The sequence below is a fragment of the Bidens hawaiensis genome, unplaced genomic scaffold, assembly GCF_021521415.1.
Source record: "Bidens hawaiensis isolate Kalapana, Puna unplaced genomic scaffold, B.hawaiensis_p1.1 tig00020902_1, whole genome shotgun sequence".
In the NCBI taxonomy this organism is placed as follows: Eukaryota; Viridiplantae; Streptophyta; class Magnoliopsida; order Asterales; family Asteraceae; genus Bidens; species Bidens hawaiensis.
Genome location: NW_027493223.1, coordinates 1,245 through 73,333, shown reverse-complemented (window position 1 = coordinate 73,333; position 72,089 = coordinate 1,245). Strand labels below are relative to the sequence as shown.

Sequence of the window (72,089 nt, the reverse complement as noted above, 5' to 3'; positions counted from 1 at the left end):
ATGTTTTGTGATTGACAGGTCAGTTGAGAAGAAAGAAGTTGAGCATCAACAAAGTGAGAATGTGGCGGAAAAAGGTAGCCGAGAAATGAAGAAGAAAGTGAGACATCCACCTAACCTAAATGATCCATGGTGGAGGATGAGGATGTTCGGGCCTGACCCTAGTTTGCTGGAAGACTGGCAACAATTGCTTGAAAAGGAGCGTGCTTATAACGAGAAAGCTGAACGGGAGTGGGCCAGTCACCCACCTTGAATGTCATAAAAGTTTTATGGATTTCTTATGGATTTCTTTTCGACACTGTGTTGGGAACAACCTAGGTTTTTCATGGAAGGAAGTGGAGTTTTACTTAATAGCTTGTTTGTTTCTTGTTGTCTCAAAGCCGTACATTGGGACAATGTAACCCAAGCGTGGGGATGAGGGAAATTTTTGTTTGTTTTAAAAATTTTCATTTTAAAAAACAAATTTCGTTTAAAAAACAATAATAAAAAAAAATCATAAAAGAATTTTAGAAATTTTAAAGAACCCATAAAGTGGTAAGATTGGTGGGGTAAGGTTCCGGTCTCTTTTCATGGTCACAATTCCCTAAATAACATGTTGCCTAGTTGTTTTTAAAAGGAGGTTATGTAATTTTTTAATCAAGGCTAGCATGCTTTCGGTGCAATAACTTGCATAACATGTTCGTTTACACTCGAGAATTGAGAAAGTAAAGACTGGTGAAAAGGTTGATATTCTCCGATAGAACTTGTGAAATTAGTGCATTTCGAGATCTTAGCTTGACATGAGTGCAAAAGTGATAGAGGCAATTAGGTTGAGCCTCGTCTGGATGAGTGCGAGTGTGGGTTTTGGGCCTCATACATTACATATATGAGCGTGGATAATGAGAGGGTGGGAGGGTTGGTTCCCTTAGAAAACATTGTCGGGCCTATTCTTTCATTCAATCAACCCCGATATTATATTGCGAGACGATCCGGCTTAATAGGTTTCTTTGTAATTGTTTTAATATTTATCAATAGGATGTATTAAGTATTATGTTTAATATGCTTCAAAAGAAAAGTTGTTTAGAGATGCAATGTTCAAGTATTATGTAGTGAAAAAAAAATTTGGTTATAAGTTTAAAAAAAAGAAAAAACAGAGAAGTTAGTGATGTATATAGTTGGTTATTTCATTGTTTACTTAGCTGTTTTGTAATAAGCCGGATCGGATCGTTTGAGCTACTTTAAATATTCCCTTCCGTACCCTTACACCTAGCCTCGTTATAAAACATTTTAAGACCTCTTGATTTGCATTTATGTCAAAGCATTTACATAGGTGGAGATTTGATTATTGTACAAGCATATGCAAGGAGAATTGGTTATATGTGAAAATGTGTGTGTGATCACCAAAAAGAGGGTTAATGTGTATATGTGTGTTATGTATGGGTAAAAATCGAAAGCATGTTAGGTTTGGTTAAAATTCTATGGTTTAAATAGAACATCAAGTATACTAGTGCAAACCGATAGAAGAGAGGGAATAGGGTATGACTTGGGACCTTGACTGAACCGGCATTGTTGGTAATATTGGTGGTTATAAGTTGAAAATGAAAAATATGTTGTTGAGGTGTTGCTTGGGGGCAAGCAACGATTAATTGTGGGAATGTGACGGGTGCATCGGAGTATGACCTGTAAGTGTGCTTAATCGATATAAAAATCTATGCATTAAGTGTTAATTTCATGGGAACTGGATAAGTACTGTTGTGTGTTGATTTGCATGTTAAAAGGAGGTTCCGGAGTTATTATGGTGTATAACGAATCAACCGAAGGAACCAGAGACTCGAGAGAGGCGAGAAAAGGAGAAAAATGAAGATTGTGGCTGAGGACCACCGGACCGTGACCCACGGTGTGATCCGTGGGCCACGGTCCGGCAATTATAACTGCCATATTGCATAGTTTTTATTCCGTTTTTGGTGTCTTTTCACTGATCTATCATTCAAGAACACCATATGGACGAATTTTGGAGTGCAAGAAGATTATTGGGAGTTTGGTACTCAATAGTGATTGGCAATTGTAACTGCCATATTGCATAGTTTTTATTCCATTTTGGTGTCTTTTCACTGATCTATCATTCAAGAACACCATATGGATGAATTTTGGAGTGCAAGAAGATTATTGGGAGTTTGGTAATCATTAGTGATGTGATGATGAATCAAACTATGTGTGGCTAAATTCCTTAGTGTTCTCTCCCGAATTGTAAGGTTTCAATTGAATATTTGTGAATCGTTTATGTTATTTGTGGGATAGTAGTTTGATCTTATGATTGTATTACTATGGTGATTATGAGTTTGATTAGTAATTATTAGTATAGTATAATTCGTGTTCTTGACTATCAGTTCTTGGTGCCATGGGCAATCGAGATTTATTGGAAGGGAATTAGGGATAACTATATAAAACTAATTATCGAGTGACAACCTTGTGTTTTTACAATACAAGTACTTAGTCCTCTGTTGGTACATGTTTGTCAGTAGTTCATAGTCTAACGATTGTAATCGAGTCTGTAATGTAATTATGTTTTTGATTATGTTTATGTTTATGTAACGAGCGAAGTTGTCAACAAGTTCGCTCAGGCGAACTTGTTGAACAAGCGAAGTTGTTAACAAGTTCGCTCAGGCGAACTTGTTGACCAAGCGAAGTTATGGACAACTTCGCCTGAGGCGAAGTTGTCGTGTTTATATAAACTGTTCACCGTAACAGTTGAAGGAGTTCGCGAGGTTGGTTAGGGTTTCGTTTCAGTGAGAGTTACGTGTTTACAAGTCAGAGTCTGTAATAGTGACCTCGTGTCACGTGTCCGGGTTATCAATATAACGTGTTTCGGTTATTGCTCGTGTGTTTGTTTATACGTATTCTACGCTCGTATCTACCTACGCAGGGATTCCGCACCTGCGCAGATAGCGACATCCCGTGTACGATCCGTCCAGGAACCTACAATTGGTATCAGAGCCATCGGCTCGATTGTGAGGTTCGGGATTTCACGCGGGTGTAGAAAACGTCTCGTTTGACCTATTCACGGGACGAGTTTTTGTTCGTATTGAGTTCTAATCTCTATATACAGTCATTTTCAAGCCTTTACAACGACCGGAAACTGCAGAATCGTCGACAACAGATCTGAATATTTTCAGTGTTCATCGGGCGAAGTTATTGTTCTTCAGGCGAAGTTGCCGTCACTGAAAGTAGGGTTTCGGCGAAGATATAAGGTTAAGCGAAGTTATTCACAACTTCGCCTGCCTCATAAGTTCGCCTAAGCGAAGTTATCCTCAACTTCACTTACCTGATAAGTTCGCTTACGATAAGCGAAGTTATTCTCAACTTCGCAGAGTCACACGAATTTAAGAATTTTTCCAGCGAAGTTAACACTTAAGCGAAGTTATTCTTAACTTCGCCTTTAGTACTGTTTGGACAAATTTTTGAATTTTTCGGGTTTTGAGAAGATGTCGCAAATTAACATCTCTGAATTGGTGAAAATGGAGGTCGAAGCGGGGTCAGCCACTAAGGCCCCAAGGCTGTTAAAAGGAACCGACTTTGTTGCATGGAAGGATCGGTTTATTCAGTATATTAAATACCAGGATGCAAAGATGTGGGTGTGCATCCAGGATGGATATATCCCACCGACAATGGTGTACGAAGGTCGTGATGTGGTCAAGAAGTACAGCAAGATGGAGGAAGAGGAGAAGAAGATGTACGAAGCCGAAAGCAAGGCTCACGCAGCTATCACTATGGCTCTTCCACAGGAGATCCTTCATACTTTCAGAAAGTATACATCGGCTCGAGAGCTTTGGGATGCTCTTGAAAATAGATTCGAAGGGAACGTAGGTATTCGTGCCTCGAAGATTAAACTGTTGAAGACTCAGTTCTCTGTCTTCAAATATTTGAAGAACGAATCTCTGGATGATATTATCACTCGATACTATCATCTAATGACAGAGCTAAACAACTATTCGATTGCTTACAGAGAAGAGGAGATAGTTGAAAAGCTTCTCGATGCTCTCCCACCGAAGTGGGAAATGTACACAGTTCTGATGAGGGAAGACAGAGACTTTCCTAATTGTGATTTGGAGACAGCAGTAAACAAGCTCAGAACCTTTGAGCTTAATATGGTTCGTAAAGAGACACCAACAGATCAGATTCAAGACCCTGGTATGTATGGTGCCAAACTTAACTCAGGCTCAAGTTCGAAGCCTGAATCTGCTGCTTACTACTCCAAAGGAGAGTCAGGTTCAAACTCTTCTCATGAAGGAAACGTTTCAGTAAACATGAACGGTGATGTTTGCTTTGCTGCTGGAGGTTCAAGTGCTTCGAAACCTCAAACATCCAACAGTAGTTTCTCTCCAAGTGCCTCAAGCAATAACTATTCCAAGATGCCAATGAGTGTCAAATCTGCTGAAGAGCAGTTTGCAGTCTACGCATCTTTTATTGCTTCATATGAGAACTACATACAGGGGAAGATTGTGGACCCTGCTGTTTTGGATGAGGATTATGACCAGATCGATGCTGATGATCTGGAGGAGATGGATTTGCAATGGCAAATGGCCATGATAGTGAGGCGAGTCAAGCGTTTCATGAATAAGACGGGGAGAAAGTTTGTTGGTGGTAGGCTCGGATTCGACAAGTCTAAAGTGAGGTGCTATAACTGTCAACAGTATGGGCACTTTGCTAAATAATGCAGAAACGAGAGAGTTGAACGGGGTCAAGGCCGGTCTGCACAGCCTACTGGGATTAGTAAAGAAGTCAATGCCATGTTGTCTAGAGAAGCCGGTGAATACAACTGGAACCTGCATGCGAATGAAACTGGTGAGCAGGCGAATATGGCTAAGGTAGAAAATGAAGATTGTGAGAAGATGACTGGAGAGGAGAAAGCTACTGGTAAGGAGAAAGCTTTCATGGCAGATAACGATGGTCAACCCTCCGAGGTAAGTTCTAAACCTGTTTGTACAAAATGTGAGAATTTGTCTGAGCAACTTGCTACCATAACTGATCAGTATGTTCGTTTAGATGCTGAATTTAAAACTCTTAAAGAAGATCATCATTTTACTAAGGCAAGAGAAAACAGTTACAAAGTTAAAATAAAAGCATGTGAAAAAGATGTCAAAAGCTTAAAAACTAAACTTGCTGAAAAAATTGATGTAATTGACCTAAGTTATGAGGTTTTAGAAGAAAAGACTAAACTTATTGCTGAACGAGAAAAGCAGATTGCTGACCACCAGGTGAAAGTGGTGGAACTGAACCGAAAACTCGAGCAGTTCCGAAATTCCTCAGCTATTCTAGATCACCTCGTTAGTGATCAAGGTACCTCTGCAAAGAGGGGAGGAATTGGTTATCACGAGGTGCCACCACCTTATAACCACAACTACACTTTCAACCCTAGTATTCAGAAATCTGTGGATTTTGAAGTTCCTCAGACAGTTCCAATCAAGGTTACATGTAAAGAACCAACTGTTAGTAATGGCGAATCGAGTTCGCCTGTTTCTAGTGTAAATATTTCTGTTACGAGTCCAGTCTCATCGGATTCGGATAAGTTGTCCGAATCAGGTAAGACGAAAGAGAAGGTAGTGTTACCCACTGGTGGAGATAAAAATAAATCTTCTAAAAAGAGTACTCCACTCAACCCGTATGTCCCACCTTATGTGAGACGAACGGCTGGTAACACTGCCTCTACATCCAAACCAACATTTGAAAAGAAAATGGAGAGTAGGTGTTGCTTTAGATGTAATAAATTAGGACATCTTGTTGCAGATTGCCCTCTGACGCCGAGATACAGAGGTGTGAGGCCAAATAAAACTGAGAATAAGCATCAGTTTGATACTGTTAAAAATGAAAACTTTTCAAAATGCCAAAATATAACTAATTCAAGTTTTCATAAAAACAAACCTCAGTTTTTCAACCAAACCACAAGATATAACACTTTCAATTCACATAGGTTTGGAATGCATCACACTCAATCTTCAAGGAGATTTCCTAACAGGACTTACAGGAATTATCCTGATGCTAACTTTGGAAAGCCAGGGTACGGGACGTATCGATCCAAGACCAATTGGTCTTGGGTCCCAAGATTCTAATTCTCTGTTTTATTGTGCAGGAACAGTTGAACAGGGCTGCCCACAGTCTTTGGATTGTAGATAGCGGCTGTTCCCGGCACATGACGGGCAACAAACACTTGTTGCAAGACTTAAAACCTGTTCAGGGAGCGAGAGTTAGTTTTGCTGGTGAAAGCGGAGGAAGAATTACTGGTAGAGGTACAGTGTCAAATGGAAGGATGACACTTGAGAATGTGAATTTTGTGGAGGAATTGAAGCACAATCTGCTGAGTGTGTCGCAGATTTGTGATAAAGATTACACTGTCCATTTTACGAAGAATGATTATACTGATTCTGATTATGGAGGGTGCAATCAGAGTCGGAAGTCGACAACAGGAGGATGTCAGTTTCTCGGTGGCAGATTAGTTTCCTGGCAGTGCAAGAAACAGACGTCAGTTGCAATCTCAACATGTGAAGCTGAATATATGGCAGCATCTAACTGCTGTTCACAGGTTTTGTGGATTCAGCAACAATTGCGCGACTATGGTCTGAATTTCTTACTCACTCCTATTTTAATTGATAACACTGCAGCCATCTCAGTAATTAACAATCCCGTGAAGCATAGTAAAACTAAACATATTGACATTCGTCATCATTTCATACGGGATTGTGCTGAGAAGAAACTGATTAAGATCGAAAAAGTCGATACGCTCGAAAATTTCGCTGATTTATTTACAAAAGCGTTTGATAAATCCAGATTTCAAAACCTAATTGAGCTGAACGGGATGATCAATCCCGAGTAACCATATTTTTATTTGGGTTAAAAAAAAAAAAAAAAAACGTCACTATTGCTTAAAATTAGTCGGTTACCTCAGTTTGATGGACATATCCTCGGATATGTTTTGGTCCTCGTTTCTACTTGTAGAGAATGAGGATCGCCATTAACCAGACGACTGAAAGTGACCGGGGCGGTTATGATGTGTTTTCTTTCTGTCGCTGAAAATTAGTCGGTCATACTTAGTTAGAAGGACACATACTTGTATGTGGTCGGTCCAGTTGATCCATTGGATCTTCAGGATTGCCGTTTACCTGAAAACTTTGACGTGAACGGGACGATTGAAGTCAAAAATTTTTTTTGGGAAATGAAATTACTTTTCAAGTCTGTTACTTCGTAAGAAGTTCGTTAGCTATGTTAAACGGAAAATTGATCTAACCTTGGAAAATGATATATATACTGATTGTGTGTGCTTAACTGGTGAAGTTATTAGGCTTAAAAGGCTTTAGGACAATCATTGTATGTCATGGTAACTTTTTATGGTGCGTAAAAGTAGATGTGATACAAACTAATTTTACTTGATTTTACGTGGAAACTCCTTAAGAGTTTTGCGTGTCTTCATATATATCTTTTCGAATGATAGGCAGAAAAGCGATTACCCAGTCATACAAGAGCCCATGTGTGTTCTGATTCCCGTGAAGAAAGCGTTTCAAGACACTGCAGTGATCCAGATTCGGGACTTGCAGTAAAATTCTATTTTGAAGTCTATGTTGAAAAAAAAAAAAAAAAATTAAGTTATTGTAACATATTAGTGATCATAAATTCAAGACTTCTCTATCTTAGAGCAAGAAGAAGAACGGGAAACAGGAGAAGAATACATACAAGTTAATCAGACACTATGGGTCGAAGTCAATTCGGGGTGACTTGGGGAAAGCCAAATACGCTTTGAGGATAGATAGGAGGCATCAATATTTCTGAGTTGTTGCCCACTTAAATTTTAAGGATTAATTGAACCTAACTCGTATCACAGAAACGATGAAAACCATCTTAAAGTATATTACCTGCTTACAACCTGTCTCTATATGTCATAATACAGCTAAACACGGATCTATGTAACAGTCACGTAGTTAGTATGATTCCTGTTTGGATCTTTTCTAAAACGTAGCAGTCCCTATCGAGACTGAAATTTGATCCCTTATACTTTAAATTTTTTAAAATTTTTTTTAAGTTTTTGTACTTAGATAGTTTTATGATTTTTTAACTGGTTACTTGGAATTGATCATGTCGTTTATTTCTTAAAGGCAATGTATATAGATGTCTTGAAAGGTTCTTGGCATCTCAGGGGGAGATGAGCTGTAGAGGAGATGAGTTGAGGACCAAGCGTCGAGAAGACCGAGACGATGATCCCAATGCACCGGAAGGTGCAGGTGGTGAGCTGCCAAGAACATCTCAAGCTCTTGGGGCTTCCACAGCTGAGGGGGAGTCTACCGAATACAGGGAGGATACAGAGAGGGGATTGAGAGCAGATGGCAAGCCATGGATGGTGATGAAGTACAAGCCGATCCGATGCATCAAGGAGGTTCCAATGAAGAATATGCCTCAAGATGTGTTGAAGAATCTAAAATGGTGGTACGTTGATTGCCAGACTGCTGAAGCTGTGATGGAAGACGAAGATGAACAAGAAGTGCTGAGGGTGTATGACCCGATGCATCTTGTTAACTTATCGAAAGCTGATTTGCAAGCGTTGAACGAAAAGAAGATATTCTATATTCCTGCTTGGAAGGATGAAGCAAGGAAATATCAGCGAGTAGTCTCGGTATATGTTAGAGAAGGAGCGCACGCGTAAAGATACAAGATTACAAGACTCAAGCTTTGAAGATCAAGATATGAAGCTACTGCCAAGGGGGAGTCTGTTGGTACATGTTTGTCAGTAGTTCATAGTCTAACGATTGTAATCGAGTCTGTAATGTAATTATGTTTTTGATTATGTTTATGTTTATGTAACGAGCGAAGTTGTCAACAAGTTCGCTCAGGCGAACTTGTTGAACAAGCGAAGTTGTTAACAAGTTCGCTCAGGCGAACTTGTTGACCAAGCGAAGTTATGGACAACTTCGCCTGAGGCGAAGTTGTCGTGTTTATATAAACTGTTCACCGTAACAGTTGAAGGAGTTCGCGAGGTTGGTTAGGGTTTCGTTTCAGTGAGAGTTACGTGTTTACAAGTCAGAGTCTGTAATAGTGACCTCGTGTCACGTGTCCGGGTTATCAATATAACGTGTTTCGGTTATTGCTCGTGTGTTTGTTTATACGTATTCTACGCTCGTATCTACCTACGCAGGGATTCCACACCTGCGCAGATAGCGACATCCCGTGTACGATCCGTCCAGGAACCTACATCCTCTTTTATCACAATCAAACACACACTCGCGAACAGTGTCTATGTAGTTCATCCCAAAATTAAACGTTAACATTATCAACCATGGAAACCTGAAATCGGGAGAAGGCATTCTTTCAGTTATTTTCGTTAATCAAATCAACCAACAAAATACTTGAATTTATTTTATGCATTTAGTTTAATATAGTTTAATTACAAGGGTACTTAGTAACACATTTTCCACAAACTCTTTGTGTTCAACACCCGCTTACCGCTATTTAATTAGTTGTAATCGGTTTATTTTTGAGTGAGTCTTCGAACTCACGTCATACCTATTCAAAGAGGAACGGTATTGAGTGTGACTCAATGTCCAAGCTCTAAGGATGAGCAAGAGAAAATGAAAGGAATCTCATATGCTTCGGCTATATGATCCATCATGTATGCAATGATATGCACAAGACCGGATGTGTCATGCGCTAGTATGACAAATTGATTCCAACATAATCCGAGAAGTATCCATTGGATGGCGGTTAAGAGCATATTGAAATACCTTAGAAGGACTAAGGATATGTTCCTAATATGAGTCTGGTGAGAAGGAACTCGTTGTAAAGGGTTACACGGATGCAAGTTTCCAAACTGATTGAGACAATTCTCGATCACAATCGGGATATGTTTTCATTATGAATGGTGGGGCAATCTCTTGGAAGAGCGCAAAACAAGATGCGGTAGCATTGTCCACCACTGAATCCGAATATATTGTCACCTCATTGGCAGCTCAAGAAGTTGTGTGGATAAGGAAATTCATTGCTGATCTAGGGGTAGTCTATATCATTCAGGACCCTCAAGAGATCTTCTGTGAAAACGAGGGTACGATTGCTCAAATCAAGGAAACCCATGCACATCAAAAGACAAATCACATTGAGCGGAGATTCAACTACATAAGGGATGAAGTTGAAAAAGGAAAGATATGTATTCGCAAAGTTCACACCGATCAAAATATTGCGGATCCACTCACGAAGCCCCTTGAAAGGCCGAAGCATGAGGGTCATACTTGCGCCTCAGTGATGGTCGGTTAGTTTGTATTTGTTTTAGTTTGTTTATTATTTAGTTTTAACTGTTTATTCTAGAATTATCGATACTTCATACATGTGTTATTGGATTTCAGGTCACAGGCGTTAAAGTACTCATTTTGGACCTGTTGTGACACGGAATGAAGACTCGGGATGTCCAGCACGCAAAACGATAACATGCATTGCAGTTGGCTGTAGCAGAACCCATCGCGGTACGCGATGGGTGTGTTGAAGGTCCCATCGCGTACCGCGATGGGACGTAAATGAGACGTTGACTATTGGTCAATCGCGGTACGCGATGGCCATAGAAGACACCGTCGCGGTACGCGACAGGAATGCAGACGGGATTTTGAGTTGATATCTTTATTTTCATCAACAAACCCTAACTTCGTTTGTGACGACCAAGAGGCGATTCCAGCAGTCCAAGAAGGCGATTTTCATCATTCTAGCTCGTGTCAAGACCCTACATATGATCCATATCATCCATATTGAAGATTCGTTGATGTCTCGGCTCGGCTAATCTCATAGAATCGCACCCGGGATGTATAGTTTGTAACCATTTACAGTTTTTCTCATGTGATTAAGAATACTTATGTTTTGTTATTGAAAGATTGATATATGATTATTGATGTTTAGTATTTCTGTGTGTTCGGTCGGTTTAGGTTTACGTTGGTCTGAACGATCTGTTACCAGTTGCTAGATAATTAGTCATATAACTGTTTGGTTAGATTGAATACGATAAAACGTGCAATTACCCTTAACTGAGTCACACTGGCAAGGACTGTTTGATAACCAATGTCGTGTGTAAACTAATGTCGGCGTCTAGGGTTTTATCTGGTTGATCAGTTTTCAGTTAATTGTTAATAATAAATATGTTAGGTTGCATGAGATACTGTTTGGTTGCTTACTTTAATTCCCGGGTGTGATTTGCTTGTTTAACTGTTTACAACTCGCTTGTTCGTTCGTTGCTTATTTCTCTTAATTTAAACTATTGCTTTTGTGATCAGCACTAAATCTGTTACTTTATAATCCTGAAAGTGTTTGCACGAATTGCATTAACCACATACTTCTCGTGATACGATACCCTACTTGCTCTAACTATTTAGAATAATTAGGTTTTTGATTGACTAAAACGACGGTCATCACTCAGGACTTCGATATTCTAGTGATTGGATTTGATCTATTTTGTATTTGGATATCGGAACAATTGTTATTTTGACTCATTCATATGATTATGGTTTATGATTATGACATTTGAGTTATGTTCCATTTTAGCATGTTTAAATCCATGAATAAGTTTATTATTCTAAATGTCCGTAGTTGCTTATATTTATGGGAACAAATATGAAGGTAAGAGTATTATGAACTTGGATTGGTGGATATTCATAAAGTGTGAATATAGAGCAAGGGTTTGATGCGTAGGTTCATAGATATTTATGGTATATAAATATTGGACTGACCCTCCCTCAAATGTTACTACATGGTATCTTTGTGATTGATCATAAGTAAATTTGAGTAAAGGAGAATATCATAGTATCCTTCGACATGAGATACATATTGGGTCTTGATATTCACCAAATATTATACTTTGACTTAGTTCTTCGCTGCTCTGAAACATGACGGTACATAAGGCTAAGCTCAAGTGTAGTACAAGGTGATTGTGAGAGACGTATGTAGTCAAAAGGGATTTGTCCCTCTTAATCGTTGCGAGTAACATGTCTAAGGCCTGCTAAGTTAAATCAACAGAGAATGATCACTCTGTATCACTGGATTTAACATGACATTTGTCGCAAAAGGATAGATAATAGATTCATCTAAATCATTTTCAAGTGAGGGACTTGAAGGGGATGATGTTATTGAATGGCACTTCGCCATACGTATTTGGGGTAGTAAACCGTTATTAGCCGGTATTTGCTACTTGCATCAATCTTCTATCCATCTTGTGTAAGTGGGAGATTGTTGGAATCGGTCTGCCCAAGACACATATTAGAGTTGATGTGGCTAGTACGTTATGATCCAATGCGGGTCATACCCAATAACAATCTAGATAAACACCCACGATATTTGTTTTAAGATATGATCTAACAAATAAATATTAACACTTACGATATTTAGAAAATGTGTTTCTAAATATTTGCACTTGTGTAGTAAATAAATTATATGGATAATTTATAGTTTGTAACCATTTACAGTTTTTCTCATATGATTAAGAATACTTATGTTTTGTTATTGAAAGATTGATATATGATTATTGATGTTTAGTATTTCTGTGTGTTCGGTCGGTTTAGGTTTACGTTGGTCTAAACGATCTGTTACCAGTTGCTAGATAATTAGTCATATAACTGTTTGGTTAGATTGAATACGATAAAACGTGCAATTACCCTTAACTGAGTCACACTGGCAAGGACTGTTTGATAACCAGTGTCGTGTGTAAAGTAATTGTTGGCGTCTAAGGTTTTGTCTAGTTAATCAGTTTTCAGTTAATTGTTAATAATAAATATGTTAGGTTGCATGAGATACTGTTTGGTTGCTTACTTTAATTCCCGGGTGTGATTTACTTGTTTAAGTGTTTACAACTCGCTTGTTCGTTCGTTGCTTAGTTCTCTTAATTTAAACTATTGCTTTTGTGATCAGCACTAAATCTGTTACTTTATAATCTTGAAAGTGTTCACACGAATTGCATTAACCACATACTCCTTGTGATACGATACCCTACTTGCTCTAACTATTTAGAATAATTAGGTTTTCAATTAACTAAAACGACGGTCATCAAAATGGCGCCGCTGCCAGGGAGTTAGTGCGCTTAGTATTTTTCCTGTTATTTGATTTTTGTGTTTTATTTTAATTTAGTCTTAATTTTTATTTTCAGTTTTTAGCTTAAATTTGATTTTTCTGTATTTTACGCGGGTTGTGTTAGTTGTGCAGATTACAGGTTTATGCGCACCCGCCATTCGGGCCGACAGTCTCCGTTAGTTTACGAGCCCAAAATCGAGAGAGTAGCTCGGCAGAACCGAGTACAAAACAGAAACTCAGAAATGGAAGACCAGAACCAAAACCAGAACCAGAATCAAAACCAAAACCAGAACCATAATCAAAACGAAAACCAGAACTAGAACAACAACCAAAACCAAGACCCACTTCCACGAAATAACGCGTTTCACCCAGAAAACATACCTGACCCACCAAACTTCAATAACCAGAATAACCAAAACAACTCAGCTCGTGCCTCCAGAACCCGAAATCAAAACCGAAACCGAAATCCTAACCGAAACCTAAACCTTGACTTTAACCAAGCCGGAACACCCGCTCCAAACAATAACCCCAGACGCCGAGTTCGGATAAATATTGATGATGTTCGATCGAGTGTTCCGACTGAAGATGAGGATGAGGGTGAAGACAATAATGGAAACGAAGGTTTTCGGGCAGCTGACGATGAGGTTGACAGATGGGTTAGAGATAATCGGGCAGATGAGCCCAAGAATGTGGTTGATGAACCAGAGATGGAGGGTGACAATCAGTATGAAGAAGAAGTGGAAGAGCCGGTAATTCGAAGACGGGCTGGACCCGTTAACAGACACCGAAGGGATCGAGAAAGGGTAAATCAGGCGGAACGGCCCGAGAGAGTTCGTGGTATTCCGGTTAATCGGGGCGGTATGGGAAACCCCTGGGGCAAAGGAGAAATTACATAGCCCCGGCTCATGGTGTTAATAGTCGGTTCAGACCAGCTATCTCAACCGGAGACTCCCCGTTGGTTCCACAGGAACAAGGGCAGGGACAGCGAACTTTCAAGTCCCGGCCATCCTACATCAACATCGTTCCTCATTTCAACGGGATGGATTCGGAAGACCCGTATTCACACTTAACCGATTTTTCGGCTATTTGCGGGACTATTGGTGACGGTACGTTTGATCAAGATGAAATTAGGTTGCGGTTATTCCAGTTCTCGTTAAAAGACAAAGCAAAGTTATGGTTTAATTCGTTGCCGATGCATAGTATCAGAAACTGGGCCGAGATGCAACAAGTCTACTTAAACGAGTTTTATTCACAGTCGAAGACTACCGAGGCCCGTTCAAACATTCGTCATTTTTCACAGTTACCGGGTGAGTTATTCCATGAAGCTTTTACCAGATATAAGGATATGATCAGAAAATGCCCACATCACAAAATCGAACTGTGGGAACTGGTAAAGTGCTTTGTTGATGGTTTGACATACGAGGACCGAGAGCATCTTAAGGCCTCGTGTAATGGTCTGTTGTTGAATCAGCCTGAGGAAGATGATTGGGAATATTTAGAGTTCTTGTGTGAAGATTCCAAGGCAGAAGCAGCAGCTAAAAGACGAAGACGGGGTAATTCATCAAGATTAGTTAAGTCAGTCGCGAGTGAGTCCGAGAGAATTACTGAGTTGGAACGTGAATTGGCTGAGTTGAAAAAGGGTAAAAAGAAAGAGGTCGGGAAAGTTTGTGTTAAATTCTTGGTCTGTGAAGATTGTTGTGAACTTGGGCACAAAGCAGAAAATTGCCCCGAGTTTTATGATGACGAGGAGGATGATACCGAGGAAGTCAGTTATGCTTACGGGGATTCCAAAGGCCAAGGTTTCAATTCAAACACATATCACCCGAGCCTGAGGAATCACCCGAATTTTCGTTACGGGAACGCGTCTTCTCAGATGAACTCGAACTTTCAGGGATCGAGTCAGAACAGATCGCAGGGTAATTACTGTCAGAGTGGTAATCAGCAGGGCTCGAGTAATCAGAATAGGGGGTATAACAAAGACAGTAAACGGGGTGAAAATTTTTTGGGTAATCAGGATCAGCAGAAACAGTCCTCGGGTAATTCGGATGAGTCAGTACACTCGAAGTTGGATGCGTTATTGAAAGTTATGACTGATCAAAAAGCCGAGACGAAGCAACAGTTCGAGTTACGAGATAAATCGTCAGAGGCAATGATGAATCAAATTGGTCAGCTTGCTTCAGACATGGCGAAATTACAAAAGAATGCGGGCCAACTTCCGAGCGACACCACAGTCAACCCGAATCATCACAGTTCAAGTTCGAAAAAGCACGTCAACCAGGTAAGTATTTTACGTAATGGTAAGAAATATGATAATAAGGTTGGGGGTCCACCACCATTGGTTGATGGGGTGGTGGAAAAAATTGATGAAAATCTCGTCAGTGATGACGAGCCGGAACCGATTGAATTAAATAAACCTAACAAAAGTGAAACTAAAAATAATAAATCGGTTCCGAAGGATGACACCAAAAACTCTAAGGATAAGGAAAAGGAGAAAACTGTTCCATACCCGATGCTTTGTTGGCGCCATCAAAGGCGAATATGGCATCAAAACGAGGCTCGCAACAAGAAGAAATGTGGGAAACGTTTTAAACATGTCAAAATTAATATTCCCCTTTTAGATGCCATAAAACAAATTCCCGCCTATGCTAAGTATTTAAAAGAATTGTGCACACAGAAAAGGAGTCATAAGATTTCTAAACAGATTGATTTTACCGATAATGTGGGTGCAATTCTTTCGGGTGCTCTTCCACCCAAGCTACAAGATCCGGGAACGCCCATTATACCCATTCAAGTGGGTGATTTTAAAATGACTCGGGCGCTTCTAGATCTTGGAGCTAGAATCAGTATTCTCCCGGGCAGTTTATACGACTAGTACGATTTTGGCCCGCTTCGTGCGGCTTCCACCACGGTTGTCTTGGCTGACCAGACACCAAAACTGCCCCGAGAAATATTGACTGATGTGATCATCAAGGTGGAAGACTTTTACTTTCCAGTTGACTTTTTAGTCCTCGATTATGTTTCGAGTAAGAGGACTAAACAGCCTACGGTTATCCTCGGTAGACCATTTTGGGCTACCGCAAATGCAAACATTAATTGTAGAAATGGTACTGTTGACATGGCATTCGGTAACCATAAGCTGAGAATTAATGTTTTCACACGTGGAGATAACTCTCCGGTCGATGATGAGTGCTTTATGGTTGATGTCATTGACGAGTGCATTCCGCTATACGACTCTGTCGTCAGTTCGGATGGCACAGCGGAGACGTGTTTTTTGTTTGACAGGTTACAGGTGGAAACAGAGTTGCTGGAAGATGAGGAAAGACAGATGGAGATCGCAGCTGTGCGAGGAGACCGTCCACCATGGTCAGTTCAGGTGGAACCGCTTCCCGAGAAGATCGATACCGGGTTGAAACCGTCAATGCTGGAAGCACCGAAAGTCGAGCTAAAAGAGCTCCCTAAGCATTTAAAATATGCTTTTCTTGGTAAGAATAATACATTGCCTGTTATTATAGCTTCTAATTTATCTGTTGAACAGGAAAATGCTTTTATGGAGGTGATGGTTGCAAATAAAGAGGCAATCGGGTGGACGATAGCGGATTTGAAGGGAATCAGTCCCTCAATTGTGATGCATAAAATTTTAACAGATCCGGCTGTCAAACCCGCGCACAATGCTCAGCGGAGGTTGAACCCGAACATGAGGGAAGTGGTGAAGAAGGAGGTGCTGAAGTGGTTAGATGCTGGCATTATCTTTGCCATATCAGACAGCATGTGGGTGAGCCCGACACAAACAGTACCGAAAAAGGCGGGCATCCAAGTCGTCAAGGACGACTCAGGTAACGAGGTCGCTACCCGGCCGGTAACCGGGTGGTGCATTTGTATTGATTATCGTAAACTGAACACGGCAACATCAAAAGATCACTTTCCGCTTCCGTTTATCGATCAAATTGTTGAAAAGCTATCTGGTCAAAAAAATTTATTGCTTTTTAGACGGGTATTCCGGGTATAACCAGATAGCTATTCATCCTGAAGATCAGGAAAAGACCAAGTTTACGTGCCCGTATGGCACATTCGCGTTTAGGCGAATGCCATTCGGGTTATGTAACGCACCTGCCACCTTTCAGAGGTGCGTGATGAGTATCTTTTCAGATATGGTGGGGGAGTCTTTGGAAATTTTCATGGACGATTTTTCGATTTTCGGCACATCTTTCGAGTCATGTTTAAACCAACTCGAAAGAGTTTTGAAAAGATGTGTCGAAACAAACTTGGTTCTTAGTTGGGAAAAGAGCCATTTCATGGTCCAAGAGGGAATTGTATTGGGCCATGTTGTTTCTAGTCGAGGGATTGAGGTGGACCGAGCTAAGGTCCAAGTCATTTCTACTTTACCTCATCCCACCAATGTTAAAGGCATTAGATCATTTATGGGGCATGCCGGGTTTTATAGACAGTTTATTAAGGGTTTTAGTGACATTACCAAACCCTTATGTAATTTATTGCTTAAGGATGCCCCGTTTGACTTTAATGACGAATGTGCTAAGGCCTTTGACATTTTGAAATTGAAATTAGTTGAAGCCCCGATCTTGCAATCACCCGATTGGAGTTTACCTTTTGAAATAATGTGTGATGCAAGTGATTATGCAGTCGGGGCTGTTTTGGGTCAACGGGTTGACAAGAAACCCGTTGCTATATACTATGTAAGTAAAACCCTCTCGGATGCTCAATTAAATTATACCACAACCGAGAAGGAGTTACTAGCAGTAGTATATGCTCTAGATAAATTTCGGTCTTATATTTGGGGTAGTAAATTTATTATATATTCTGACCATTCTGCTGTCAGGTACCTCATGGATAAAAAGGATGCAAAACCGAGACTTATCAGATGGGTTTTGCTGTTATAGGAATTAGATCTAGAGATTCGGGACAAGAAGGGGAGTGAAAATGTCGTTGCAGATCACTTGTCCCGAATTATGGTGGAAAATAGGAACACTGATGGGCCCATTAGCAAGTCCTTCCCGGACGAGCACATCCTGGCAGTTTCACAAAATCCTTGGTTTGCTCATACTGTTAATTTTAAAGTTGCAGGTAATTTACCAGAGCATTGGCCAAGGAGAAAGAAGAAACATTTGATAACTCAAGCTAAACAGTACATCTGGGACGATCCGGATTTGTTTAAAATTGGTGCAGATCAGATGATCAGACGATGCATACCCGAGGAGGATGTCAGATCAGTTTTGGAACACGCGCATTCGTCTGCATGTGGTGGTCTTTCAATGGCCAGAAAACTGCTCGAAAAGTTTTAACGAGTGGTTTCTTTTGGCCTTCATTGTTTAAGGATGATCACGAGTTCACGACACACTGTTTAAAGGGTCAACAACTCGGGAGTATTTCTAAGCGGGACGAGATGCCCTTGAACCCGATCCTAGTTGTTGATATTTTTCATGTTTAGGGATCGATTTCATGGGCCCGTTTCCGAATTCACACAGTAATTTGTATATCCTAGTGGTCGTCGATTACGTTTCTAAATGGGTTGAAGCGATAGCCACTAGGACAAATGATCACACAGTCGTTTGCAATTTCGTTCAAAGTAATATTTTTTCGAGATTTGGAGTCCCCCGAACCATCATAAGTGATGGGGGGGTCTCATTTTAAGAATTTTAAGTTCGGGAAATTGCTTAAGCGATATGGTGTTGATCATAGGATTGCAACTCCTTACCATCCACAAACGAGTGGACAAGTTGAGGTTTCCAATAGGCAAATTAAACAGATTTTACAGAAAACTGTTCGGACGGACCGAAAGGATTGGTCAACTAAGTTGACCGATGCCTTATGGGCCTACCGAACCGCTTACAAAACGCCAATTGGAACCACTCCTTATAGACTTGTGTATGGAAAGGATTGTCATTTACCAGTTGAAATTGCACAAAGAGCGTTTTGGGCTACTAAACAGGTTAACATGGATTATGATGATGCAGATAAAGCGAGAAAGTTGGCTTTGTGCGAGATCGAGGAGTTGAGAGACGAGGCATACGACTGCGCGTCCGCTTATATGGTGAAAATGAAGAAAGTTCATGATGCAAATATCCGGTTGAAGAATTTTGAAGTTGGTCAATGAGTGTGGTTGTACAGCACGAGGATGAAGCTCTTCCCAGGTAAGTTGAAAAGTAAGTGGACGGGCCCGTATTTGATAGTAAGGGTTGGAAATCATGGTCAGTACGAGATTGAAGACTTTGATGATCATTTGAGGCAAGTGGTAAATGGCTATAGACTGAAGCCATATTTGGAGATGAAGGACATACACGAGTTGGATAAGGAATCGGTGAATTTTATTGTGACTTCACCAGTTTATGAAGATAACTGAGTTCGAGACACTGTCGAGCTTTAGACTTTAAGTTCAGCGCTTACGGGAGGCAACCCGGGGTTTGTAAGTGTCTGTCCAGTTTTCGTTTTATTTTATTGAGTGTTGTACTTAGTTTCGTCTCGAGTTTTGTGCAGTAAACGCCAAGTGTGGGGAAGCTCGTTGAAGAATGGCAAATTAGAGAAATTCGGTAAGCATGGGTTTAGCACACGTCACTTCAGGTATGTAAAGTTATTCTCAGTTTTGAACGTGTCCAGGGTGATGTCGGGATGCCAAAACAGGTACGTTTTCCAAAAATTTCAAAACTGATTTTTAAACCCATCGCGGTACACAATGGGCTTGGCATAATACCCCATCGCGTACCGCGATGGGGCTAAACCCTAACTTTTTTTTTATTATTTGGGCGGCGGTACGCGCCTAGTGCATGTGAACCCATCGCGGTACGCGATGGGTCATAGGGCTCCGCCGACCCGGACCTTTATAATTATCTTCTTCTTCTTCTTTCTTTCTCTCTTCTTCTCCGTTCTCCCTTTCCCCTCTCTTCTTTCTTCTCCGGCGAACCAAATCACCCCACCACCACATCTCCGTCTCTCCGTTTTCTCCTTGCCACCACCACTAACCCACACCAACGCCGCCGACACCATCCATCCATCCATCTCTGCCCAACTCCCTGTCACCACCGTACCACCTATCCACCACCACCCCAGCCACCACCGTTTTCTACCCACCACCATCACGTCATCCATAACCACCACCAACCCTCCACCTCCCTGCTACCCCGCCGTCTTCCTCTCCACCACCGTACCTCTCACACCACTGCACACCATCACCACCACTGTCATAACCATCCACCACCGACACTGCTCTCCTACAACATCCAACCATCGTTTCCGTTATCTAGTTTACTCTCACTCTTTCTTCCCGACATCAAGGTATGTATGTAACTTGTTCGATTTTTTCGGATACCTCTTTAGTTTGATATGGGCTGTCGGAAAGGGTTTGTTTGTAACTTTGTTAATTTTGTTTGCGGGATTGTCGGATTGGTGGTCGGGTTTACAATATCGGGTTTCAGGATTGACTTTGAACTTAGTTTTAAGCGTGTGGGTTCGTGTGTTAGTGTGTTAAAGTAGGTAGTGAGATTTTCGGATCAATATGGTCTTTATGAACATGGTTGAGTTACCGGGTTATGGGACTTTGTACTTTGAGATTTATGGTTGCCGGGTTGGTTGGGTTGGTTACTTGGTTATTCGGTTGACTATTCGGAATTGTTCAACGTCTCGGGTCGGGTTTTGATTTTCACATTTAAAAATCATTATTTTGTTATAAAATAAATGGTAGTGTTTGTTCGTTATTAAATGATTTATGTGAACATATTTTTAAAATATTTTATTAATATTTCAAAACCCAAAACGACATATCACTTGTTTGCTTTGCACGTTTTTCGAGACAGTTGGTCAGTTTGTGTTAAGTATGCCAGTTTATCTTTTGTTTTATTTGGTTGTGTGTGTTAATCGAGTTGTGTCGAGTCACGTTTTTTGGGTTTTGTTAATCGAGTCTCGGGGATACCTTGACAGTTTGAATTGTTAATTGATTAACTGCCCGTACTCAATCTCCATTCGGGCGGGTTAATCTGGTTTTTAGATATACGTACAGGGTGTCCCCGAATTTTTCGTTTTTATTTATTTTTATTTTAATATTTTATTAATATTTTAATATTATTTTATTATATGGGACGACCGCGAACGAAATGTTATACGGTCGTCGCCATATTAGCATATCTAACTTGCTTGCTTGAGTTTGCAGATATGGCTGATGCACCAGAGTCCTCGCGCACACCGGCGCAAGAGGCAGCGGACTGACCCGCGTGTCATCCGTTACGGTAGCGATGAGGTCCAGATTGTCCCTGGCATCGAGCCAGCGGATATTATGGGAGATGCACGTATACCTCATCAGGTCCTTCAATTCGATCTGACATCAGAGGAGGCTACCAGATTTGAGCGGATTTGAGAGATGCAGCTGCTTCGCCACCGCTCGTTTGACTGGACATTGCTGACTCAGTTGGGGATTCACGACCAGGTACGTGATTTATTGACGGGTCTGTGGGCAGCTGTACTCGCCTGTGACTCGCGTTCATATGTCGAGCTCACACGTGAGTTTTACTCGACTTTTGACTTTACGCCCACAGACTTCAGTGGGCCACGCGCGGTATCATTCTCACTGGGACGACAGTTGTACGAGATGTCAGACCCAGATTTTTCCGTGGCCACTAGATTTTACACGGCCGAGCAGGTTCAGGCGCCTGCCTTCCTTCAGAGTATACGTGGTTACACGGCACATGCTCAGGCGCCCCGTGAGCACTGGCTCACGGAGACCCAGCTCGACCAGTATTGGGAGGAGATCGCCGACGGGGCACACTCCAGTTCTGTTGTGGAGTCGTCCATTCGGGACCCCGTCCATCGATACATTCACAGGATCGTTGCCTGTACTCTCGTTGGCCGACATTCGGGCCACGAGAAGTGCAGCAACTTAGATCTGCTGTGTTTATATTCTATCATTGGCCAGCGACCAGCCAATGTGGCAATGCTCCTGCTCACATCTTTTGCTCGGGGTAGCAGACTTCAGGGATCTTCAGCGCGCTTACCTTTAGGGCCGTATATTACGAGGATCGCTGACCGACTTGGGGTATTTGAGCGCTATCCGACCAGATATTTTACGTTGGGGGCCGCCACGGGTGTTTTTGGGATATCGGAGGCCAGTGGGGCTGGGATTGTTGAGGGGCAGGACCCAGTAGCTTTAGTCCCGGTCCGACAGGGTCCACAGGCACCACCACCAGAGGGATCGGAGGCTGCAGTTTCACTTCAGAGAGGTATTCCGACACGCCGGCAGCGTCGTCCGACCCCACATATCGAACTACCGCAGCAGCAGCATCCGATGCGAGAGGACTCAGCATCTTCCTCCCGCCAGCCGCAGCAGCCAGTCACATTAGATATGATTTATCAGCAGCAGCAGCTTTTAGAGACCGTGCTGGCACAGGGAGAGCAGACGCGGGCCCAATGGGCCCGTTATGATGATTATTTTCGTTTGTTGTTTGTTGCTTCGCAGGTACCACTACCACCGTCATTGATTATTACAGTGGACCCGCAGGTAGATCCGCAGGACGAGGCAGCTGATGATCCACCAGCACAGTAGTTTTTTTGGTTACCCTTTTTCATTTTATTTTGTTTTTATTAGTATCATTATATTATATAATATTTTGGGGAATCATGTTTAGGTAACTGGTTGGGCTTATATGTTCATATATCTTTTGATTGCTTCTGTGTTTGATTTTATTTGTATATTTTGTTGTAACCGAACTTTGTTGGTGTAGTTCACTATAAACCCTCACGAGACCCCACTCGTCCTCCGGGGCTACCGGGGGGTTTACAGGGCTTGTTGCATATGCTAAATGCAATCGTGATTCCTACGAAAGTGAGTTAGGTCTTTTAACGTTTTTAATTAACTTAACAAATTTTATTATGAAACGACTTAATTTGGCTCGGTAATTGTTTTAATAAAATATACAAATATTCATTTTCTTAACTCTTAAAAGACCTATGTCTTACACTTGTGAGAAGCTTGCTTCTACACATCTCGAGATTTTGCAGGTTTGATTGTCAGTTTGGTAATTGGATGGGATAAGAGTACACGAGTGTTTTTGAGAGTTCACGAGCTGACTGGTCCTTCTCCAGACACGTTGATATCAGGTGATTTCAGTTTCATAATTTAATTTTGTTTCCATTATTTTAAACGTTAAAAGTGTAATTGTATAACTGTTAGTAGAACCGCCTCACATAACCCCCAAAATTTTAAAATTGCTTAATAGTCAAAGAGTCAATTTCAACCCCGTCCCTCAAATTTTCATTAATTGTTCAATCAATTTTAACTTTGAGGACAATGTTAAGAATTCTTACATTGAGGACAATGTAAACCTCAAGTGTGAGGATGGGGGAAATTTGAAAAAATTTAGCCCGATAGTACCTCGAAAAGTGTTCAGAAACCAAAGTTGTTAACTGTTAATTATTGCCATTAATGCCAAGTCATAGGTTTCTGGTCATGGTTGGTTTTTCAGCGTCTCATTAGTCTTACTCACAAATGTTTTTATTACGAGAAGTTGAAAATGGGGTCGTTTAGGCGGGGATAACGAGTCATGGGGACAGGTACACATGTTTATATCGTCAAACCTATTCCTCCGGTACGTGTGTGAGTTGACCCAAATATATATAATACACATATAATATATAGTACACACATGTCTTTTGAGTGCTTCACTGATGTTCATGGACTACGGGATCACAGTTGGCAAAATGCAAAAGTGATAGAGGCAACTAGGTTAAGCCTCGTCTGGATGAGCGTGAGTGTGGGTATTGGGGGGTTGGGGCCTCATTATTACATATGTGAGGTGTGGTTAATGTGAGGGGCGGGGGGTTGGGTTCCTTAGAAAACATTTCTTGGACTTATTTTTCGTTTGTTTAACCCCGACATTATGTTACGATATGATCCGGCTTACTAGGTTTATTTGTTTCTGTAATTGTATTTGCTTTTGTTTTGTATTTGTATTTGTATTTATCTCATTGTTAAGCATCACGTTATTATGCTTAAGTAAAAATAAAAAAAAGGAAAAAAAAAAGTGTGAAATCAGTATTGTAGTTTGCTTATTTAGATGTTCAGTATGTTGATAGTTTGCTTATTTAGATGTATATAATCAGTCAGTTAGTTGTACAATAGTTTCATTTATTTAGATGTTTTGTAATAAGCCGGGTCGGATTGTTTGAGCTACTTAAATATTTCTCTTCCATACCCTTACACCTGGCCCCGTTACAACCCTTTTAAAGACCTCTTGATTTGCATTTGTGCCAAAGCAGCTAGATGGATTAATATGTACTTATGAGTGATATCGAGAGCTGAGCGATACTGGCACATCTTTTGCTAGTCCAGATATTAAACCGAGAGAAGAGATGTTATATTACGAGTGGTATGAGCACGTGTGCCTTAACCGAAAACAAAGTACACCTGTCTGGGCGGCTCTATTGTTTTTATTATAGCATTTAATCGTATTTGTGAGATGTCAATCTAAAAACAATGTCAGTCTGGAAAACTGGGTATGACCTTAAACCTTACTAGTATTAATGTCGATAATCTACATACCTATGATGGAGGTCGATGTTTGCTTTAGAGTTTTGCTTGAGGGCAAGCAAAAGATAAGTGTGGGGATGTGATGGTCGGTTAGTTTGTATTTGTTTTAATTTGTTTATTATTTAGTTTTAACTGTTTATTCTAGAATTATCGATACTTCATACATGTGTTATTGGATTTCAGGTCACAGGCGTTAAAGTACTCATTTTGGACCTGTTGTGACATGGAATGAAGACCCGGGATGTCCAGCACACAAAACGATAACATGCATTGCAGTTGGCTGTAGCAGAACCCATCGCGGTACGCGATGGGTGTGTTGAAGGTCCCATCGCGTACCGCGATGGGACGTAAATGAGACGTTGACTATTGGTCAATCGCGGTACGCGATGGCCATAGAAGACACCGTCGCGGTACGCGACAGGAGTGCAGACGGGATTTTGAGTTTATATCTTTATTTTCATCAAAAACAAACCCTAACTTCGTTTGTGATGACCAAGAGGCGATTCCAGCAGTCCAAGAAGGCGATTTTCATCATTCTAGCTCGTGTCAAGACCCTACATATGATCCATATCATCCATATTGAAGATTCGTTGATGTCTCGGCTCGGCTAATCTCATAGAATCGCACCCGGGATGTATAGTTTGTAACCATTTACAGTTTTTCTCATGTGATTAAGAATACTTATGTTTTGTTATTGAAAGATTGATATATGATTATTGATGTTTAGTATTTCTGTGTGTTCGGTCGGTTTAGGTTTACGTTGGTCTGAACGATCTATTACCAGTTGCTAGATAATTAGTCATATAACTGTTTGGTTAGATTGAATACGATAAAACGTGCAATTACCCTTAACTGAGTCACACTGGCAAGGACTGTTTGATAACCAGTGTCGTGTGTAAAGTAATGTTGGCGTATAAGGTTTTGTCTAGTGGATCAGTTTTCAGTTAATTGTTAATAATAAATATGTTAGGTTTCATGAGATACTGTTTGGTTGCTTACTTGAATTCCCGGGTGTGATTTGCTTGTTTAACTGTTTACAACTCGCTTGTTCGTTCGTTGCTTAGTTCTCTTAATTTAAACTATTGCTTTTGTGATCAGCACTAAATCTATTACTTTATAATCCTGAAAGTGTTTGCACGAATTGCATTAACCACATACTTCTTGTGATACGATACCCTACTTGCTCTAACTATTTAGAACAATTAGGTTTTTGATTGACTAAAACGACGGTCATCACTCAGGACTTCGATATTCTAGTGATTGGATTTGATCTATTTTGTATTTGGATATCGGAACAATTGTTATTTTGACTCATTCATATGATTATGGTTTATGATTATGACATTTGAGTTATGTTCCATTTTAGCATGTTTAAATCCATGAATAAGTTTATTATTCTAAATGTCCGTAGTTGCTTATATTTATGGGAACAAATATGAAGGTAAGAGTATTATGAACTTGGATTGGTGGATATTCATAAAGTGTGAATATAGAGCAAGGGTTTGATGCCAAGGTTCATAGATATTTATGGTATATAAATATTGGACTGACCCTCCCTCAAATGTTACTACATGGTATCTTTGTGATTGATCATAAGTAAATTTGAGTAAAGGCGAATATCATAGTATCCTTCGACATGAGATACATATTGGGTCTTGATATTCACCAAATATTATACTTTGACTTAGTTCTTCGCTGCTCTGAAACATGACGGTACATAAGGCTAAGCTCAAGTGTAGTACAAGATGATTGTGAGAGACGTATGTAGTCAAAAGGGATTTGTCCCTCTTAATCATTGCGAGTAACATGTCTAAGGCCTGCTAAGTTAAATCAACAGAGAATGATCACTCTGTGTCACTGGATTTAACATGACATTTGTCGCAAAAGGATAGATGATAGATTCATCTAAATCATTTTCAAGTGAGGGACTTGAAGGGGATGATGTTATTGAATGGCACTTCGCCATACGTATTTGGGGTAGTAAACCGTTATTAGCCGGTATTTGCTACTTGCATCAATCTTCTATCCATCTTGTGTAAATGGGAGATTGTTGGAATCGGTCTGCCCAAGACACATATTAGAGTTGATGTGGCTAGTACGTTATGATCCAATGCGGGTCATACCCAATAACAAGCTAGACAAACACCCACGATATTTGTTTTAAGATATGATCTAACAAATAAATATTAACACTTACGATATTTAGAAAATGTGTTTCTAAATATTTGCACTTGTGTAGTAAATAAATTATATGGATAATTTATATTTTGAGAGAAGATATTTTATAATGTTATTTAAGTTGGTTAAATAACATGATGCATGTTACTTATATTATGTTATGTTACGTTACATTTTATAATATGTAACAAATATATTTCATAAGTAATAAAATGAAAGATTTTAAATGTTTGGGAGGGAAAAATCTTTCTCTCTCGTCTATTTATTATATTTCTCTTTCAAGAACATGCATGAGTGATAATTGGCCAAAAATAAAGTGGTGCATTGGTTGTATATTTCACTCTCTCTCTCTCTCTCACACACACAAGATTGCAAGTAAACTCTTTTCTTTCTCTCCCAATTTTCGGCCAAGGGATCAAGGAACAAGGAGTTTTATAGTGTAAATCCTAGCAACCAAGGGTTCTTTGTTAGAAGCTTGAAGGGTATATAAGCTTGAGGTTCTTCTCCTTTGAAGACTAGCCGTTCAATCCTCATCATTTTCATCTCTCTTAGCATCTTGAAGGTAGTATGCTAAAACACCCTATGGTTGTTTTGATAGCATGTAAATTCATATATGGATACGGGGCTTGGGTTTTATATATAAAATGAGTTTTATATTAATCTAATTAACAAGATTTAAAACTTTATTATCCGCTGCGTTTTTCATATAAATGAGTTTATATGACTTTGATAATCTTGTTAAAACCCAACAAAAGGGGGAGTCTATTAGTGCATGATTTGTTGTTCGTAGCTGATCGAAGAGGCTAGGGGTAGTGTAGTCAATACTCAATAGGCTATAATGTAATATGACCCATTCGCTATGGATTGTATAGAGAATGGGGTCCATTCGTTAGACTAAGTAGCCTATTCATTAAGTTATGAGCACATTCGCTGGGATTTAGCGAATGAAGGCTCATTCGTTAAAGTAATGCCCATTCGTTAAAGAGACTTAACGAATGGTAGCTCATTCGTGAATGGATCATCCCATTCGTTAGCAATGTTAACGAATGGGGTATGTGCCTATAAATAGGCAGATCCTATTCATTGAGCAAAGGTGATCCGCGCTTAATGTATTTATGCCGTTACCTTGCCGGATTCTCTCTATAATGTATTCATCCTTAATTTATGTTATCAATAAAGTATTCATTTAACATATCCGTCTCATGTATCGTATTGATGTATCGTGTTAGCAACTAGATCTTGGCTCGTATAACGTCGTTTACATATTAACAACTAACATCACTAACAAATGGGGTGATCCCGTTCAAGAATGAGCTCCCATTCGTTAACGAATGGGCATTACTTTAACGAATGAGCCTTCATTCGCTAAATCCCTTAGCGAATGTGCTCCTAACTTAATGAATAGGCTAGTTAGTCTAATGAATGGACCCTATTCTCTATACAATCCATAGCGAATGTGTCATATTACATTATAGCATATTGACTAAACTACCCCTAGCCTCTTCGATCAGCTACGGGCAACAAATCATGCACTAACAATGGTGGACGATGATGAGGATCATGATTCTTATCCCAGCTTAAGCGATTACTGTTTTTCTGTTGATATTTCCAAACTCATGTGTGCTATATAGGGTTTAGGTGATAAGGCAAGATGGCCACGAAAGAATGAGAAAAATGGTGCTTGGAAAGACAAGTCCAAATGGTGAGCTTTTCATGAAGATATCAGCCATATGACAAAAGATTGCATTGCTCTAAGAAAGGAGATCAGCTACTTACTTAGCAAGGGTCATTTGAAAGAGCTGATGGGAAAGAAGAATCGAAGTCGGGATCCCAAGTAGGATCCCAAAAGGGCGGAATCCCCACCACATGGTGCTCTAATTGTAAACATTATCTCTAGGGGATCGGATACTTGTGGCACATCCTACTCAGCAGCCAGAAGGAACGCCAAAGTTGCTAAGGCATAAAAACCAGAAGGACCAACTTAGACTATGATCTTGCCCAAAGAATATGGAGTCACGTTTAACGATGAGGAAAAAAGTAATATTCAGGATCCTCATCATGATGATTTGGTCGTAACCCCATATATTTCTAATTGTTTTGTACATCCTGGTGGACAATGGAAGTTCGGTAAATATCATCCAGTTGGACACCCTGAAGAGGATGAATATTCCAGAATCCAAGATTGTATCAAAGTCATCGGTCTTAGTGGGATCAACGGAGAACCCAAGAGTACAATAGGAGTGATCAAACTGCTAGTCTATGTGGAGGGAGTAAACTCTATCCATAAATTTTGTGTTATTGATGTGTTAACTTCTTTCAATGTTATCTTAGGCAGGCCCTGGATCCATAAAGGTTGTACCTTCAACCTATCATTAATGCATCAAAATGCCAACACCTTGGGAAGTTGTCAAGATTCAAGGCAACCAACAGGAGACTAAAGATTGTTATGACTTGTCAATGAAACCTACGGCTAAACCTACTCATGCAGAGCAATCAAAGATCAAAACACTTAATGTCTTGGAAACAGTTGAACAAGTGGTCAAAGAAGTACAATTAGATGATAAGGATACTGACATCAAGGTGTTGATAGGAACTGGGATTCCTGAAGAAATTGAAGAACAGTGGGTCAAGTTCCTCAAGAGAAGAACCTCTACATTTACCTTTGCATGGAAGCATGAGGACATGAAAAGTATATCTAAAAGTATTATTACTCATAAATTGGGTTTGGATAAAAATTTCAAGCCAATTCAAAAAAAGAGAAGAACATTTGCACCTAAAAGAAATGTCATCATCCAAGAAGAGGTGGAAAGATTGTTGAAAGAAGGAATTATCAAGGAGATTAAGTTCCCAAGATGGTTAGCCAATGTGGTTGTAGTCCAGAAAAAGAATGGCAAGTGGAGAGTTTATGTTGACTACACTGACCTCAACAAAGCTTGCCACAAGGATCCTTTCCCGTTTTCACATGTAGACTCCATGGTAGACGCAACTACTGGCCACAGATGCTGACCTTTATGGGCGCCTCCTCAAGATTCCAACAAATCCAAAATGGAACCCTCAGACCAGGAAGACATGCCAATTTATGACTCCAACATGTATATATTGCTATACTACCATGCCTTTTGTTTTAAAAAAAAATGCAGGTGCCTATCAAAGACTGGTCAACATGATGTTCGAGCAACTGGGAGACACCATGGAAGTCTATATCGATGACATGGTGGTTAAGTCAAAGAAATCTGGGGATCACCTCTAGGATCTTCAGGAATCCTTTGATATCCTGGACCAATACTACATGAAGCTGAACTCGTCCAAGTGTCACTTTGAAGTGGGGGTAGGCAAGTTCTTAAGATACATGGTTACCAAAAGGGACCTTTGGCACATCTTTATCTTAAGTCCGTAATTAATTCCATCTATTTTAGCCTACCATCATTTTATCATTATTAATATATTATTATTATTTTTCTACTAACTCAAATTAATTCTTCCAACGTAAATAATATGTTAATATTATTCATAGAAATTTCGGGATGTTACATATTTTCTTGACATTGTGTTTGAAAGAGTCCAGTATCTTAACAAAGTGAACATTTAAAGTCTTGTAAAGACTCGCTATTTTGTCATAGCGTGTTGAAGAAGGTAATCACCATTTTGGACTAGTGAAACTTGTATTTAGTGATCCCGATCAACGAAAACGTCTAGTGAAGAAAACGCTCAATCAAAATACTTGAGAGGATTAATTAACATTCACTTGAATCTCTATTCATCTTATTTGTGTTTAATAATAAAATAAAAAATATTGTAAAACTTGAATTTTTGGCATTTAAAAAGTCTGGAGAGAATTATATGTTTTGGATAAGGAATGTAAAAAAAATTATGCTTTTTTATAGTTTTTTTATTTTTATATTATAATGTTTTAAATTCTGATAACATTATAAATTATTATATAAAAGTTTATTCTATTTTATATAACCTGTTATTTTCATATTAGAATGCTTAAAATTAAACAATATTACATAAATACAAATTTTACTATTTGGTTTTAAGTTAGTGCGGTTCTCACAAATAGAAAACAGATGGATAGATTCTATTGATTTTAAGTTTGTGCGGATGGCAAACGATAAAAGGCCGGAAATATGGTTTAGAAGTAGTCATTTTAAGGATTTTTTGAAAAAGATGGTTAGTCTTGAAAAGTGACAAGTCAAAGTGGTCTTTTGGGGACTTTCCTAAATATATAACACCTAATCAATTAAAATAAACAGCAAATTATTATAATTATAAAGTTAATAAACAAAGGGCCTAATGTTACTTTTAGACATGAAACTTGTAAATCTAATTTCCATTTGATAATTATATCATCATTTTGGAGGGACAGATGGAATAACAGGAAGCTTCAAACTCTAAAAATGAATATCAATGGTGCACAAAATGAGAGCATTATAAACCATCCGGTGGTTTCTTTCCAATACAAGAGGCCTAGAACGATTCAACATATTAATCAAATCATTTGATCAATGTCTTTTCAAGATAATTAATATGCATGCATGCATGCACCCATTGACAATTTATTTGATTGCGTAATAGAAAGAGTTGTAAGATGACGGGATCCGACGACATGACGACTGCCGAAGAAGAAGATATTGATATGCAAGACGATCGTAAGTTGCTATCTAAATTATTTCAAATTGGTTTCAATCTCATTACCATTATTATTTTGATTTGTTTTAGATTTAGCTAGGGCTTCATGCATTGTTAGTGCTCACGAGCGATTTGGCTCGTTTACATTGTATATTCCTTTGTCAAAGAATATAGAGAGGCCCCAGTTTTAACAAACAAACTAAGATTGTTACTTTAAACTAAGTTGGTACTAAAATATGGTGTTTGACTTTTAGCCACGGACCGATATGATGCATCAAGATGGCTAAGAAAAAGAGTGGGCGTGGTGGCTGCAAGAGATTTACCAGCTGACCCATCAGAAGAAGATTTTAGGCAAGGCTTAAGAAGTGGTGTGGCCCTTTGCATTGCTCTTAACAAGATTAAATCCGGTTCGGTTCCTAAAGTAAGCACTTCTTCATCTTTAACCGTTTTTTGTTTTTCATCTTTATGGACTAACTACAGTTGGATCCATAACAACATGCAGATTGTGAAAGCGCCATCGGCTCTCATCAGCTCACCTGATGCAGAAGCTCAGGCTGCCTACGTTGAAAATGTTAAAAGTTTTCTTACTGCCGTTGAAGAAATGGGCCTCCCAACTTTTGAACAGGTGGATTTAGAGCAGGTAATTATCCTTAATCAAGTGTATAATATATTAAAATGATTGATTATATAATACTAAATTCTTGTGAGAACAAAAAGAGCAAACCTAAATCGTTTAGTTTATTCAATGAGTGTTTAATACTTTTCTAAAGTTTTACTTCTTCTTACAAACAAATGCCTATGTTATATACATAAAAAAAATCCATTAAACTAATTTTGTTCGTATATATTTTTTTCACTTATAGGAAATCTATCTGAACGTGCGTAGGTTCTATATATAAACGGATTTTGTTGTATGTATGTTTTTATAATGTTAAAAGAGACGAATAAACATTGAAAAAAATGAATGATTTGTTTTGTTCTTTCTATTTTCATTTTCGCAAAAAAATAAAAAAGTAGTATTCTGCTAGAACTCTGCCGTGTTGTTATAATCGTTTTGAACTATAATATGTTTAGGAGGGAGATTTTTCATGTGTGGTGGACTGTATACTGGCCATGAAAGCTTATAGTGAAACCGGGGCTAGTGACTTTACATGGACTCCAAGACCGTCTCGAAGTAGGAAGACATTTATACGCAATAACTCAGCACCCGCCATGTCAAGACTGGGAGGCGCAAACCTTGAAAAATTGTGGGTGTCTGTAGATCCTTTTGGGGCAGATGACCTTGATGAAGAGGTTTAACTTCCTCTAATAGTTATGATGGAGATTAATATGTCAAAATTTTCTTTTTTAATCCGCTAATAATTTGAACATGCGGTTTGCAGTGTGATTCCGGGCCTCTGTACCCGGTTGTAACTGATCTTCTTGAGGATAGAGAGGAAGAAGACATTCCTATTGTGAGTTCTCTTTGACTTCATTACTATGTCAAAGTAGGTCATTTTTAGTACAGGTCAAAACGGGTTGGGTTGACCTGTAAACTTTGAGTTAACTTACTACTTGTTTAAACAAAAATACCATTGGATCCATTTGGTATCTTTTGATAAATTGCAACTCAAATTGACAAATTCATAAGTAAATGGTTGGAATTACCAGTTGACCACCTCCTCTATCATGCAGCATGTGCCACCAGTTTATAAAAATATCTTATGTTGTGTGTTTTCATTACAGATTGTTGAGAATATATTGCATAAAGTTAAAGAGGAATTTGAAACTAGATTGGGATGTCCAACCGAAGATGAGGACGCGTTACCAGTAACCGAGGCTCCTACTTTTGTTATAATGGTATCATCATGATCCATGGATTGTGAGGTTCAATATAAGGCTAATTGCATAAAAAGGTAACCAACTTTAAAAAGAATAAAATTTATTTAATATATTCAAATTTCATAACCAGTCAAAATATTGACGTGTTAGACTTTTAAATGTGTCTTGAAAACAGGTTATCTTAGGTAATTACCTTACATCAAGTGTTTCGAAACTTATACCTTCTTTTTTCTTTTTTTTTATAAAAAGTTGGTTACTTAAAAAGAAGAAATTTTTTATTGGGTTACCCTTTTTTTTTGCGTGCATCATAAATGGGTACAATCTTGGCCATATTTCACATGGGGGGTCATGATTTTACCCCCTTATGATGCATGCAATATATGGGTAGTGTGAGTAAATTGGAATCAAATATGCAATTAGCATGGTTGAATGCTTAATTTCAAAATTTTAGACTCACAATATAATTAGCAAAATCATTTTAAATTATGAGAAGGAGGAAGATGAAGAAACCGAGGAGGAGAAAGCTGCAAAAGAGCAAGCACGTATAAATAGAGAAAAAGAATTGCTTGCATTAAAAGAAGCTAAAAGGAAGGAAGACGAGGAGAAAGCTGCAAAAGAGAGGGAGCGCGTACAAAAAGAGAAGGAATTACGTGCAGCGCAAGAAAAGGCTAGAAAGGAAGAGGAAGAGCGCATAAGAAAAGAGAAAGAATTACTTGCGGAACAAGAAAGGGCTAGAAAGGAAGAGGAAAAGCGCATAAGAAGAGAGCAAGAGTTACTTGCAGAACAAGAAAGGCTTAGAAAGGAAGAGGAAGAGCGCTTAAGAAGAGAGGCAGAATTACGAGCCGAACTAGAAAGGCTTAGAAAGGAAGAGGAAGAGCGCCTAAGGAGAGAGGCAGAGTTACGTGCGGAACAAGAAAGGCTTAGAAAGGAAGAGGAGGAGCGCCTAGAAAGGCTGAGAAGGGAAGAGGAGGAGCGCCTAGAAAGGCTAAGAAAGGAGGAAGAAGAGAGAATAAGAAAAGAGCAAGAATTACTTGAAGAACAAAAAAGACTTAGAAAGGAAGAGAAAGAGCGCATAAAACGTGAGAAACAATTACTTAAACAACAAGAAAAGGAAAGAAGGAGAGAGGAAAGACGTATTAAAAAGGAGCAAGAAGCACTTGCACGAAAAGAAAAGGCTAGAAAGGAAAAAGAGGAACGCATACAAAAAGAGAAACTATTACTTGCACAACAAGAAAAGGAGAGAAGGTTAGAGGAACAACGCAAAAGAAGGGAGCAACGGGAATTTGAAAAACAAGAAAAGGCTAGAAAGCGAGAGGAAGAACGCATTAGAAGGGAGAATCTATCACTTGCACAAAAAGAAAAAGCACAAGAAGAACAAGAACGAATTAAGAAAGAAATTGAGTTACTTGTACAACAAGAAAAGGCTAAAGAGGATGAAATTGCTGCAATCGAGTTGGAAGGGGTTAATAAAGAGAAAGCTTTGTTAGAAGAAGAAGAAAAGGCTAAAAAAGAGGAGGAGGAACAAGAACTCTTAGAAATAGAGAAAGAAAAAGAACAAGCTCAAAAGAGAGAAGAATATAGAAGAAGAATGGCTGAATATAACAGATTAAACGTCAACACTCCAAAGCAGTGTGAGCTAGTTGGTCAACAAGATAAACATTTCCAGGTACTTATATTCTATTAATTAGTGTGTCAAATAAGATCATGAAAATTATAACTTTTTCCATAATAATCTTCTTTTTTTTTTTGGAGTTTAAGGGTTTAGAAAGTTTTATGCATTAAAAATACACTAAGTGTGACTTTCAAATTATTTATTCTTTTAAACTACTTATTTTAGATTTTTTGCTTTAGGCATTTGATTTGTTAAAGATAAAATATAGCTTAAATTGACACAATTATAAGTGAATGGATTACAATAATTGTTTTTATGTTATTCAGGGATTGAGAAGCACCATTTCTAATGCAAAAACAGATGTGCAATCAATGCAAATTAACTGCCAAGAAGAAGCCGATAATCTAGGTACCATTAGAATGAACATAGGCAGGTTGCGTGACGGGTCATTTTAGTTTGGGACGGGTTGACCCGATTTTTTTATTTTTTATTTTTTTGCATTTTAACTAAATCATCAAAGATGATTACAAAAGTAATATAAATTCATGAACAAAACAGTTAAGGAATTTGTATACTTTAAAAATAAACCTTTGGCTACTTTCAAGTTTCAACCTGTTTGAGATATAGCATAACTCAGATCGACCCATTCATAAGCAAACGAGTCAAAATTGACATTTGTAGAATTATTTATATGCAAAATCTGTCTCCAAGTAAGAGTCTTGATGGAGAAAGCTATTATTGTTTGTTTCAGGAACCCATATGCATACTATATGCCAAGCTGCAGCCGGATACAAGAAGGGTTTAGAAGAAAACCGGAAGTTATACAACCAAGTGCAAGACTTAAAAGGAAATATCCGTGTATATTGTAGAATTAGACCCTTTTTGCCTGGACAAGAGAATAAAGTAACAAGTGTAGATTACACGGATGATGAAACCGTAGCAATTATTGTTCCAAAAGGCGGAAGAGAGGGAAGAAAAGCATCAATGTTCAATAAAGTTTTCGGCCCGTCTTCAACTCAAGGTCATTATATTAAGGTCCCCGGAATCTTTAGTTTCTTCATGAGAATACAACACTTGTTATTTCATTATTATTTGACATTTCTTGGTCTTGCAGAGGAGGTATTCTCAGACACACAACCATTGATCCGTTCGGTTCTTGATGGATTCAATGTTTGCGTGCTTGCATGTGGTCAAACGGGTGTTGGCAAAACTTACACATTGGTAAGTGTTAGTTATACTATTATTAGCCAATGGGCATTTCTCACTTCTAAACACGACATTCGTATATTATTTATTTCAGTCTCGTTTACTTTAAATATTTGACGATCAAATCAATATGTTATGAGACTTATTCACTTGTATGTTTGTAGAGTGGACCGGAAGAAATAACACAGGAAACAATGGGTGTAAACTTGAGGGCGTTAAATGATCTATTCCTTATCTCAGAGGAGAGAAATAACCTTATGAGCTATGAGATTTCTATTAATATGCTTGAAATTTACAATGATGAAGTTAGGGATCTCCTTGTGGCAGATGGATCTAGCAAATCATATCCATATTAACTCTTATATTTTTTTTTATTATTTTTTAAGGGTTAATTGCATAAAAATATTAACCAACTTTGGTCTACTTTCTAATTCAAGTAACCATCTTTTTTGTTTTTACCAAGAAGAATTCTTAAAATCCCAAAAATTATCAATGAACTTTTATTTGAAGCTTTCTAATTTGGATGAGTCAAACAAAGTTGGTTACTTAAAATAGAAATCGGACCAAAGTTGTTGTATACAAGCCAAATGGACAAGGCTCGTTCATGTTCAGCCATATATACCCTTCTTTAATATATATTTTTTAATTTATAAAAACTCTATCCTCTTCCATATATATTTTTTATAAATTAATGGATACAAATGAAATTGGATGAAGACAAGCACTTTGTACCAAAACAACTTATAAGAAATATTAAAGAAAGTTTCTCCACACATTCAATTATAAATTAGTTTTGAACAGGAAGAGTTTATTCAACTAAAATAACCCAAATCCCATTTTCACTTTGTACATTCAAAAAGGAATCATCATCAACTAAAATTTTGAAGAAAATAGTTTGCCCTCCAGGTGTTCGACAAAACGCCTCAATGAAATAATCTTTGTTTTTGGTGTTTTGAGGAGGGGAGGGCAACGGGTGGTTGCTCTCCTCCTTCCTCTTTGGTTCGGGTGTTCATTCCTCAAACTCAACTCGAGTTTTGTTTTATTATTATTTTTCTTGGTGTGGTACGTGGCTACCAGGGTGTTTTGTGGGTCGGGGGTGGTATGACCGGGGCTATTGAGGAGGTTGTTTGGCCGTGTCCGTTTAGAGGCTTCCACTGTTGCCCGGATGGATTACCAGGGTCCAAGGGGTTCGATTGGCCGCACATATTAAGCGGCTTCATTTGTCATCGGATGACAAGAAAGAGACCTTACCGGAGGCGATCTCGACAAATTTGGATTTGTTTATTTCGGTTGGTGAGGCTTTAAAGGTCTCGCGTAGGTGGATGTGTGGAGCGTGTATGGAGTCACATGCTCTCCATCGGGGGTACCATCATGATGACGGGTCGGTCTGGTACAAGTGTGTCACGGGAGATGTGGAGGAATATATAGTGGGGATTGCGAAGCCACATGTTGGGAGGGAAGTTGTCGCGGTGAGAAGGGTGGAGGTGGATGTAACTCTCCTTGAGCGTGTCTTCACTCTTCCTATTACGACTGTTAAAAACATTCCTCATAGTTGTCGTATGGCTTTTTCCCAAGCCTTAGTGGGTGCTCTGGGTAAGGTGGCGGCTATGCCAGAGTCTGTTGAGGCGTGGGTGAAACTGTTGTTGTTACCACGTTGCACCTTACGAGTTTTCAGACCTTCTAATCGTCAGCAACGCAGGTCTGACAATAGAAAGTATGAGCAATGTCGAATTATTCAACGGTCGCTATCCGCTTGAGGTGACCGTGACGGTTTCTTTGAGCTCCTTATATCGCTTTTTAACCAACCCCTAGGAGATGCCTCGGGTGGTGATGCGTTTGTACCCGAGTCTGACAACGCCGGGTTGGGCGCCAATGTTTGCGAAAAGTTGCGGACGGGCATTTCACTGCTGCAGTCAAGGTATTATGCTCTTCAAGGGTTGCACCTTTCGGTAAGGATACTTTGAACACTTTGTTGTCTAAGCATCCCATCATGTCACCTCCGATTATGCCTGCTTCCTTGCTTTCTAAGTCTCCCCTTGTCGTGGACGTTGATAGTGTGCTTGGGTGCATTAAGTCTTTCCCTAAAGGGACTTCGTGTGGGCGGGACGGTTTGCAAGCCCAACACATTTTAGATGCGTTGTGTGGAGAGGGGTCTCCGATTGCAGATGGTTTGCTCAAGGCTATCTCTGCGGTGGTTAATTTATTTTTGGGGGGAAGGTGTCCTAAGGTGTTGGCAGAGTTTGTTGCGTCTGCCCCACTTACGCCGTTGCTTAAACCGGACAATGGGATTAGACCTATTGCCGTTGGGGCCATTTGGAGGCGGTTGGTCTCTAAGGTGGTTATGAGGGGTGTCGGGAAGGAGATGGCTAAATACCTCGGTGACTTTCAATTTGGGGTGGGAGTCCCCAGTGGGGCAGAGGCCGTGCTTCCTAGCGCGAACAGGTATCTAAATCAGTTTCATTCGGATGGGTCATTGGCTATGCTTACTGTTGATTTCTCCAATGCCTTCAACTTAGTAGATAGGACGACCCTTCTACATGAGGTTCGGAGTCGATGTCCTTCAATTTCTCTTTGGGTGGATTTTTTATATGGGCAGTCGGCTAGGTTATATGTGGGTGATACTTTCATTAAATCCACCACTGGGGTTCAACAGGGGGACCCTCTTGGGCCTCTCCTTTTTGCCTTAGCTTTGCACCCACTTGTTCACCAAATCAGAGATCGGTGCAAGCTTCTCTTTCATGCTTGGTACTTGGATGATGGCACGATTATCGGGGATACTAGAGAGGTAGCCAAAGCATTAGATATTATCAGGTCTGAGGGGCCTCGTTTGGGTCTTGAATTAAACGTTAAGAAAACTGAGTTATTTTGGCCAACATGCAATGGGGTGAAGGCACAGGAGGGGTTGTTCCCTTGCGGGATTGGAAGGCCGGTGCTTGGCGTGAAACTCCTTGGTGGTGCTGTAAGCCAGGATGCGGGGTTTATCAGCAGTTTGGCTATGAAAAGGGCATCTAGCGCTGTGGAACTGATGAGCTGTCTCCCAAGACTTCGGGATCCTCAATGCGAGCTTCTTTTGCTTCGCTCATGTATGGGAGTCGCCAAGCTTTTGTTCGGTTTGAGAACATGCCAACCTATGTATGTGGGGGAAGTTGTTTCTATATTTGACAATGGTCTTCGAAGGGCGATTGAGGACATCGTGGTTTGTGGAGGTCCGTTCTTTGGGGATCTCCAATGGAGGTTGGCATCACTTCCGATCCGTTATGGGGGGTTGGGTCTCTGTTCGGCCGAGGATGTATCTACATATGCTTTTATGGCTTCGAGAGCACAGTCGTGGTGTTTGCAAGACCATATTCTTCGGGGTTGTGATATTTATGGGTTGGACTCTGATTATGGGTGTGCGATGGATCGTTTACGTACTTCACTTCCAGATTTTGATCTTAGCGGGTTCTCTAATAAGGACACCGCCCCCCCTAAAGCCCAACATGTTGTGGCGAGTGTCTTATTTAGTGGAATCGTCAAGAGTTTAGAAGTGAAGTTTGATCTATCCCCTCGCCAAAAGGCGGTGTTTGAATGCCTTCGGGCTCCTCGGTCTCAGGATTTTCTAACGGCCATCCCCATTGAAGGATTAGGCCAACGTATGTCGGGTTTGGAGTATCGGGCTATCCTTAAGTACCGGTTAATGATCCCTATGTTCCCGACGGATGAACCTTGCCCAATTTGTCGCAAGGTCTGTTTGGATTCTTTTGGTGACCATGCAGTGCATTGCAAAGAATTGACTGGCTTTAAATACAGACATGATCTGGTTAGGGATGTTCTGTGTGATGTTCTTAAACGGGCAGGGATTTCTGCTAAAAAGGAGGCCCCTGTTAACTTTCTCACGGATCCTCTTGAAGGGAGGTCTACTTTACGACCAGCTGATATTCTTGTGTTCGGGTGGGCAGGGGGGAAACACGCCTGTGTGGATCTTACAGGAGTGTCTCCTCTTGTTGGGCTCAGGGACCGTGGGTTTGTTGTGGGTCTGGCCGCGTTGAAGGCTGAATCGGGCAAAGTTGTTAAACACGAGAAAGCTTGTTTAGATAATCAACATGTCTTTCTACCATTTGCCTTTGATACATTTGGTTTTCTGGCTCCAGAGGCTGTGAAATTTTTGAGTAGGGTTCAGCGCGTCGTACACGGAACCTCTTCAGCTTCTAGGTCCCAAAGCTTCGTTTATAGCAGGATTGGCTTTGCTATTCAAAAGGGGGTTGCGGCACAGCTTGTTGCCCGTTTGCCTGCCACTTTATTGTAATCGTTTTATAGTAAATTATATAAAACTTCGTTATGACAAAAAAAAACGAACATGGACACTAACGCGGTCATGTTCGTTCTTAAAAAATGAGCGTGCATGTGTTCGTTTATGTTCCTTCGTTAATATTCTATAGAAACGAACACAGACACTTCCCGTCGAACGGTTCATTGAATGTTTGGTTTGTTTACAGGCCTTCTTTTTTGCCAATTAGCCCGTTTTTTTAGAAGTACCGGTTTCTCTTTAAAATTGCTTTTTTGTCTTAACGAATAACCACATTAGATATTGTTTACCCTGCAAAGAAGGGAATAAGTGTACCTGAAGCAACTCTTGTACCAGTTTCATCAACAGATGATGTTATAAATCTGATGAAAACTTGCAAAAAGAACCGCAGCCTGAATGATCACAGCAGTCGTGCCCACACGTACACATTTATTATTTTAGTTATTGATATTATTAGCTCTGATACCATAACAGATAAAAAAAGATAATGCGTATATATTTTTGTAGTTTCCTTACAGCCCATGTTGTTGGGAAAGACTTGACAGCCGGGACTACAACTCGAGGCTGTCTGCATTTGGTTGATCTTGCTGGAAGTGAGAAACTTGACAGTGAAGATGAAGAAGCAGCACATATTAACAAGTCAATATCTGCACTAGGAGATGTTTTGGTAGCTCTTGCTAATAAAAGTAATAAAGTGACTTACAAAACGTGCAAACTCACACAATTGCTTCAAGAGGCTATTGGTATGTTATTAATTTCATTACTATTAGTAGAACTAGTAGTAATAGTAGGGTTAACACCATAAACAAATACCATTATACTTTCTTAATTTTCACGAAAAGTTAGTCACCCTAATATTGATATATTAAAGTCTCTAAGCATACTTGTGAACTACTCAAGGTCAAGAATATGCATTTTTTAGCCAAGGTTGGCAACTTTAATATCTAAAAACTAATTTAGTGACTATTTGTATACTTTATTCAGATTGAGTGACTTAAGGTTGAGAGACTTTTCTCGAAAAGTAAGAAAGTTTTTTTTGCATTAACCATTATTATTGTTATTTTATTTTTATCATTATTAAGAGTTTACACGAATTTATGTTGCATTTGGTTTTTGATTTGCTAGCAACACAAGCAAAGATCTTAATATTTGTTCATGTGCATCCGGATATTGAAGAAGCTTTAGAAACATGGAACACATTTAAATTTGTTGAAAGATTTTCCACGGTAGAGGGTGGAGCAGGTAAGTCTCCCGAAGTAAGGGAATTAAAAGAACAGATTTGCTTATTAAAATCAGCTCTAGCCAAGAAAGAAGCAGGGGACCCACAGTGGCAAGATGTGAGCCCATTTTCTCCTTACATGATTCATCTTTATTCATATATGTAAATAACTTAATATCGAGTTTATGCAAAACGCAGATGTTAAATGAAGGCGGGGACCAAAATGGTGGTGGTGATGACGATGATGACGGGTCAAAGGCAAAGTCAAAGCAACCAGCCAAGTATGATCATAGTAACCCTTTTTTGATTCAATGTGTGGTCAGACATGAATTCTCATCACTGTGTTGACTTTTTTTTTCATTTTTGACAGGAGTGCTGCTGCTCCTGCGAAGAAAGCAGCGGCAGCTCCCGCCAAGAAGGCAGCTGCATCTCCCGCCAAGAAAGGCGCCAAGAAGTGATTACAGTTTCTGTTTGACTCGGTTCGATTTTGTTTTTATGTTTTTCTTTATTTTTTGATATATTTGGTGGCGTCTTGTATGTGTGTCCAAATGAGTCGATGCTGCCTCGGTTATTTTAATATGCATGTTGCAATATATCGGGTTGGTGGTTGGCTGGAGATGGGTTTATGGGATGCTGCATCTGTTTTGTGTATAAATGTTGTAAACGTAGAAAACCAAAGAGAAATGGAATGGATATTGATTACACGGTATGTTGTGTGATTTGGTGCTCAATCTGATTTCATATAATGATTCGTTTGTTGTGTAATTAATAGTTGAGTAAATAAAACTTTAGGGGGTTCCAAGTAAAAGTTGGTGATAAATACCTAGCCAACACAACTGTATATAAGTTTTGTAATTACAAGCCAAGTATGATCATGATAACCCGCTTTTGATTAATGTGTGGTCAATCATGATTTCTAGTCTTTGTGTTGACTTTTTTTTCATTTTTGGCTGGAGCGCTCCTGCAAAGAAAGTAGCAGTCGCTGGCTCCTGCTAAGAAGCCGGTTGTTGCTCCTGCTAAGAAGGCAGCTGCCGCTCCAGCTAAGAAGCCTGCCAAGAAGTGATTACAGTTTCTGTTTGATTAGGTTCGGTTTTTTTTTCCTTATTTTTTGATATATTTAGTGGCGTCTTGTATGTGTATCCAAATGAGTCGATGCTGCCTCGTTAATTTAATACGCATGTTGCAATGTATCGAGTTGGCGTTGTCAGGAGACGGGTTTATAAGATGCTGCATTTGTTTTGTGTATAAATGTTGTAAACATAAAAAACTAAAGGGAATGCAATGGATATTAGTTATATTGTGTGTTTGTATGATTTGGTTTTCAAAAGGTTGGATATAATGATTCGTTTGTTGTGTAATAGTTGAGTAAATAAAACTTTCTAAGTAAAAGAAGTTGGTGATAACATGACTGTATATAACATTTGTAACTTTTAGTTATTATTTTTCCAACCAAGTAATCTTCAAGTTCATACCTCCTTTGCTAAAATTAAATCTATATCTTTCCATGTTCCAGAAATAGATTTCGTGATTAGGACTGAGATCTTGTACCATCTTGCATTGCCATGAATTGATTCAGTTCGTTTTTAGCCACAACCCCCATCCTCGAATCCCACGTATCCCGAGACTACCCCATTATTTTGCATATATTATCTTTAGGGTGGGCGGGCCCACCAACCTGGAGGGTGCAAGCTCGGGCTGGTTGCCCTAGCATGAAGCCGCCACCCCTCCCTCTCCAAGTACCCCTTTCAAGTAAGGTTTGTGGGTTTGTGAACTTGCTTGTAGTGGGTGTTTTGACCGTTGTAAACGGTAATATTATTGTTTAATGTTTTTTTTATCTTTTCAAATAAAAAACATACCCGTTAATATAAATACCCATTTAAATTTACGAAAAACACACCACGTTCTTTCTATCTTTCTTTCTATTACTTTTCTCTTCATTAGTGTAAATGTTGTTGACCATTATGGAATTATTAAATTGAAAGGCGAGCTGTCACTAAATATTAGTTTCTCTAGGTGACCGTGAAGAAAGGACGATGGTGCGTGTGTGTGTGTAAGAGAGAGAGAGAGAGAGAGGAAAATATGACATGGAGGGAAGAATCAGAGGCCTCCTCACGTCAATCTTGAAAAGCAACAAAGAAAAAATCAAAGGAGCTGGATGGGATGCACAGATAAAAACATCACCTTAATAAATAGCGTTTAAAATCTTGAAAACGAGTAGGATATTTGGCATCCACACCCAAAGCCCTAAACAAGAAATAAATCATACTTATTATATAAGACATTGTATTGAATTATTATAGTAGGTTGTATACGTTATTTATATAAAAATGAGAGGGTGGATGATAATGGTGTATTTAAAAAAAAAAAACTAGTAGTAATTAGTAAACCTTAATGAGCTATCAATAATAAATTAATAATAAAAGTTGGGTTTGGAGACATTTGCCCCAATTAAAGAAAGCAACCCACCCGCGTTGTTTGTGTGTCTAGGGTTTGTTTTCATTTTCAATTCTTCAATCGATCAAATTGACACTACTCATCCAATCCAATGCTTTAGATCTGATTGCATTGCATTGCACCTTCTTCTTCTTCTTCTCTGTAAGCTTCACACCGTGTTTCATATATCACTTTTCGCATTGGCCATTTAGCCTTTTATTTTATATGAATCTTATTATTATTATCCAGATCAATTAGGGTAACTGAATCATTATCAGAAGCAGTGAATTTTGTATCCTATAATTGGAATCGCATGAGTGGAGATTTGCATTACCTATAATTGGCCCGTTTATTGTTGCTGATATTTTGACATGAACTAACAGATAAGGAGTCATTATGAAATGAGTGAAGAAAAGGAAACTTTGAAGATGAAAACAATGCCTCCTCTTGTACCTCTCGGGACACTCATCGCCCAGGCATGGGAATGTGGATAAACCCACTCTTACTTACATACGGACACACCGCCCTTGCAAACAAAGGGGAGGATTATTTCTTAATTAACCCTCATTGCCGCAGGGATCCATCAACCTCTTTCTCCGTTTTCGCCGTATATTCTACACCTTTTCTTTATATGCTCTTGTACAAACAAATAAAGTTACCCTTTCATTTATTGATCATCTTAGTTATTCAAATTTTGGTAGATATTTGATGGCCATAATGGTATATCAGCTGCCATATATGCCAAGGAAAATTTATTAAACAACATTTTAAGTGCAATCCCTCAAGGATGTGACCGTCAAGAATGGCTTCATGCACTTCCTCGTGCACTAGTTGCAGGCTTTGTAAAAACTGACATTGAATTTCAACACAAAGGTAACTGATTATACCTTTTTATTTTTCATATCTTTGTTTAAAATTCACCATCAGTTCTAGGATTTATTTACTTTTAAAGAAATTCAGGTGAAACATCTGGTACAACCGTTACATTCGTTGTCATAGACGGGTGGACTATAACCGTTGCATCTGTCGGAGATTCACGGTGCATATTAGACACACAAACGGGCGTGGTATCGTTACTCACTGTTGACCATCGGCTTGAAGAGAATGTTGAAGAACGGGAACGTGTAACCGCAAGTGGCGGTGAAGTAGGGCGTCTTAATATCTTTGGAGGGAATGCGGTAAAATAATTGAAAACCCAATTTCAAGATTTATACTTTTTGCAAAACAAATAATAAATAAATAAATATTGTAACTTCGTGAATGTAATATTATAGGTTGGTCCACTTCGCTGTTGGCCTGGTGGGTTATGCCTCTCGAGGTCTATTGGTGATACAGATGCAGGCGAGTTTATTGTTCCTATACCACACGTTAAGCAAGTGAAGGTTGGAAATAATGCATGATATTGTCTTTTTATATGTTTTAATGTTATTAAATAGGTGCGTTAACAAGTCGGGCCTGAGCTCGGTAGGCTTGAGCTTGACTCGTTTAACTTACACATGCTTGACATGAACTTGCCTTGTTTTGAGCTCTATTTATAAAGCTCGAGCTCGGCTTATGACCAATTATTAAAGCTCGAGCACAGCTCGTTTAACTTACACAAGCTTAACACGAACTTGGCTCGTTTTGAGTTCTAGTTATAGAGAGCTTGAGCTTGGCTCATGAACATTTATTAAAGCTAGAGCATGGCTTGTTTATTGTTTATTAATTTAATTATTATATATTTATGATTGTTTTTATATAAATTGATAATTATATAAACTTAATTTTTATATATAATAATTAGTATTTAAATATATATTTATAAAGTTCAAACTCGTCTCGTGAGCTGTTATTAAAGCTTGAGCTTCGCTCGTTTATTATTATTAATCTAATTATATAGTTGCAATTGTTTTTGTACAAATTTGTAGCTATAATGTTTTAAATAAAACATACTGTTTTTATCACTGTCATAAGTTTATATTAGTAATACTTAGTTTATAAATATACGTTTAATATATTAAATAAAATCTATACAGATAACAGGCTCCTTTAGGCTCGTGAGCCAGCTCTGCAGGCTTAGACTCTTGCTCGTTTAAGCTTGGCTCGATACGAATTTCTCATGAGCCGATCTCGAGTAGCTGGCATGCAGCTTGGCTTGTTTACACCTGTATAGTTAATGTATTTTATGTTCATGTAGCTTCCAAATTCCGGTGGGAGACTAATTATTGCTTCGGATGGTATTTGGGATGCGTTATCATCTGACATGGAGGCTCAGTGTTGTCGTGGATTGCCTGCAGATCTTGCTGCAAAGCTTGTTGTCAAGGTATTAATGTTATTCAAATAATGAAACATAATTATCTTACATTAACTTAGTTTTAAGATTTGAATCCGCTGTTTTTAATCCTGTTTCAGGAGGCTCTTAGGTCACGTGGACTAAAAGACGACACAACGTGTGTGGTGGTTGATATTATTCCGTACGGGTATCCACCCGTAATATCTCAAATACCTAAAAAGAAACAGAATCTGCTGACATCACTCATTCCGGGAAAGAATAAAGAATCAAATACGGTTCCAGCTGTTGGGGCTGTAGAGGAGTTGTTTGAAGAGGGGTCTGCAATGCTTGCTGAAAGGTATACATTAATGATCAACTTTTATAAAAAAATATTAATTATTTTTGTTTAATATTGCAAGCCCGGAACAACGGTATTCAGTGCACACACGAGTTTTGTAAGCACTCCATTTATGATACTTCTCTAATAATCATAAAACTCACTCACATAAAAGCTTTACAATGGTCTAATATACTAAACATTAATCTTAACCTATATTGAACAACTTAATCAAATAAACAAGCCAGATAAACATAACTAATTTAATCTGAAATTTAAACTTTTAAAATTAGTCTTTTTGGATTTATTTCGGTCCTTTTTGAACCGACTTCCTCTTTGGATTTGAATCCAAATTAGTCCAACAAAGGTTGCCACTAGTTATTGAGTATACATATAATAATTGGAAGAAAGAAATATGTATGCTCGATAAACATATTTCATCTTTTAGCTATTGATATAATCATTATACATATGCACATGTTTTGTATTAATTGCAGGCTGGGAAACGATTTGGCTTTGAACTCAAGGTCGGGAGTCTTCAGATGCGCGGTCTGTCAAGGGAATGAAGCGCCGAATGATGATTTATCTGTGGGACCCATGTTATGCGCGAAGTGTAGGAGAAAGAAAGATGCAATGGAGGGGAAAAGAGCAACGTAGATGATAGCGGTAAATACTAATACATTCTTTGATTGGTAGTGGAAGTATGATGGCAAGATAAATTGTAGGTGTTGTGGAGACTGACTAACTATCAACAAATGCTACATAAATTTCTATGTAAGAAAATATGAATGATGGGTGTTTGATTGTGGGAAAGTAAGTAAATGCTGATATTTATTGTGTTCTTTGGTTCTTTTTAATGTTTTTTTTTAATATGTAAAATGTATGTATAATGAATGCTTTCTAGATTTGTGAATGTAGCTTGTTTGATTGCATGCAAAGATCTTTTGGTTGTGGTTCCTATAGTTGTTTTGTGGTTATCAGTTGTTCATGTCTTCTCTTCTAGAACTTTAGTATCACGTTTCTTAAAACCATGATTAGCGCAATCAAGTTCAAGGCGTGAAATATGGGTTTGATTAAATTAGTTTTGAGTTTAGACCTGATAGCGAGCAAGCCTCAAAATGTGTTCAGACGGTTGATTCTGCTGCACTTCTATAAATATAAAACCTTACCCAAGTTTGATCTTTAGGTGTTTAAGAAAACTTGTGTCACTGGGGCACCAACCTCGGGACATGGAAATCGAACATCATTTTAAAAGTAAATCACTTTTGCCCCCACACCAAATGATGTGGGGTACATATCCTGGACATGTAATCAGATCTATCTGGCGTTTCAAAAATGATATATTAAATTTAAGTAAATAATACAGTAAAACAAAGGGCACTAGGGCAGTGATAACAAAATAGGAAAAAGAAAAAATCATACATCAAGTTTGTAACTTGAATCAAAGTCTTTAACCGAACTGATATATAACTAAATATACATATAGATAAATATCGGCGGTCGGTGTCACAAAGCCACCGATATATATATTATTTTTTATTTTTGAAGCGGCGACTTTCTTGTGTGTTAAGCCACCATACTCTCCAAATTTGGAGAGCTCCGTTGCCTCACTCTGGCCAGACTGTTGTCTTAACCGGGCCCACGCTGGGACGAAAACCAAGATGGGCTCGGCATTTAAACTGACAACCTTTGAACAAGGCATGACTCAAATTTCATTGTCATTATGCACCTAAAGTGACACGAATAGGAATTGAACTTGGGTCTTCACTAAAAAACCCAAACCTCCCACCAATATTTACTGTTCTTTTAAATATATCAATTTGTTTTTGTTTCTAGTTGTGGTACTGAAACACACGTAAACAGAATCCATCAAATTTGTGTCGACTTGCTACCGACCGGAGTGTACCGTAACGAGCATAACAAAGAAATTTGCATCGACTCGCTACCGCAACAATCGTGTTTTTACCAATCATACCAACCGAATGTACATTAATATACCGCTGGAACAATCATGTACAAAACTAGTTAATTTTTAAACTAAACTTGTTTAACATATGTATAATAATTTTATAAATTTCCTGGTATCTTCAAGTCAACGTTCACTGTGTGCCGAAAGACAACATTAAGAATATACGACAAACTAGTGTTTGATTTTCAGCAAAAAGTACTGACTAAAAAATCAACTTAATTTTAACAAACAGTGATACAAAACTTGAAAATCTGTAAACTAATAATGGTTGGATACATAGACAAGATCCACTAACAGCATGTGAATCCATAAATGACTAACAACTCCATATAACAATCACATTGATTCAGGTCCCCAAAGGCTTCAAACCAAGCGACGCGCGCAGCCTGTTAGCCTCAGCAATTTCTGGATCGGGATGGTCCGTTCCATCATCCTTCTTCTCTTCCTTCTTCTTTTTCTTTGGTTTCTCCTCAGCCGCCCCTCTTCGAGGACTAGCACTACCGTCCCGTCCCCGCCTATGCCTCCTCTCTTCCCTCTCCCTGCTTCCGCTTCTTGACCGGCTCCTCCTGCCGCCACGATCCCTATCTCTGTCCTTGTCACGTCTATCTCTCTCACGTCCATAATCTCTATCATCTCTCCCCCGATCCCTGTCCCGCCTATCCCTATCCCTGTCCCTGTCTAGATCACGGTCCCGGTCCCGATCACGATCGCGCCAGTAACGCTCATAATCCCTATCGTACTCCCGATCATAATCACGGTCCCTGAAAAGAAATACAAAAACAATCACAACATCAATCCACATCTTTGCATATACAAAGATTTAGAAGGTTGTATGCATTCTGAACCATTTCATTTTTAACAATCTTTTTTTACTAGGGTCTAGCCGTCTACGCATGTAAGGGAACCGAACGAGAAAGAACAGAGCATTGTAATGTGCTCGCGTTCGTTCGTTAACAATATAAACGAGCGGTTCATGAACGTAAACGAACAAACATGACTAAGCTAAAAATTATTAAAAGTAAATGTGAACAAAGTGTTGTGCCTAAAAGTTTATTAAAACTTGACTGAATTTTGATGGGACTGCAAAATTTAAATGAATGTATTAACAAGCGTAAACAAGTGAACATAAACAAACATAAAAGTAAGTTAACAAACGAACATAAACAAATTCAAATTAATGTATGTTCACAAACAAACGTTAAAAATTTGTTCATAATTGTTGAATTCCCAACAAACGGTTCACTGAACGTTCGGTTTATTTAGAATTACAGGCCTAACAAGTATAAACAGTAAATGAAGTTCACACATTCAGGCTGGAATTGCAACCTTAGATAAAACCTGAATGCGTATAAAGAGAAAACGAAGTTAAGTTGTGAGGGGAATGTGTGATCCATCATACTTCTCATCTGTACAATGCTAGTACAGTGAAACCTGGCAGGATCAAATAATATTATTCATCTAGGAAGCTTTTTCAATCCACCGGCTGCTATACGGTCTTGGGCTATGAAAGCCCAAGAGAATGCAACCCGATGTCTACTATACTGTCTTGAGCCTATGAAAGCCCAAGACAATGCAAACCGATGTGACTGCGAATTTTAAAAGGCAAGCTTCCATTAAACCTAAGACTGACAAACATAACAGAATCTGGTCAACCTTAACCAACTGAGAGAAAGAACTATACCTGTGTCTATGGCTGTCACGTTTCCGATCACGGTCACGATCTCGGCCTCTATCCCTTGACGGGCTCTGTGCGCGATAATAATCCTATTTTCAGAAAAATATACATATTTAATATAATATTAAAAGTGACAAAATCATGTATAATTGCATATGCAAAAAATAAAAAAATAATAAAAAAACCTTTTCATGAGCCCCGTTATCAATATCCATAAGTTGATCATCATCGTCTTTTTCCTCTTCTTCCTCAAAATCATCTTCAAGCGCACTTTTTCTAGGTTCCAAAGCACCAATTGCTTCAATAGTAAGCCTGCAAATGAAAAATATAAACTGTTAATTATATATCTTCACAAAAGAAAGATGTGAAATGCAATAGTTTGTAACTATACCTTTTCTTCATGCGTGGCAGAGCAATGTCACACGAGTAATCTTTTGTCAAAAGCTCATCAATAACTTCATCCACATGTGCGAGAGCAAAGCCTAATATACATCATCAATATACCAAGAATTCAAAAAATTGGAAAATAAAAAGGTTTAATAAGATACAGTGAAAGAACTTACGGCCATCAGCTAATTTGCGTCTCAACTTTCGGTAATCATTATACAATGGCTCTAGATAGCGGTACACATCGATATCCGTGCCCGTGAGTCGCAAGTAAAAGGCTCCAAGCACGCGTACATATCTACAGATAATTTCAGAATACTTGTATTAGTATAAATGATAACAAGCAACATGTTATATTGAGAAAGTAAAAAGAGTGAGTTACTTGTAGTCTTCGTTTTTGATGAACTCGACTACAATTTCTTTGTCAGGTTGGATCTGCATGCAGCATCTTCATGACGAGGCAAATGAAAGGCGTGGGCTTGCGGTTGCCGCCATTGCTTTATCAACGATGCGGTGAGACCGAAACATTGCTCCTTCCAGTAAGTGTTTTGGTAGATTTTAGACCTGAGTATCTTCTCAACGAGGTTCTGTGGGTTGTTGCTGAGGGGTCGGTTCGGTTGGCCATTGTGTTCAAACCTAGAAAAGAAAGAAGATTGTAGTAAGTATTGTTAGGATGGAGGTGGTTTGGATTGAAGCTTTTAATCTCGAGTGAAAATAATAATAATAATAATAATAAATAATAATAATAATAATTATTATTATTATTATTCACTCCCTCTTTTATTACTTTTTCTTTTTTATAAGTAACACCGCACCCCAATTTTAGAGGAGCCCGCCCTTTGCCAAACTATAACATAAAGCTACAGTAACAGTTTTGTGTGTGCATATTCAACCAGTTGAATTCAAAAGTTTACAAAGTTAGTCCCTATAGTGTGATCTTTTATTTGTTCTTTACTTAAAATAATAATACTTAAATGGTATTAGCATTTCTAGCTTCATAACAACTCTTCGTATATTAGTTTTGTTTTCATTAATTTTACTTCATTTTTATGTTTTATGCTACAACTTTGTAATTTTTCTTACGACTAACGTCGATAAATTTTTTTTTCTAAATACGCAGTTGTGATTGTCTGATTGATAGTTTTTTCCCTCGATATTTCATTATAAATGTTATTGAAAATGAAGTTGTATTTGATATAAAACATTTTTTAAACATCATGAAACTATATATATCGAGTGTCGGTGCCTGACGAACCAAATCGAACAATATTGATTCTGGCGTCGGTATTAATGGAACCGGTACCGTCATGCAAAACATGTTTCGAATTTCTACTAGGCATATCACAACTTTTTTTGTTTTGGTTTTTCTATGTAAGTGTTATACCGAGTGTCGATGTCATACATGTAATGTAACAAATCAAACTGACATCGATCGATGTCCGCAGCATAGCGCGGGAAATCCACTAGTTTGTTTTAATCGAGACCTATGTCGGTTTTTAACTTAAATGTTCTCTTATGAAATTATATCGTCGGTTGTCACTTAACAAAATCATTATGTCATCAGAAGAACATAACTCTCTAGCGTAACACACGATACGATAAAAACCCGATTGGACTTGGGATATGAATTGACAACCTCACAAGGCCTAGATCAAATTATTCAGTATCATAATTTATCAAAAGTGACAATGGTTAAAATTAAATTTTAGTTTCCACTAGAAAATCCTACCCTCATATCACTTGTGATAGGCCGGTGTATGGTCTTGTTTATATTTTACTTTTAAGATCAAAAATCTAAAATATAAAATAATTACTCAAAACATTACATAAGAACAAAAATAACATCGATTATAAAAACATTTAATTAGTAAAAAACAATAAAATAATAATTAGTTAAATCACGTGTAGTTCTAACTAAACACGACCGGATATTTTTGACATGTGACATCCCGGTCAATAATTGTTTTTTTTGAACGGCCAACTAAGTAATGTCGGGTACCCCGTATGCGGCCCCCGTTGGCTAAAGGTAGCCCGAGCCGGCCACTAGTCCGGACGGACGGAGCCCCTAGCGGTCACCTGTTGAGGGATCCACCGGATAAAACTCGACCCCCACGCCCGCCAAACGGCACGACAGTGAGGAGCCGGTAAAACCGGGTGAGATCAGGACTCGAACTCTGGCAAGCCAGGGTCATCCCTCATATCTCCCATATAAGTTGGTGGTAGTGAGATTTGATCCCCTACCTCTCACTTGTAAAGTGAGTGCTCTACCATTAAGTCACAACCAACTTATCCCGGTCAATAATTGCTAGTTTTAATAAAGGTAGCGTAGTGGTAAAAGCCTTTTTCAATCATTAAACATATATTACTTTTTAAATTTTTTATTATAAATAACAATATAAATTAAAAGACAAAAAAATATAATTGACCAACCCTCACTCCACCACTAACCAACCCAAACCTAAAATCATAAGTGTTGTACCGGTGTTTCCTTCGTTTTGAGCTGGTTTTCTCTCCATAACATGACCACTCACTACGTGTGACTTATTATTATTAAGATTAAATAATAATTAGTAAACAGTAATACCCTATTTTATTTAGTTATTATTATTTAGACTTTATTCAATTAGATTAAGAGAGATAAATTTAAGTTATCACGAAAACACCGGTTTTAATAAATAGTTTTCAAACTATACCGTTTTTGTATTGTAAATATTTTCTTGAACTACATGTCCTTTGTAAAAAAAAAGACTTCTGAATTCTTTATATATACCAAGGCACAAAGCCACCAAGAATAATACATCCACCAATTTACGATTAATTACAAGTTTCACATCAATTTACAAGTTAAACCTTAGCCACTCTTCCCACAAAAGATTTTGTAGCATTGATTGGTACACCCATACCATAAGAACCCGAGAGTCTTAATATCCTCAACTACCACTCCAAGATGCACCGGTTTAGCATTAAATACGAGTTCATTCCTCACTTTCTACAAACACCACAAACTGACGAGATAAATTGGATAAAATGATTTTGCCTTTTCTAAGTGAAACAAGTATACTTGCCAAGCATCTTGGGCCAAACCACATGACAAAATGTGTTCAACCTTTTCTTCATTCTTTCATTCTAACCGCAAAACCGGCTGGCACACCACCATGACACAAAGATCATATTATACCTATTTTCTGTAGTATTCAGATTAATTCATGAAAGAAAAAAAATAAAAGTAAATAAATTATTCATTATGTTCTATGTTTAAAATGTAGCAATGATTTTTATCATCTTGACTCTTTAATTTGTGTCTTTTGAATTACTTCTAAATATATTTTTTGATATCTCAAAGACCATAACATGTCTCACATAATTTTATATAATTTTTAAAAATAAATATAAATGAGTTTTATCTACTATGAAACTTAAAGTCTCACCTTGAAAGGTCTTAATCTTATCTAAAACCTTAATGTCATTGGGCTACGAGTCATTTTGGTAAAGTTATTTTATGAGTAACTAAACAATGATAAATAGGTTGTTTAATTTAAATATTATTATCGTATTTTGTAATAGCTAGATATTTTTTAAACATCTAAGTAGAAAAACAATAGATAGTAAGATAGCACTACATGAATACAACGATTTATAGTGGTTCGTGTGAATATTAACAAATCCAACTTTATTTGACATTCCAACAAGAGTTGTGTTGTTTTTTTACTAAACTTTCCTCTCTCAGGGTCGTCTTCAAAAATCGTTAAAAAATATTACACCGAACGCAAGATAAAATTTGGGTCTTAAGTAAAAGGTTTTTTTATTGGAGTTAAACAATTAAACTTTTAAATAGACTTTTGGATAATTATTAGGGTTGTGAGAAACATTTTTTTAAGAAAAATAAAAATAGGGAATGAATAGGGGAAAGTTAACGTACAAAAAGTAATTATGTGATTACATCATAAAGTAATTAGATAATTACTCTATGATGTAATTACATAATTACTTTACTTGTATATATAATTACTCTACTTGATTCTTAAAATTAGCATGTTAATTTTATTTGTATTTGATCCAAACCTTAAATGAATATGGTATTAGGTTTAAACATTAAGAATACATAATTTTTTCAAAAAACAATATCTAATTTTTTTTAGAAAAATTTTGGGTCCATCAGAATAATTGGTCTGAGGGCAGTCGCCCTCCTCGACTCCCTCAAATTCGGGAGTGTTTCCTCTAAATGACAGACATATTTACAAATAAAAAGCCTTTTAAAGAGGTTGAGATTAACACATTGTTTCCTTTCTTAAGATACAAAGGGATAACCATTATTCAAAGAACATCCACATTGGGATGTCTGGATGGGTCGTCTGGGTGATGTGGAAGGAGGCGGATGACACGAGTTAGCAATAAGGAATGTTAAGAGGTTGTTCGGTGTCATCCAAGCTCGATAACACACCATACAAGGGCCAATAAGAACGTGAAGCATTAAAATAATTATTGATATCATGCATGCATTATACTATATAACACGATCATAAAAGATGAAGGATACACCGTAGCCAAGTGGTGGGAACTCAGAAAATGAGGATAACGCTTGCAAAGGTTCAAGGGTGTAAGTAACAAAGCAATACATAAAGCGGTTGAAGACGATTTAGTTGAGCATGTGTGTTTTATTAAAGGGTTTAGTTTTTGTATCTTTTATTATGCAATGTTCTTTTATTAACTATATACTAAGTGTCCGTTGGTGGGAAAGAAGCAAAAACAATATGAAAAATGAAGAAATCTACCATATATGGCCATGCATGGCCGTGCACACTCTTGGGCGCGACCATACCACTCCAAATTCGCCAAGCCAAAGATTGTCATGTCACATCAAACAAGGTTCACACTATGTTAACAAAGCTTTCTTAAAGGAATAGCCTTTGATAAGTGGATGTCATAGGGATTAACCGACAATAACTTGGGTTATTATGTAGTTGCACTCATTATGTGGTATGTTATAAAGATTTTGTGTATAGATGGGTATCGTGACAGTATGCTATTTATACTAAATAATTTTGAAGAGTTATAAATACCTAACCCTTATTTTCAAATGTTTAACCTTTAGCTATGAATTCATCAGCGTAAATATGTGTTTCGGGTGAGTTAAATGACTAATGACGTGGCATTTTCGACTAGATGGCAAGTAGAGATGTTCAACGAAACCGGTTCCTGGAACCGAACCGGTGGACCTGAACCGGAACCGAACCGGTTCCTACCCGTTTTCTGTAGGAACCGGACCCTATCTGATTCAACCCGATGATCCGTGACCGGTTCTTGCATTTCTGAGTGGGGGCGGGTAGGTACCGGAACCGAACCGGAACCGGTTCTGGAACCGAACCATCCGGAACCGGTTAGGAACCGGTTCTAGCCGTTGGATCGAATATAACCGTTGGAAATCGTTTTTTTGGCCGTTTTTTGACCGTTGGGGTCAAAAATAGCCGTTTTTTGGCTCCCTCAAGCACCCCACTACTAGTATAAATAGGTATTTGGTGTCATGGGTTCATCACAACACTCAAAAAGCAAACCCGAATGCAAAAAAATACAAAAAAAACGCTATTACAACGTTTTGAGTTCTCTAATCTCTTGTTTTCTCTTCTTCTATATTCATATTTGTTGTTATGGCTACCTCACAATCATCGGTTGGTCAAGGTTCCAACGCCGAACCAAGTTTCGTTCGTATTGTACCTCATAATCGTAATCAAGAGATTTGGTGCAATTGGGATTTGGTTGAATTGAGTGACCATTCATTGAAGGCTCGGTGCAAGTTTTGTGGGATTTATTTAAACCCACTTTCGAATTCAAATTTGAAGAAACACATCGAAAAACCGTATTGCAAGGCGTTGAAAAAGAACGTCTATTCGCAACAAACGCAAATGGATAGTGAAGGCGGAATATTTACATACCAAATTGATCGAGTTCAAGATCGTATGGCGAAGTTTGTGATTCAAGAAGCTTTGCCGTTTAGCCACTTCGACAACCCTCGCTTAACCGCCATGATTCGAGATACGCTTCAACCACAATACACTCACGTAAGTCGTCATACTCTTAAACGTTATTGTTTAAAATTGTGGAAGAAGGCCAAAGAGGTACTAATTGCATATTTTGAAAATATAAATACGGGAATAAACTTAACTAGTGATGTTTGGTCGGCTCCACATGGTCTACCCGAATCTTATCTTTGTGTCACCGCTCATTGGGTAGACCCGTCATCGTGGGAAATGATGAAACGCACCATTGCTTTCGAACTCTTTGAGTATCCACATACGGGAGATAATTTGTTTGAAATTTTAGATTATGTTATAAAAACTTATAAACTAGAAAATAAAATATTTTCAATGGCATTTGATAACGCGTCGAATAATACATCGGCGGTTGATAAATTAAAATTAAAATATACGCCGATTTGCAATGGTGTATTTTTTCACTCAAGGTGTGTTGCACATATCATTAATTTAATCGTGCAAGACGGACTTGCTTCGAATGAGGTTACATCGGTTATAAACGATTTTAGACTAATGATACATGAAGTTTTTAAGAAAAGTAAAAAAAGACAAATGGAATATAGAAAATTTTGTAAATATACGGGAAGAAAAGCTTTGGGAGCTAATTGGGATGTACCTCATCGATGGAATTCCACTTGCATAATGTTTCAAAGTGCTTTGAAACAAAGAGAAACTTTACAAATTTTTCATTCTAGTCTTGCCGAAAATGATTTGGCAATCCCCTTTTCAAATGAGAAATGGGAAATTATCAATGACTTATCGACTTTTCTTGAAGTTTTTAAAACATCAGCTACGAAACTATCGGGAACGTATTATCCGACAAGTCCCTTGGTTCTTTCGGAGTTATTTTTAATCGTTAACAATCTTAAAGAATTTGAAAATAAAAGTCCAATGTTTTCAAACATCATATTACCAATGAAGTTTAAATTAAAAAAATACTTTCTTGAATTGCCACCGGTTTTTACTTGCGCCGCCGCTTTAAACCCAATGTTAAATGTTACGGGGGTTGAATGTGTGATAGACGAAATTTTTTCAGCCTTAGATATGCATGAAGTTGACCCAAACTTTTCAACAGAGGCAAAAAATGATTTTAACTTTAATTTTAAATTTATGTATGACTTTTATTTAAATAAATATGGGTCAAACATACACATGCCTATGCCGGGGGGGTCTTCATCAAGTTCAAGTGGTACCAGAGTACGAGATCCCATGATTAGCCTTATGAACACCGTTCGCAACGTAACGGCTAAAAAACAAAGGGGTAACACCCCTTCAAGCGAACTAGGAGGGTATAGTGCAAATGATTACTCTACCGGTTTATCCGAAGAGGAATATGGCACTTTTGATGTTTTGGCTTGGTGGAAGGTAAAGGAAACCGAGTTTCCGATTCTTGCCACCATGGCCCGTGATTTACTAACCGTCCAAGCTTCTACGGTAGCTTTGGAATCCGCTTTTTCTCTTAGTGGCAGGGTAATATCGGTGAGAAGAACAAGACTAAATTCGGAGTCGGTGGAGATGTGCATTTGCTTAAAGGATCACTTGGACTCAATCGATCGTATTCAACACGTAACCACTCTCGAAGATGAAACACCACTTGATGTTCGAGTGCACGACGAACAAGAAGGCATTTCTACAAGTAATTCCGAGGAAGAAGTCGCCGCTCAATAATTACGACGAACAAGAAGGTTTTTCTAGAAATAATATGTCACAACTTTATATTTATAAGTTTAATGTTTTGTTAGTTTGTTTTTGAAGATTTTAAAACATGTAACCTTTTTTTTGAACTTCTTAAAGTAAATAAAAAGAATTTTATGTTAATTGTTTTGTTTATTTTTCATGCTATACAAATACGAATCGTAGTTTAGAATCCAAATCGCAAACGAAAAACGAAAAAAAAAAACTAAATGCACTTGTATTGCAAATCCAATGAACAAGTTTACATTGTACAATGGTTACATATTTAACTGATGATGTTCCAACTGATGAAACTCTGCAACTAATGTGTCACTGATTCATATTTTGCATCAGTGACAACAAACTCTGCAACTGATGAATGTTCCCACTGATGAGTATTCCTCATCAGTGGCAACCTTCAGTAGTTGTCATCAGTAGCAACCTTCAGTAGTTGTCTTCAATGGCAACATTCAGTAGTTGTCTTTTCTTCATCAGTTAATTGTTTATTTTTATGTTAATTGTTTTTTTTATTTTTCACGTTATACAAATACGAATCGTAGTTTAGAATCCAAATCGCAAACGAAAAACGAAAAAAAAAAAAAAAATTTACACTGTAACCGGTTGGAACTGGTTACAGTGTAGGAACCGGGTTAGGAACCGGTAAGAACCGGTTAGATAGGTTAGGGGTCCGAGGGTGGGAGAACCGGTTCGGTTCCCTAACCGGTTCGAGCCTGGAACCGGTTTAATTGAGGGTTTTGAATATAGGAACCGGTTAGGAACCGGTTCCGGTTCCTAGTCCCAAACCGTTTTGAACATGCCTAACGGCAAGAGCCAAAAAGGGACATCCTAGATTAGTAAATAATTGTCTTAATGAATTTTGTTAAAGTTATTTGCAAAATTTTAAATTGATAATGTTTATGAAATTATGAAAGTGGCATGCCGGATTTTAGGGTGTTACACAACTGTAGACCCTGAGTTTTGTTTGTGTACTAGGTGTGCGTTCAAAGACTTGTGCCGTCTTTTCACCCATTACGGGGATCGGGTTATAAACATACAAGTATATATAGATGATATCTAACTCACTTGTTATTGCTTATAGAACCATCAAAAGTAACATGATATGCTTAAGCATACATACGCCAATCAAAAGTAAAGGTTCATTATGTTGGGGACTTGGGGTTATAGGTATTGGATTTTGTACTCACTTGATGTGTAACCTGTGATAAATTTAGTTATCTCATTTGAACAATACACAATATCATAATAACATTTTCCAACGTCATAATACACTAAAAAGTCGGAACCACCACAAAACAATAATACTAATAAAATTATTGTTTAAACGAGACGACATAAGTAGGTAGAATAAGTATACTTTCCTGAAGATGATGAAAAACGGTTTACAGGCAGCGATATGATATTATTATTCATCAAGGCCCCATTTTCCTTGAGATTCTGATGGTTCTATTACCTTGACTGATCCATCTGTCAACCCCACTGCAAACTGGTTCTGTTCCTGTGGATGTGCGGCCACCACTAGCGGATACGGACCTTCATTCCTGCATAATAAACAATTATAATACATCTCACCACTTTTAATTATCTCTACACCGTGTATATGCATGTAACACCACATGTTCTTACCCGTTTGATATTGATGGTGGCGGTAAATATACAGACTGCGCAACGCGACATCTCAGTTTTAACGTGTCAGCGTCAAACACACCAATGCTGCCATTGCAAAAAGAAGCATACACTAGCTGACTGTTGCATGAGTATGACGCATAAGATATAGGCGCTGAAAGATTGTCTTGTGGGACCCACTGCGATAGAAATTCACATTGTTTAATAAAGCAGAACTTAAAACTATAGTAATATTAGTTCTTAACAAGTTGTTTTGTGTAAGTTAAATCTACCTGGCGTATGTGTTCCATTTTGGAGGCGTCATATATTGCGAGCTGTGTTTCATGGGATACCAGCAAACGTGTCTGGTCGGTGTGAAACTGAACTCGAGTGTCACCTGTTGGTGCTTTGCCAGGTGGCAGTTGTATCTGTACCATTTTCCTCTTCTCCCATGAATCAATGCTCCAGAAACAAATCTGCACGGTAATAAAAACTCATGTAATAATAAGTTGATAATCAATAATATATATGATTTAAAAAAAACAAGACAGCCAAAATTGACCACAAGTCTCACATGAGCATCAGCAGCTGAAGAAACCAATATTTTAAGAAGGGTAGAAAATGCAAGACCAGTTATCCTTTTCTGATGACCTCTCAGCTTTGATTTCACCTATAAAAGCCAGAATATTTTACATTATGTTACATTAAAAAACACAGAAAATTAGTAAAAAAAAAAAAGAAAGATGAAACACCTCATCAACCCGAACATTATATATGTGAATTGTGGAATCTTCCATGCCAATAGCTATAATGTTGTTATCTTGAGGATGAAATGCTAGGAACGTTGAAGCCGGCGGAGGTGGCATAAACGTCGTCATAACCTAAATATAAAAAATCAAAGTTAATACAATATAATGTTATATGCGGAAAACATGATTTATTAGGAGTGAGTGTTAGAGATGTAAACGAGATGAGCCGCTTGTGAGCCTACTCGATACCAACTCGCTAAAAGCTCAAAACGGGCTGGACTTTATCAAGCTCGAGCCTACATTAGAGATCACTTAATAAATGCGTTTGAGCTCTGTTCTTGAGCTACTCAACATTGGCTCGTTAAAAGCTCAAATCGAGCCGACTTTACAAGCTCGAGCCTTAAAATAAGTTTGTTTAACAAACGAGCCCGAGCTTGACTTGTCATGCTCGAGTTGGCTCAAGAGCCTAAACAAGCCTATTTTTTTCCGAACAGCTGGAAGCCTATTATTTAAATAATTTTTATTTGATGTGTATTATATATACAATTATGATAAAAAATAACTATATAATATATTATAAACATTATATTTATAAAATTTATAAAAATATTATAAAATGTATATAAATTGCTAAGCAAATAATAATCGAGCCTAGTCGAGTTGGGGCTCGGCTCGTATGCACCCCTATTATACAGCAGTAATGAGTATACCTTAAAAGTCATCATGTTGAACAATGAAATTTTTCCACCTGCAGCCGACATCACATAAGAATCATTCTTTGACAGAGCTATGCATGGAACAGCTTCTTCAAGGTTGACACCTGTCACATCATTTGTCATAAGAAGACCACTGTTTGGTTGCCAATGCTGAGGAGTAACACTGGCAGTGGCCTTTAAACATCACCCACTTCAGAACTTAATAACCATTAAATCTAACAAGAAATAAAATATAACAAAATTATCAATGGTATAATGCCCATACTTTCCCAGTTGGATTTTGCTCAGTTCGGGCCCACTTCCACAGCCGCTGGATACCATTTGATCCAAGGGCGACAATTCCAACTCCAGAATTTGTATAAAGAAGCCGAGCTACCTGCATATAAATATCGTGTTCAGCATCATGCAACAAAATTGATAGGTGGCTGTGTGTGACGAGTCAAACAAGTAAAGTCAACATCTAACTAAAAAGAAAACGGGTCAAAGGGGCTGAACGGGTCAATGGAAGGCATACCCTGTTGGAGGCTTCGGCACTGTCGGGCATAGTAACTAGGCGGCACTGGGCAGCATCTACAATTTCGGTCAGCTGCCCGGATTTCACCTTATCATTAACATCATCCAGATTCCTTGGCTTTTCCAAGCTTGGACCAACAGAGTCAACACCATTCTAAATATAAAATGAATGAAGATGAAAAATACTCAGCAATTATATACAAAACGATTTATTTATTTATTTTGGAGCATATAACCAACTCACGAGAAAGTTAGAGGGTCTAGCGGGTGAGCTTTTCTCCACTTTACAGCTAACCGAACTGGGATTTGCCATAGAAGAAGAGCTAGGCATCTGGATCTGCATCTGATGCATAGAAAACGAAGCAGCTTAGATATTACATTTGTTGGTTGAACGAAAAGATTAAAGTTAACCACTTTAACAGAACAGAAACCTTGATTGCAGGGTGTTCAATGGAAGATTTTGATGGTTCAAATGATGGGGGGTCGGTTGCTCTTAATGACCTCAGACCAGCCGCATTTGCAAGAATCTTAATCCCATTGTCAGCTGTAGCAACAGCAAGAAGATTCCCTTCTTTGTTGAACCTCAAGCGTGGAAATATCTGAAACAATCAGTTAAATATGTGAATTAGAGAAGGCAATTTTGATCTGTTTACTTACATAAATGAATAAAAAGGGTCGATTTGGCTTATGTTGTCTCTCTAAAAAATCAAACATGAACTTTTTTTAAAAAATATTCGAAAAAAAAGATAGTTTGAATGAGTCAAACAAGTCAAAAGTCACCCAAAGTGTCCTTAAATGCATAAAGCTTCACATATCACTTTATTACAGATATCAGATTATGATTGTTGTTATTGAAGAGACAAATGCATATATGATATATCCCCTTGTAAACTTTATTAATTGCAATTTAACCAGCCCAAAACAAAAATTGCATATATCCCCTCCCTTAATAAATAAAAAACAAATTTTCCCATTTTGATTTATTTTATTAAAAAATAAATTGAAGAATGACTATTTTACCCTTAGTTTTACTAAAACTTTAAATTTTCCCAAATTGTAATAATTACCATTTCTAACCGTGTTTTTTACTTTTTTTTCTGTTTTTTATGCTTCGTTAGTGAGTTTTTTTCATCCTTTTTTTTTTGCGTATTTACTAAGTCATTTTATTTTATTTTTGCCTTGTTTCATTGTGAACTTGCGTATTTTTGAAGAGGAACATGAACAGTCACTTCATCTGATCGGTTAGGTGTTTTTGTCATTATGTGAAATTTCAATAAGGAAGAAGAATAGAAGATATATGCAATTTTAGTTTTGGGTTGGGTAAATATGCAATTGGTGAAATTTACAAGATATATCCAATAACCCCATTGTTAAAATAGCATTCTTTTGTAATCATAATAAAGAAATAGTAACAAATTTTCACAAAAAAAAGTTTCCAGTCAACATGAACCGTTAAACAGACCACCCAACCCGCCCAATTTACCACCTCAAAGTATGAACAGCAATAAGAATATATACTAACCGGGAGTCCACCATCGGCATCTGTACTAGTGAGCATATTGATGCTATCCATATCCCAGAACTTTATTTGGTTTTCTTCACCAACTGCCAAAAAGTGGTTCTGAGTTGTGTCAAAATGTGCAACGCCACTTAACTTCTTTCTGAACCCAGCATAAGTTTTCTTAAGCGCCCCTTCACTTTCATTCCATTCAACGAGAAACGACTCCCCTTCTTTGCTTGTTCCACAAGAAAACAATCTAAAACAAAGCACTATATGTTTATAAACATGTTCATTTATATTGTTTTTATGAAATTTGATAAACTTACCGACTGCCATCAGCACTGTAAAGCATAGTGGTGCAGCCATGACCAGGAGCAGCATAGTCAACTCTAGATCCCATGTTGTCATAGAGCCATGCCTTAATCTTACCATCAATCGCAGTTGAAAATATGAACTGAAATATAAAGGAAAAATATAACTTTTATTAAAAATGCACCAAACCAAAATATAAATTCAAGACAAGTGACAAGTTGACAATAAACCTAACTCTACTGCCTTTTGTTTCTAGCTCTCTTTATCTATTTTCAAATATCAAAGAGTCAAAGATGAGGTACAAACTACAAATCCATTACTTTTGATTTTCTTTATTGCTTTTAATATTCTTTATTTGACTATGTGTACGTATATACAAACCTGAATAGTCTCTTTCTGATGAGGGCATATAGAATAAACAGGTGCTTCATGACCTTCAAAATTAAACAGCTTCCGCCCCGTTAAATCCCACACCTTTATTAACTTATCATCCCCACAAGTAACAACACAAAGCTGTTTGTTTGGATGAGAAAATGCTAGATCATTCACTCCACCAACATGAGCATCAATCTGCATGAAGATGAAGAATAAAGTGGTTTAAAAGCGTAAGATTCACACGTTTCTTGTTGAACAAGCAACATTAATCAACTCACCTCTACTTGCTGACGTAAATCATTTGGTGCAGCATAAGCATACAAATGAATTAAATGCTTACTAAAAGCAGCACCTGTGACATCACACAATCAGCTCCTCAAGAGTCCAATTTAGAAAAGAACAAAAACATACCTACCAATAATATTTCCATCCGGGCTCCACCTAACACGGTTCACAAAAATTGGTGCATCCTTTACAAACGATGCCTGTAAAATTATTATGACACTGAGAGTAACTAAGCAGGCATGAGATTCAGTTACAGTGAAAAGACTAAAGGGAGAAAATTGGTAATTTAGTGGTTGTGTTTGTTGTGTTACAAGAAACTAAAGACTATATACATATATAGCTACGAGCTACAGCCTACAAGTTTGTTAGTTAGACCTAACCAACTCATATATGTAACTAAAGTCAACCTAAGTCAAACAAAGTACAATGCAATAATACTAACTGACCACACTCTTAGAGAATTTCAATAACAAGGAATGCCAAATGTGTTGCATCTTATGTCAATTTGCACACAATCTTTGATAACTTACATCTCTCAGAAGTTAACTGATTATAATTTAATAAAATGCAAGACACGAGAAATGGTTTTCAAATAATTATATAAATAGCCAGACCTGAAAGGACAAAGAACAAGATGTCATATCCCATATCTTGAACGGTTTTGATGCGAGTTTTTCACGTGACCCGGCTTCCCAAAGTGTTATTTCACCATTGTTAGATCCAACTACAGAATTCAAATCAAAAGGAAACAATATATATCATTATGAAATCAATCTTCTATAAATCGTAAGTCAAAGATCATTGATAGAATATATACCAAGAAGCAGTGTTTGGTGAGTAGGATGAAAATCCATGCTTGTGACAATGGATCCTTGATGCATGCTGAATGCTACTGTTCTTGGCAAGTCCTCAACTGACCAGGAAACTTGTTGTCTTGCAGGTTGGTAAGTAACCTTAAAAAGTCCACCAAAATGCTAATAAATTTCATGGTAATTTATGTATGAACATCACCATCATCATCATCGTACTCAGTATATTCCACCAATAACAAAGCTATGGTAGGGTCTGAGGAGGGTAAGATGTAGACAGCCTTACATATGTGAACATGTAAAATGCAAATATTGATCAATGTTACCTCTTCTACAGGCTGTGCAGGGCGCAAGCGTTTCATTAACTGTTCATGATCAGCATTCTGATAATCAGCCATACCAAGTGTAGCAAGAGGTGTTGCAGGACGTTTTAAAAAGGACACTGGATAACAAATAATAATTACCAAGTTAATTACCATACACATGTGTGTGTGGAGGCTTAAGTTGAAATTGAACCCTAACCTTGATTTGGAGGACCAGCTAATGATGATGCAGAAACAACACCTGCCTGAACAGATGAAGAAGCAGCAGCATTTGCCATCCACCCTGCTAAAGCATTAGCATTTGCAGTGGCTGCAGCGGGCGGAAAAGGCTGCAACAGAATAACATTTAAAAAATTCATTACAATTTAGAAATTAAATGAGAGAAATGTGAATATTGATTAAAAAGGGTAGCATACACCATGTGCTCCAAGTGAAGTATAAGCCATAGGTTTTGTGACTGCACCAGGTGGAAGATTGACCGGTGTAGGCACAATGGTGCCATTTGGAGGTGTGCATGTATGATCTGCAAATAAAGTCTTGATATCTGGATTTGGCCTTGGATTCTTACACAGCTGGTGCTGCCAATTTAAACTAGAAACACCAAAATACTATTAATTATATTTCAGTTTAAAAAGATTACAAATATATAAAATAGAAGTTTTACCTTTGGTTAATCAGAGTCCTCAATCTTGATGACTTTAAGGTAGGGAAAACAAGCTTCTCACGAAAAAGGGGATTTGCTTCTATTAGCTTTTTAAGCTCAACCAACAAAATGCTACGTGCTGTTTTAGTATCACCATACTTAGACAGCTGCTCATTTTCCCTATAATTACAAATAATATAGAAAGTTCAGTAAGAAAAAGAACAAGATAAACCGTAACAAATACACAACTTTAGGCAAAAAAGAGTGAATAACCTAAAATTTGTAAGTGTCAACAGCTGTGTAATCTCCTTATATAGATCTTCATTAAATGTTGAGAATACTTTCAAATCATTTACCAATATCTCAACCGCTTTCCCCTTATCTTGCCTGAGAGAGTCAATTACAATTTACAAGCATAGATACATAAATTAGATGAACATATCAAACATTTCCATAAAAAGTATTCTGTCAACTCATTATTCATACCTATCAAGTGCTTCAAGATACTTCTGTTTCCTGATTTCAAAAAAATCTTCATTGAGTACCTGTTATCATCAACCTTGGTGTATCCAGACAGATACTTTTCTACTTCATCCCACTCACCAGCATGAACTTTCTCCTCAAAATACTTAACATTAAAGAAAAATCCAGACTCTTGCTCAAGCCTACACATAGACAAAAATAAACGATGCATCAGATAACCCGAACCTTCAGAAATCAAACCCTAACCATTATCAAAACTAGTAAAATGTTAAAACAAATTATAAATCTAAAACACTCTATATTAACACTAAAATCTAGCTCTATTCGGATATTTTCCCCAACAAATCATAAAATAATCAAGTTAGAACTCAAAAAACACTAATGAACTCTCATATTACAGTTTGTCCATACTATTTAACAATATAATCGAAACAACAAACTGAACCTCCAAAACAAATGTTAAACATAAAACACACTAAATTAAACACTAACATCTAGATTTATTCCAACATTTTCCCAACAAATCACAAAATACTCATGTCCCTACTACGCTGTGTTCCCGAGCTCACTTAATGAAAGAAAGGAAAACATTTCCATTCCTTTCTTTTCTTTTCTTTTCATTTTCCTTTCCTTTCCTACCAACCAATTCCCTCCAAAATGGAAAGAAAGATTCTACACTACAAAACCTTCACTTTCCTTTCCATTCTCACATTAAATGAAACTCGAAAACACACATTTTCTTCTTTCCTTCCTTTAATGAAACTCGGGAACACAACACTTCCTTTCTTTCCATCCTTTCATTTCCTTTCCTACCTTAAGTTGAACTCAGGAACAGAAACACGAATTAACTTCCGTCTCATGGTTCAATTATCCATAATCGTCAATACTATTCAGCAACATAATCTAAACAACAAATTTAACCTAGAAAACAACTCACAAAACAATCATAGACCTAAAACACAGTAACTTAACACCAAAATCCATCTCTACTCAACAAATCAGAAATTAACCCTAGAAAGCACAAGAGAGAAAAACGATCTATATACCTGTGTACGGCCTCCTTAAACTTCTCCTCTTCGAGAAACTGGAGTATGAGAAACACCAATTCTCGACTCAGCGACGACATTAATAGCAAGTATGTATAATTAGATCAAAATGAAGGCTAGCTAGGGTTTTGGAAGAATGAAAAGTGTGTGGTGTGGGACTTAGTCTCGCGATCTTCGATGCCAGAAAGAAGACTCTTCTTCTATCTACTGTCTTATCACTTTTCATAACTACAATTGCTTATCAGATAAATACTACTACTTATTGTTTCCTGCGGATTTCAAATCGCTGATTGGAATTGGTTTGGAGCGGCTTTCAGTTACGATTATTTATTTTCATTATTAATTGTTTAATGAAAGTGTCGCTTTCTTTCGTGGGATTTTCGGTTGTTTGTGGGAACGAGACGAGATGAGAATTTGGGTGGGTGAGGTGGTTGTCGATTCACGCTTTCTAGATAAGTGGGACCAACCTCATTTTCTTTTTTACTTTATATTCATTTTGCATTCTCTCTTTTAATAATATAAGGTTGCCATTCTCATAAATATTTTAACCCAAATAAAATTTGTAGTTGAAATAAAAGATAAACAGGTAAAAAGTTGCGTCAATAGTCCTTTCCTTTTTCTTCTTTTTAGAACGGTGACTTTTTGTGTAGGCTACCGTCAATCAATCAATCATGCCCAGTAAAATCTCACCGACAGCAAAGCTATAAGTAGGGTCTGGGGAGGGTGGATGTAGGCACACCGTACCTCTATCCAAAGGAATAAAGAGGTGGCTTCCAGAGAGACCCTCGGCTCTAAGAACATGCGTATGAAGCAAAATAAAGGAAAATAAAGCAAAATAAAGGAAATCAAATTTTAACAGTTATATAAAAACTACTACTAAATTATAATAATATTAATATTAATATTAATATTATTATATAATATTAATAATAAGATCACAGTTTAACAGCTATATAAAAGCTAATAATAATAATAATAATAATAATAATATATGCAAGGGAAATACCATTATGGTATGTGGACTAAATAAGTTAAGTCTAAGCCCTAAGGTATTCAATTCTCTCTAAAAATCCTTAACTTTAATTCTACTTCTTCACGAATTCCTATCCTCAACCATGTCCTCGGAGAGGTTTAGGTCTATCAAATCATGCCTAATCCTCTCACTCTAGCCAGACTATGTTGTCTTAAACGGGTCAGTTGTCTCAGACTATGCGTATAAGTTGTGTAGGCTACCGTGTTTTTCTAATTTTGAGAGCTCAGTTGTCTCACTCTAGCCAGACTATGTTGTCTTAAACGGGTCACGCTGGTTTTTCAGAGTTGGCTCTGGCGTCCCCCCGAGAAACCATATTGTCGGCTGGCACCTGAACAATCGTCGTGCCACCACAAGAGCAGAACTCTTTGGCGTAACACATGGTGGGACGAAAACCAGGGTGGGCTCGGGGTTCAAAATGACAACATTTGCACAAGGTCTAGCTCAACTCCTTCATTGTCAATATACACCGAGAGTGATACAAGTGGGAATCGAACTTGAGTCTTTAATGGATAACCCAAGCCTTCTACCACTAGACCACAAGTGAGGGATACCAGTAGTCCTTTCTAATAGCAAAACTAAGTCATTTGAAATAACATTTAGATCTTATGGTTATAACATCACTATTCATAATATGTTGACAAGACTAAGTAACACTACAGCCTCAAGTGCTAGAAAAATATAGTATCTAGTGTAAATGGTATAAATGTGTGTTGGTTATTAGGGGTGTGCAGGATGCGAGTCCCGTGGCCCATCCCATGTAGTTTAAATTAAACAGGTTTCGTATCTTTTTTTTCTTTTTTAAACGGGTTTCCGATTCGGTTCTGGGTACACTTGACGGGTACCTCAAAAACCTGTGAACCCATGAAATTACACTAGATATCTATTTTTTTAGGAGATGGTTATCAGTCCTATTTGAAACATAAGCTAAAATCTAATTTTTGAACAATTATTCCTTCTTTAATGTTTCCCTATAATTAGTGGCGGACCTAGAAATTTTTTTCATGGGGGCGAAAATTTATAGGGTTATTTGGCTATCGTTGCATAATAATTGTTTCCAGCTCGATTTGAGTCAGATCAGGTCAAAGTTTTCAGGAGTATCACAATTAGATTCTCCAAATTTACTATTGAGAAATCGTTTCATTATGTCACATAATTCCTATACTAAATCTAATTAAGTAATTTAAAGCTTACTAATTTATCATGATTTGCATTCAAATCAATCGCATTATCATTATCAGCAAGTTACAATAAACATTATGAGAAATTTTTTATAGACCAATTTTTCTAATGCCTTTAGAATGATATCACTATCCAATTAGTCGTTGATAGATTAGGTAATATAAACATAGATGAGCTATATGGCACTCATATATAAGTTCATTACGCTATTATGGTACATTAATTTTTTTAACAGTTACCATAAATAAATAAGACCACAAAATAAGAGAATCAACTCTCAAAGAAATAAACTTAGAACAAGTATTTCAAAACAAGCAGAAACCTTCTTATATTATTATTATTATTATTATTATTAATTTTTTACACAGAAGTAATTGAAGGTATGATAATCTGACAAGGAAAGTAAATGTTTTTGCTTCGAGACACTATTTTTACTTTTTAGTTGGCTAGTAAAATTATAAAAACACCCTTCATTTTAAAGTTTTAAGTAATAGGTCATCTTCTTCAAAATGATTCCAACGTTTGTTCATCCCACTAGTAGGAAAATAGCGGGGACTTGTGGAAGTTTATCAAAATAAGAGACCATCTTTTTCAGGGGTTGTCTTCGAAAGTTCAACTTAGATGGGGCAATTGCAAAATTTTATGGAGGACGCTCAGGATTTCCACACATATATAACACTATACTAGTAACAAAAAAAGTTAAAGTGGGTGGTTGCCCCCTTGAGACACCAATAGGTCCTCCCCTGTCTATCTAACTATCTATATAATTGTCTACCATAAAATCCTACGTATCGCTCTCAAATTATTCCCCCCATTCTCTAGAACCACCAGATTGCTTGATTTCTAAATGGAGGTTTCTCATGCATTTGACCTGAATTCGCGGGTATGGGTCTCACCAAACCCGGATAGTCTTTAAATGGGTTATAACATCTCATTTAATTGTAAAACTATTTCATAAACAAACAATAATTTTCAGGGTCATGGGTCTCACCAAACCCGGATAACCCTTAAACGGGTTATAACATCTCATTTATTTGTGAAATAACCCCTTAATTATCAAATAATAACTTTCACGGGTCATGTGTCTTACCAAACTCTAATAGCCATCAAATGTGTTATAAGATCTCATTTATTGATAAACACTTTCATTATCAAACCCTAATTTAATTTATTTGCTTTACATGTTTTTCGTTACTGGTTTATCATCTCCATCGTCGGTTAACTTTCAATACTACCCATCATCGTCAACTAAATCAACGCCTCTTTTTTCATTAGACAAATATTTGTGTTCATGTTTGTCCATTTAATGATTTCAACATGCTTGTGTTCGTTTATATTTGTTCGTTAAAAATCTGAAAACCTAAACATCTCAACTGATAAAACCCAAACGTTAAAAAAATATAATAACAAACTAATATATATGTATTAAATTAAAACAAAACTACATTAAAAAATAAAATAATCATCATAAATTAGCAAACGATTAAAACAAAAGTTTAAATAAACTCCCGTAACACAGGAGGATCAAACTAGTAATGTAATATATGTTATCCATAAACAATATGAAGTTATAGTAATGATCATGTAAAAGCCTTCATTAATTGTTTACATGGAAAATATATAATGAAAACAGAAAATTGCTCTGCCAACTAAACCGGAACCGTACCTGCATAACCGGTTTCCAGACCCAGACCAACCCCAACCCATTTCTAATAAGTCCGGTTTGGGGTTTGAGCATTCATGGAAACCGGTTCTGGTCCCGGTCCATGATCATTGTAACACCCCGACCAAAGGCGGATTATACATCGGGGCGCCACATATTGTTTCATTACTCGTGACACTATTGGGTGTCAATATTTAATAAATACATTCATTCGCGCACAGCGCAAAGTAGACATAAGATAACATAAATCATCATAAATCAATATATTATAAATCATAATATTCGAACAGCAATAACTTGTCTTGATACATTTTAATCTAGGTCCAAAAGTAAAAACGTCCTATGTGTCCACAAGCTCCAAAAACAGCTACAGCAAACCTGAACATGTGTTAAAATAAACGTCAAACACTTGCGTGTTGGTGAGAAATCAAGTTTAATACAATACATAGATAACAATAAATCTGCGCGCAACATGTGTATGTCTGGTTTTCAACAAGGGTGTAATCCGATCGGGACCAACTCTAAAATTCATAGACTGCCAGTGCTCACAATTG

General features: G+C 37.8%; 1 protein-coding gene and 3 pseudogenes across 4 annotated transcripts; 2 read left to right on the top strand and 2 right to left on the bottom strand.

Moving 5' to 3' along the window:
• The first annotated feature begins 31,343 nt into the window (after positions 1 to 31,343).
• LOC143562068 (kinesin-like protein KIN-14Q) lies at positions 31,344 to 42,072 on the top strand. The gene is made up of 16 exons (XM_077049983.1): positions 31,344 to 31,404; positions 31,639 to 31,805; positions 31,887 to 32,024; positions 32,459 to 32,677; positions 32,767 to 32,838; positions 33,110 to 33,223; positions 33,657 to 34,871; positions 35,144 to 35,225; positions 35,569 to 35,838; positions 35,932 to 36,038; positions 36,188 to 36,366; positions 40,583 to 40,729; positions 40,816 to 41,051; positions 41,434 to 41,645; positions 41,726 to 41,808; positions 41,898 to 42,072. Exons 1-16 carry the CDS (start codon positions 31,344 to 31,346, stop codon positions 41,983 to 41,985), a joined length of 3,390 nt encoding a protein of 1,129 aa, XP_076906098.1. The 3' UTR covers positions 41,986 to 42,072.
• Positions 42,073 to 44,361: 2,289 nt separating this feature from the next.
• Positions 44,362 to 47,457, top strand: LOC143562070 (putative protein phosphatase 2C 5; annotated as a pseudogene). Its single transcript, XR_013140415.1, has 7 exons — positions 44,362 to 44,567; positions 44,662 to 44,833; positions 44,921 to 45,138; positions 45,235 to 45,342; positions 46,137 to 46,262; positions 46,352 to 46,569; positions 47,046 to 47,457. The product of XR_013140415.1 is annotated as a putative protein phosphatase 2C 5 (transcript).
• A 1,406-nt stretch (positions 47,458 to 48,863) lies between these two features.
• On the bottom strand, positions 48,864 to 51,204 carry LOC143562063 (uncharacterized; annotated as a pseudogene). The gene is made up of 6 exons (XR_013140412.1): positions 50,962 to 51,204; positions 50,756 to 50,877; positions 50,584 to 50,674; positions 50,378 to 50,504; positions 50,199 to 50,281; positions 48,864 to 49,278 (listed from the first exon to the last, which is right to left on the bottom strand). The product of XR_013140412.1 is annotated as an uncharacterized LOC143562063 (transcript).
• Positions 51,205 to 59,522: 8,318 nt separating this feature from the next.
• On the bottom strand, positions 59,523 to 67,766 carry LOC143562069 (topless-related protein 3-like; annotated as a pseudogene). Its single transcript, XR_013140414.1, has 24 exons — positions 67,661 to 67,766; positions 66,618 to 66,796; positions 66,405 to 66,518; positions 66,153 to 66,311; positions 65,905 to 66,079; positions 65,688 to 65,817; positions 65,492 to 65,607; positions 65,174 to 65,309; positions 64,971 to 65,080; positions 64,487 to 64,556; positions 64,350 to 64,423; positions 64,078 to 64,266; positions 63,711 to 63,838; positions 63,406 to 63,640; positions 62,315 to 62,482; positions 62,128 to 62,226; positions 61,885 to 62,037; positions 61,636 to 61,746; positions 61,365 to 61,544; positions 60,658 to 60,786; positions 60,480 to 60,575; positions 60,199 to 60,381; positions 59,927 to 60,105; positions 59,523 to 59,841 (listed from the first exon to the last, which is right to left on the bottom strand). The product of XR_013140414.1 is annotated as a topless-related protein 3-like (transcript).
• Positions 67,767 to 72,089: the final 4,323 nt, after the last annotated feature.

Coding starts and splice junctions, on each gene's coding strand:
- LOC143562068 (XM_077049983.1), top strand. CDS start 31,344: ATGACGGGATCCGACGACATGACGACTGCCGAAGAAGAAGATATTGAT. Junction 32,678..32,766: donor CAGATGACCTTGATGAAGAG/GTTTAACTTCCT, acceptor TGCGGTTTGCAG/TGTGATTCCGGGCCTCTGTA. Junction 33,224..33,656: donor CTCCTACTTTTGTTATAATG/GTATCATCATGA, acceptor TCAAAATTTTAG/ACTCACAATATAATTAGCAA.